Source organism: Hemiscyllium ocellatum, chromosome 1 (genome assembly GCF_020745735.1).
Source record: "Hemiscyllium ocellatum isolate sHemOce1 chromosome 1, sHemOce1.pat.X.cur, whole genome shotgun sequence".
Lineage (NCBI taxonomy): Eukaryota > Metazoa > Chordata > Chondrichthyes > Orectolobiformes > Hemiscylliidae > Hemiscyllium > Hemiscyllium ocellatum.
The window spans coordinates 155,896,082-155,968,170 of record NC_083401.1 but is presented as its reverse complement, the minus strand read 5'-3'; positions in this window follow the sequence as shown (position 1 = coordinate 155,968,170).

Sequence of the window (72,089 nt, the reverse complement as noted above, 5' to 3'; positions counted from 1 at the left end):
CAGTAACTCATAAAAGCAAGCAATTTCAGAGGATGACAGATAGGATTTGCTGCATTTAATCCATAGAATATTTTAACATCATTGCTCATTTTATCTAGATAGTAAAATTCACATTGAAATACTACAATTGAAATATTGGTGGGCATTCAGTTACTGAACTGAGATGTCCAAGTGGAATAAGTGAAATTATTGACCAAAGCTGAACAACTCAAGATCGCATTGAGCAATTATGAAGATCTTATGGCTGGTCTGAACGTTTGGGAGCTCAATGGATCACGTTTGGAATGCAATATGTTCTTTTTCACTCATCTTTCACTGTCTCCAATAGATTTTAATTAACCACTTCATGTATTGTCTGAAGGATCAATGTGCTTGCAGTCCTTAATCTGATTTTCTTCCCCCCTGCTTCCCCTCTCTTTTACATGCACCTGAACTCTAGAAATGCAAAGGAATTGTTTTGTACTGCTTATCTTAATATCTTCTTATGTGCTGGCTATGAAGATCACAAATTAGCATAGTTGATAAAGAGAACGATGTTGTATTTCAGCAGAGATTCAGCCTGGGGAAAAAGCAACGCGGTACAGGGAGGATGAGGAAACAATGGCTGACTAGGGAAGTCAGGGACAGCATAAAAGCAAAAGGAAAAATACAGAATGTGGTGAAGGGCAGTGGGAAACCAAAGGATTGGGAAGCTCAGAAAGACCAACAGAGGGCAATATGGAAGGAGATGACTAAATATAAGGGTAAGCTAGCCAGTAATATAAAGGATGATTGTAATTGTTTCTTTAGATATGTAAAGGGCAAAAGAGAGACAAAAGTGGGCATTGGGCCACTGGAAAAAGATGCTGGAGAGACTATAGTGGGGAACAAGAAAATAGCAGAGAAACTGACTAATTCCTTTGCATTATTCTTGATGGTGGAAGACACGAGTAATACCTCAAAAATTCAAGAGAGTGAGGGGCCAGAGCTGAATACAGTGGCCGTAACCAAGGAGAAGGTGCAAGAAAAACTGAATGGCCTGAGGGTGGATAAATCACCGACACATCAGAGTTCTCAGGGGGATAGCTGAAGAGATGGTGGTGACTTTTCAGGAATCACTAGAAACCATGACGGTCCCAGAGGACTGGAAAATCACTAACGTGACATCCCTGTTTAAACAGGGAGTAAGGCAAAAGATGGATAATTACAGACCGATCAGACTAAACTTGGTCGTGGGTAAGATCCTGGAATCCATTACGAAGGATAAGATTTCTGAATACTAGGAAGTGTATTGTAAAATAGGGCAGTGTCAGCATGGTTTCATCAAGGGAAGGTCATGACTGACAAATCTGCTAGAATTCTTTGAGGAAGTGATGAGCAGGTTAGACCAAGGAGAGCCAATGGATGTTATCTACCTGGACTTCAAGAAGACCTTTGACATGGTGCCGCACAGGAGGCTACTGAGTAAGATAAGGGCCAATGGTATCAGAGGCATGGACAGAAGCTTGGCTGTCTGGCAGGAAGCAGAGAGTGAGGATAAAAGGGTCTTCTCAGGATGGCAGCTGGTGACATGTAGTGTTTCCAAGAGTCAGTGTTGGAACCACAACATTTCACTTCATATATTAATGATCTAGATGAACGAAATTTGCAGATGAAAAAAAGGAAGAGGGACAGGTAGCTCTGAGGAGGCAGGGAGGCTGCAGAAGGGTTTGGACAGGTTCGGAGAGTAGGCGAAGAAGGAGCAGATGGAGTACACTGTGGGAAAGTGTGAGGTCACACACTTTGGTAGGAAGAAGAGGCATGGACTATTTTCTAAATGAGGGGAAAATTTAGAAGTCTGAAGTGCAAAGAGACTTGGGAGTTCTCATCCAGGATTCTGTCAAGTTGAACTTGCAAGTTGAGTCAGTAGTTAGGAAGGCAAATTCAATGAAAGCATTTATTTTGAGAGGACTTGAATATAAAAGTGGGGATGTATTTCTGAGGCTCTGGTCAGACCACATTGACCAGAGTATTGTGCACAGTTTTGGGCCCCATATCTCAGGAAGGATGTACTGGCCCTGGACCATGTTCAGAGGAGGTTCATGAGACTGGTTCCAAGAATGAAAAGCTTAACATATGAGAAATGTTTGAGGACTCTGGATCTATACTCAATGGAGTATAGAAGGATGAGGGTGGATCTAATTGAAACATGCAGAATACTGAACAGTCTGGACAGAGTAAACATTGGGAAGAAGCTTCCATTGGTAGGAGAGACTCGGGCCCAAGGGCACAGCCTTAGAGTAAAGGGAAGACTTTTTAGAACAGAGATAAGGAGAAACATCTTCAGCCAGAGAGTGGTGAATCTACGGAATTCATTGCTGCAGAAGGCTGTGGAGGCCATGTCATTGAGTGTATTTAAGATGGAGATAACTAGGTTCTTGAGTATCAAGGGGATCAAAGGTTATGGGGAGAAAGCGTGAAAATGGGGTTGAGAAATTTATCAGCCGTACTTGAATGGCAAGGCAGTCTTGATGGGCTGAATGGCCTATGTCTTATGGTCCTATCATAGGAAAGGGAGTAGGCTATTCTGCCCTTGTTCCTATTTTGCCATTCAATTGGATTATGGCTCAACATTGTTGATCCAACATGGTGCCATATCCCTCTACTTCTCTCCAATGTATGTACTGAACACAGTTTTTTTAAGAGATGACGTTCTTGATCTATGGAAATATGAATTATGCTTAAGTAAGACATCCAATCCTTCAAGCCTGCTGCATAATTTAATAACTCCATGGTTTATTTATTTATGTTCTGAATTCACATTCCCTTCTACTCTCAATAACCTTTATTCATCTTGCCTAGCATTCCATTCACCTACTTGTTGTAACTGCATGTTAATGTTTTCTGACTAATGCATTCGAACACCTAGGAGGTTTACATCTTGAAATTCCGTAGTTATTTCCAGTTTAAACAACATCTATATTCTTTTTTTCCTGCAAGATTAAGACAATTGTGGATCTCAAACTTCAGTCAAATCACCCCTTAATCTTCTTGACTCCAGTGAGAACAAGCACGACCTGCCCAACCTTTCCTTATAAGACACCCTGCACATTCTACGTGTCAATCTAGTAAATCTCCCTGAATTGCCTCCAGTGCATTTAGAGCCTTCATTAAGTATTTAAGATGTGGTTCAATGCTTTGCATAATTTTATATGCTGATTTTCCATACTCTCCTGTTCAATTTCTCTCATATTAAATGATAATATCCCATTATCCTTTTTAATCACTTGCTGTACCTGCCTGCTACATGTTGTGACTCATGCATGAGATCACCTAGTTCCCAAACATCTGGGAATTCTGCAGTCAATCTCTGTTTAAGCAAATAATGTTCCAAATTTTATTATTCCTGTTAAAGTGAACAACTTCCCACAAAATACTTCAACTGCCAGCTGTAGAGAGAAAGCAAGGAATTATTAGCCTGATGTCAATTATAAAGAAGATTTATGAGCAGCATAGTTGGAAAACAGTGACCGGTCTGGACAGAGTTATCATGGATTTGGAATGGAATTACAAATTTACTGAAACTTTTTGAGGATGTAACTGGTAGAGTTGACAAGGGGAGCCAGTAAATGTGATTTACTTTGACTTTCAGAAGGTATTCGATAAGGTCCTACAGAAATGGTTATAATGCAAAATTAAAGTGTATGGGATTGAGGGTAGTGTACTGGTATTCGCAAGTTTGTGAAGGTTTGTAGCTCAGGGTGAGGTTTAGGGTGTAGGTTTGCTCCTACAGCTACAGCTCAGCGACCACCCTACACCCTGAAGTGTACTGGTTTGGATGGAGAGCTAACTGACAGACAGGAAACAAAGTAGAAATAAGCAGGTCATGTTTTCAAGTGGCAACTAGTAATTAGTGGTGTACCCAGAACTTGGACCCAAGCTATTCATGTTATGTATTGATTTAGAGGTGGGGAACTGAATGTAATATTGGGTGGGAGGGTGAACTCTCAGGAGGTTGCAGAGACGCTTCAGTGGTTGGGACAAGTTGAGTGGAAGTGAAAATTCATGGTTGATGAAGCATAATCTGGATAAATGAGAGATTATCCATTTTGCTAGCAAGAACATGATTATTATCTGAATGGTAATAGACTGGGAGGTAAAAACATGACCTGGGTGTCCTTGTACATCAAATGCTGAAGGTAAGCCGGAAGGTGATGAAACCAAATAGTATGTTGGCCTTCAAAGCTGGAGGATTCAAGTATAGAACAAGGATGCCTTGCTACAATTGTACAGGGTCTTGGTGAGACCACACGTGGGAGTATTTTGTGCAGCTTTGCTCTCCTTATCTTAGGAGAAATGGCTATGGAGGGAGAGCAATAAAGGTTTACCAAATTGATTTCTCGAATGGCAGACTGATGTATGAGGAGATACTGGATGGGTTTGCATTATATTCATCGGGGTTCAGTAGAATTGGGGGGAGGGGGGGGGTGTTCATGGAAACCTGTAAAATTCAATCAGGTCCTGTTTGGATAAGGACAGGAATAATGCTGTTGATGACCAGGGATGTCAGAACTAGCAGTCACTGTTTAAGGATATGGGATTGGTCATTTAAGAGAAAGTGGGAACAGGATACTGAGCTGAATGGTCATCTGCCTGATATCATGTGCAAACCTTCATTTATTTTATATTGCTTCCCTCCTTGGAGTAACAAAGAGACCTTTGAATGCAGGCTCATAGATCATTGAAAGTGGAGTTGCAGGTATATAGGATAGTGAATGCGATATTTGGTATGCTTGCCTCTTTGGTCAGTGCATTGAGTGTAGGTGTTGGGAGGTCATATTGCAGCTCTACAGGACATTAGTCCTGAAACAGACTCACTACCACAGCCACATTTGCTTCCTCAGTGCCTGCCTCCATAATCAACTCATCCCACACGGACTCCGGACCACTTTTAAACCAGCAGAATTCGGAACCGAACAGGACAAACAGTACTGACGACAGATTCAAGAACACCAGCAACGGTTCTCCTTCTAGATCCTCCGCTCCACACTTGCAGCAATGCGCCGCACCTAACCTCTCTCCAGTCAGCCCTGCCTCAGCTGAGGGCCACACTCTCTCAGAATTGCAAAGGACCCCTCCTTTACTATATTCTCAGGAGAGTTCATACTCTCAACAAACAGTATTTCAACACCGTCTCAAACATAAAAAATTACAAGTACAACAAACTTTTATCTACCCACCTCGATAACCAGCACTCCTCAAACATTTCAGTAGAGTCCCCCGGCCTCTGGAACTGCTCGTATACCATTAGGCATGCGGCTGCTGCAGCCACCATCCCCAAGCTGATGGATGACATCACTTCTGCTCCCATCATAGCCGCTTCCACAGCCACTTCCGCCCCTCACAATTCCTCATGCACCACATGTGACATCACTTCCATCCCTCACATCATCGCTGATGTCACACACTCAGTGACTTCCGCACTCCCACTGCCGTGTCTGCCACCACTTCCACCCCCACCAGCGCCACTCACCTGCATTCTGCTGACACGCCTCCCACAGACCCCACTGTCACCATCCCCATCCCCCAGAACCCCCAGGGGAACACCACCTCTGCTCATGACTCCACCCCCTTTCCCCCCACCACCACACCCACTCCAGTTACAGGCTCCACCCCCACTCCCAGCTCCCAGCCCTGCCGAGTTCTCACCATCCTGCCAGACCTCCCCCTCACTGAGGATGAATGATTAGTCCTCAGCAAAAGACTCATCTTCATCCCCCTCCGTCCACGCATCGATGAATTTAATACACACCGTGACATTGAACAGTTCTTCCGTCACCTCCACCTCCGAGCTTACTTTCACAATCAGGATTCCCGTCCACCTTCCAAGGACCCCTTCACCCACCTCCAACACACTACATCCACCTGGACACCCTATGCTGACCTATTACCTGTCCTTGACCTCTTCATTTCCAACTGCCGCTGAGACATTAACCGCCTCAACCTGTCTACCCCCCTCCCCCACTCCAACCTCTCACCCTCACAACGCGCAGCCCTCCACTCCCTCTGTTCCAATCCTGACCTCACCATCAAGCCAGCAGATAAAGGGGGTGCAGTGGTAGTCTAGCGCACCGACCTCTACATCGCTGAAGCCAGACGCTAACTCGAGGACACCTCTTCCTACTGCCCCCTCGACCATGACGCCACCCCCCATCACCAAACCATCATCTCCCAGACCATAGAAAACCTCATCACCTCAGGAGATCTCCCATCCACAGCTTCCAACCTCATAGTCCGGGAACCCTGCACTGCCTGGTTCTACCTCCTTCCCAAGATCCACAAGCCTGACCACCCTGGCCGACAAATTGTCTCAGCATGCTCCTGCCCCACTGAACTCATCTCTACCTACCTCAACACTGTCCTATCCTCCCTAGTCCAGGAACTCCCCACATATGTTCGAGACACCACCCATGCCCTCCACCTCCTCCAAGACTTCTGTTTCGCCGGCTCCCAACACCTTATCATCACCATGGATATCCAATCCCTCGACATCTCCATCTGCCATGACCATGGCCTCCAAGCCCTCCATTTCTTCCTCTCCCGACGTCCCCAACAGTACCCTTCCACCAACACTCTCATTCGTTTGGCCGAACTGGTCCTCACCCTGAACAATTTCTCCTTCAAATCTTCCCACTTCGTCCAGACCAAAGGGGTAGCCATGGGCACATACGTGCCAGCTATGCCTGTCTCTTTATTGGCTACGTAAAACAGTCCATTTTCCGTAGTTACTCCGGCACCACTCCCCACCTCTTCCCCCGCTACATTGATGAATGCATTGATGCCACCTTGTGCTCCCGCGAGGAGGTTGAGCAATTCATCAACTTCACCAACACATTCCACCCTGACCTTAAATTTACCTGGACCATCTCTGACACCTCCCTCCCCTTCTTGGACCTCTCCATATCCATTAATGACGACCGACTTGACACTGACATTTTTTACAAACCCACCGACTCCCACAGCTACCTGGATTACACATCTTCCCACCGTACCTCTTGCAAAAATGCCATCCCATATTCCCAATTCCTCTGCCTCCACAGTATCTGCTCCCAGGAGAACGAGTTCCACCATAGAACACACCAGATGGCCTCCTTCTTTAGAGACCGCAATTTCCCTTCCCACATGGTTAAAGATGCCCTCCAACACATTTCGTCCACATCCCAAACCTCTGCCGTCAGACCCCACCCCTCCAACCGTAACAAGGACAGAACCCCCCTGGTGCTCACCTTCCACCCTACAAACCTTTACAAATCATCCGCTGGCATTTCCGCCACCACCAAACAGACCCCACCACCAGGGATATATTTCCCTCCCACCCCTTTCTGCCTTCCGCAAAGACCGTTCCCTCCGTGACTACCTGGTCAGTTCCACGCCCCCCAACAACCCACCCTCCCATCCTGGCACCTTCCCCTGCCACCGCAGGAATTGCAAAACCTGCGCCCACACCTCCTCCCTCACCCCCATCCAAGGCCCTAAAGGAGCCTTCCACATCCATCAAAGTTTCACATGCACATCCACTAATATCATTTATTGTAACCGTTGCTCCCGATACGGTCTCCTCTACATTGAGGAGACTGGGCGACTCCTAGCACAGCGCTTTAAGGAACATCTGTGGGACACCCACATCAATCAACCACACTGCCCTGTGGCCCAACATTTCAACTCCCTCTCCCACTCTGCCCAGGACATGGAGGTCCTGGGCCTCCTTCACCGCCGCTCCCTCACCACCAGACACCTGGAGGAAGAACGCCTCATCTTCCGCCTCGGAACACTTCAACCCCAGGGCATCAATGTGGACTTCAACAGTTTCCTCATTTCCCCTTCCCCCACCTCACCCTAGTTCCAAACTTCCAGCTCAGCACTGTCCCCATGACTTGTCCTACCTGCCTATCTTTTTTTCCACCTATCCACTCCATCCTCCTCCTCGACCTATCACCTTCATCCCCTCTCCCACTCACTTATTGTACACTATGCTACTTTCTCCCCACCCCCACCCTTCTCTCATTTATCTCTCCACCCTTCAGGCTCTCTGCCTGTATTCATGATAAAGACCCGAAATGTCGAATTTACTGCTCCTCGGATGCTGCCTGACCTGCTGCGCTTTTCCAGCACCACTCTACTCCAGAATCTGGTTTCCAGCATCTGCAGTTATTGTTTTAAACCTAGGACATTAGTTAGGCCACATTTGAAATATTGCGTACAATTCTGTTCTTCATGCTATAGGAAGGATGCTGTGAAACTTGAAAGGGTTCAGAAAAGATTTACAAGGATGCTGTCTGGCTTGGAAGATTTGAGCTATAGGAAGAGGTTGAAAAGGCTGGGGCTATTTTCCCTGCTGTGTTGGAGAAATCATGAGGTAAATGGATAGGCTTAAAAGTCAAGGTCTTTTTCCTGGGTGAGGGCAGTCCAGAACTAGCGGGCATAGGTTTAAGGTGAAAGGGGAAAGATCTAAAAGAGACGTAGGGGCAACTTTTTCGTGCAGAGGGCGGTGCGTGTATGGAATCAGCTACCTTTGGAAGTGGTGGAGGCTGGTACAATTACAACATTTAAAAGGCAAATGGATGGGTATATGAATAGGAAGGGTTTGGGCTTCCTATTCATATTCATATTCATGAGCTAAATGCTGGCAAATGGGACTAGATTAGTTTAGCATAGCTGGTCAGCATGAACAAGCTGGGCTGAAGGGTCTGTTTCCATGCTGTACAGCTCTATGACTCTGATTCTGCATGATATACTTGTGGTACAGACCAAATAGTCACATTTCCCTGACTAATTTATCTTCACATGCTGATGGCTTTGCTTTGTATGTTTTGTTGCTCATGGCTCCTCCTATAATTGAAAAAGTTGCTATTTCATGTAACCTCTTATTTAATCTTTTTTGCTGGTGTGCAGAATCATGGAAGAATTTTGCAAACTACCTACATCTTGATCAATTTAAAAACAGCTGTATTATGCTGCTGGTTAATGAATTAAAATTCCAAAATGTTTGTAAATATAACAATACTAAAAAAGGCATTGCAATAAACAAAAATCAATAATCTGTTCCCCTTTACAACATCCATTTTGAGGAACCAGCTCGGTGAAAGGCTGGGAATATGCACTTGGTATTGTCTCAGTATCTTAACATGACTCCTGGTGTACAGACTAAACCTTGTGTCTTGCCATACAAGGTGACCTCTGAGATCATCTTATGCAAATAAAGATTTTTGGTCTGTAGCCAACTTACACACAACATGATTTGGGTTTGACATGAGATCTCCAGCACAAAGAAAAAAAAATGGATATAATACAATGCTTGAAACCCACATGCCAAATTTTCAAAAACTCATAACCTAACTAGTGAAGCTGATATTTCTATCAATGACCTTTTATCAAATGTTGGGTTTAAAGGTCTGTATTTGAAGTGTTGCTTCTATTGCTCTCTCCAGAGATACACACGGACATACTGAATATTTCCAGAATTTTCTATTTTTAGTACAATTCGCAGTTTTGTCTAGACTTTATCTTACCAATGTATATATGGTGGCCTCGATTTCCAAATGGCCAGACAGTCACTGGAGTTGCACTTTGGAACTCTGTAGAATGGAGCATACTCCATGGGAATTGTCTGGGATGTTGAAAATGCCAGTGGACAAGTCATCTGTCTGTCATTCCCCCCAAATGAATCCATAAAAAATGAGAACTCAGAAGGTTCCTCTGCAGTTAAGCTAACAGTTATCCAAGAAAACTTGAAAGGGCTCAGAAAAGATTTACAAGGATGTTGCCAGGGTTGGAGGATTTGACCAATTGGGAGAGGCTGAACAGGCTGGGGCTATTTTCCCTGGAGCGTTGAAGGCTGAGGGGTGACCTTATAGAGGTTTATAAAGTCATGAGGGGCATGGATAGAATAAATAGACCAAGGTCTTTTCCCTGGAGTGGGGGAGTCCAGAACTAGAAGGCATAGGTTTAAGGTGAGAGGGGAAACATTTAAAAGGGTCCTTAGGGGCAATTTTTTCACGCAGAGGGTGGCGAGTGTGTGGAATGAGCTGCCAGAGGAAGTGGTAGAGGCTGGTACAATTGCAACATTTAAAAGGCATTTGGATGGGTATACGAATAGGAAGGGTTTGGAGGGATATGGGCCGCGTCCTGGCAAGTAGGGCTAGATTAGGTTGGGATATCTGGTCAGCATGGACGGGTTAGACCGAAGGGTCTGTTTCTATGCTGTACATCTCTATGACTCTATGACTCTAAACAGCTGATTTGAAGCCAACTGCAAATTCTAGGTAACAATTAAGCTGACATTCCTGCTCACTGCAAGTATTTCCAACTATACATCCCCTGACCCCTTACAACCCCAGGAACTGACAAACATTCCCCCTTGCTTCTTACCAGAACCTGCTGCTCCTCGAATGCTACCTGACCTGCTGTTCTTTTCCAGCACCACACTCCCGACTCTGATCCCTAGCATCTGCGATCCTCACTTTCTCTTACCAGAACCTCCAACTCAACATGCTTTACCCCCTCGAAACCCACTGTCACTGGCCTGCACCTCTGGGACTCAACACCGAACCACCACTGACCCTCCTGGCCACAGCACTCACCTACTGGATTTGAAAAATGCTCCCCCCCGCTACTGATATGTTAACCCCATAGACCGCACTATCCTGGTCTCCCAGCTGCTGAATCGACAATGCCCTTCAAAGTCGTTTTGACACTACCCCAGATTTTCCACCTGAGGTTTGAACCCTTGACCAAAGGACAATAAGGCATAGAATAAGAAGTTGGCCACTTGGCCGAATGAGCCTGCTCCACCCATCAATTAGGTAAAAACAATGACTGCAGATGCTGGAAACCAGATTCTGGATCAGTGGTGCTGGAAAAGCACAGCAGTTCAGGCAGCATCCAACGAGCAGTGAAATCGATGTTTCGGGCAAAAGCCCTTCATCAGGAAAAAGGCAGAGAGACTGAAGCGTGGAGAGATAAGCTAGGGGAGGTTGGGGGTGGGGAGAGAGTGGCATAGAGTACAATGGGTGAGTGGGGGAGGAGATGAAGGTGATAGGTCAGGGAGGAGAGGGTGGAGTGGATAGGTGGAAAAGGAGCTGGGCAGGTCGGACAAGTCCAGACAAGTCTTGGTGACAGTGCTGAGCTGGAAGTTTGGAATTAGGGTGAGGTGGGGGGAAGGGGAAATGAGGAAACTGTTAAAGTCCACATTGATGCTCTGGGGTTGAAGTGTTCCGAGGCATAAGATGAGACGAGATGATGCCTGATCTGATAATCCTTATTCTCACAACCCTTAGTTCCCTTACTGATTAAAAGTCTGTCTCTTTCAGCCTTGAATATATTTAACAGTACAACCATTACAGTCTTCCATGGTAAAGAATTCTACAGATTGAGTGCACTCAGAAAAAGGAAAATCCTCATCTCTGGCTTCTGTCCGAGGCTCTCTCACTAAAGGAACAACCTACACTATAATCTAAACTCTCAAGTCCCTTTAAATCACATATGTTTCAACAAGGTCTCTAAAACTCTAATGAATACAGGCCCAAAATTGCAGAACCTCTCTTCGTAAGAAATTCCCTTCATACTTGGAATTAACCTAGAAATTGTTTTCTTGACTACCTCCAGGGATCCAAACTGTTCATCATATTCCAGATGTCATTTGACGAGAACATTGTATATTTTAGGTAAAGCCTCCCCATTTTTGTACTCCATCCCCTTTGAAATAATGGACAAAAGTTCCATTTGTCTTCCCACTTACCTGCTGAACTAGAATGCTTGAGTTTTATGATTCATGCATGGGCTTCCACATCCCTTCGCGCTGTAGCTTTCTGCTCTCTTTCACCACTAAACAACATTCAACTTTTCTATTCCTCCTGGGAGAAAGTGAGGACTGTAAATGCTGGAGATCAGAGCTGAAAAATGTGTTGCTGGAAAAGCGCAGCAGGTCAGGCAGCATCCAAGGAGCAGGAGAATCGACATATCGGGCATAAGCCCTTAAGCCTAACCTGCAGCGCTTTTCCAGCAGCACATTTTTCTTTTCTATTTCTCCTGCCAAAAAAACACGTATATTTTTCCGTGTTATATTATTTTTACACATTCTATCCATGTCCTTCTGTAAACTCTTTGTGTCACCCTCACTACTTGACCTTATGTCAGCTGCAAACGTATGACAGAAAAAGGGAGTTGGGGATAGCACCGCTAATGTAGGAATACATCAGTGCTTTAGTAAGAAGGGCCTTTAATCAAAGGATCATGATGTAGAAGCAGTTTGGGTAGAACTAAAAATGCAGCATGGGGAATTAGGGGGAGTTGTCTATTACTCAAATTGTAATATTCATGCTAAACACGCCATAAATCAGAATGAACCATGTAACATTCAAACTTAATTAAATTGTTTCATATTATGGTCACTATTTTCCAATATTATTATAATGTTACTAATTATCCCTTTCTCATGACACCCTCCAAATCCAAAGTAGCCCGATCCTTAGTTGGTTCCTTAACATGCTGTTTCAGAGACTCATGGAACAAAGAACATAGAACATTACAACTCAGTACAGGCCCTTCGGCCCTCAATAATGCGCCGACCTAGAGTCATAGAGATGTACAGCACGGAAACAGACCCTTCGGTCCAACCCATCCATGCCGACCAGATATCCCAACCCTATTGGTTAAAGAATCAATCTTAGAAGAGAGGAGGGATCATATGGAAAATGAAGCATCAAACGAGGCCAAGCAGATCAGGCTTAGAACAAAAGGAGCAGCCACGTTGTTAGATGTGCACAAATATGTCAGCAAATTTCTGAGTGCAGAAACAATATGGCTATAATAGTTGAGGATTTCAATTACCCAAAAATCGACTGGAATACCACAAAGGGCACATAATTCTTGAAATGCATTCCACAGAACTTTTCTAGCCAGCGTGTAAGAAACCCAGCGTGATATAGTGCAATCTTCTATTCAGTCTGGGGAAATGAGGCAGGAATAATGAATTAGCTTTCGGTCATGATTATAATACCGTTATCAAAAGGGCAAAATACAGAACACATGTAAAAGTTCCAAATTGGAAGAAAGACAACTTTACAAAGCTGAGATGAACTGGCAAAAGTGGACTGGGTGCAGCAACTTGAGGGGAAGTCAGGGATAAGTTAGTGGAACGCATTCAACAGTAATGATCAACAGACACTGTAGACATGCCTCCACAAAAATTAAGGATGATACTCCCAAATCTCAGGTCTCACGATTATCCAGATGAATAAAGTGCAAGATCAAGCAGAAAAATTGAGCTAATGACTACTTCAGAAAGTAGTAATACTTCAAGAAACTTAAGAGTAGTGTAGAAAGCAGATGGGTGAAGTGAAAAAAGAAACTGGGAAAGCAAAATCCAGTTTTGGATCTTCTAATTTTGAGTAGTTCAGCAAGTACTTTCCTCTTTTCTGTCCACAACACTTCCATTTTTTAAAAACTCTTTGCGAGTTATACCCATTACAGTGCTGTCCTTACATATGTGTGTGGAACCAATCTGAAGCCCATCTAACCTACATTATTTCGTTATCGTCCGTATGTTTATCCAATTATCATTTATATGCCCTTTAAGTTGGCGAGTCTACTACTGTTGCAGGCAATGTATTCCATGCCCAACTACCCTCTGATTAAAAACTCTATCTCTGGCATCTATCTTATATCTGTCACCCCTCAATTGTGCTAGCCATGACCATCCAAAGAAAACAGCTTTCACTGTCCACCCTCTGATTATCTTATATATCTCTATTAAGTCACCTCTCAACCTCATTCTCTAACAAGAACAGCCCCAGTTCCCTCAGCTTTTCCTCATAAGACCTTCCCTTGATACCAGACAACATCCTGGTAAACCTCCTCTGCATCCTTTCCGATGCTTCCTCTTCCTTCCTGTAATGCAGTGACCAGAACTGGACGCAATGTTCCAAATGTGGCCCCATCAGAGTTTGGCACAGCTGCAACATGACCTCATGGTTCCGAAACTCAATCCCTATATCAGTATAGGCTAACACACCACATGCCTTCTTAACCTTACCAACTTGGGTGGTAGCTTCCAGGGACTCATGCACATGGACACAAATCCCTCTGCTCATCTACACTACCGTTAGCCTCGTACTCTGTATTCCTGTTACTCCTTCCAAAGTGAATCGCCTCACACTTTTCTGCATTAAAATCCATTTGCCACCTCTCAGGCCAGCTGTGCAGCTTATCCATAACCCTCTACTCTGCAAAATCCTTCCACACTAACCACAATTCCACTGACTTTAGTGTCATCTACAAATTTACTAATCCATCCTTCTATGCCCTCATCCAGGTCAGTTATAAAAATGACACACAGCAGTGGCGCCAAAACAGATCCTTCCACTAGTAGTTGGGCTCCAGACTGAACATTTCCCATCAATCACCACCCTCTGTCTTCTTAGAGCTAGCCAATTTCTGATCACCCTCAATCCCATGCCTCTGTATTTTGTGCAATAGCCTATCGTGGGGAACCTTATCAAACAATGGGGCATTGTAACAGTCTAGAGTAGGTTCACTGGGCTGATGTCAGTGTGGATTGACTTTTGAGAAAATATTCAGAGGTGCTCCTACACATAACTGAACGTTTTTTCCTCATCACCAAAGCATCTGTGATATTTTTTTTCCATTCATTATCCACCATCAGACAATCACTCATGTTTTCAATTGAATTTATGTGCAAAGCTCATTAATGCAAACCATCAGTGATGGTTGATGGAAAATATTCAGTCTGTAGTCCGGTTACTAGTGGTGTGCCTTAAGGATCTGTTTTGGGACCACTGCTGTTTGTCATTTTTATAAATGACTTAGACGCAGGCATAGGTGGATGGATTAGTAAATTTGCAGACGACACTAAAGTCAGTGGAGTAGTTGACAGTTTGTAACAATGTTACATGTGGCAGGGGGTCTTGGATAAACTGCAGAATTGGGCTGAGAGTTGGCAAATGGAGTTCAATGCAGATAAATGCGAGGTGATGCACTTTGGGAAGAATAACAGGGAGGCAGAGTACTGGGTCAATGGAAAGATTCTTGGTAGTGTGGATGTGCAGAGGGATCTTGGAGTCCATGTACATAGATCCCTGTAAGTTGCCACCCAGGTGGATCGTGCTGTTAAGAAGGTGTACGGTGTGTTAGGTTTCATTCGTAGAGGGATTGAGTTCCGGAACCACAATGTCATGCTGCAACTATACAAAACACTGGTGCGGGCACATTTGGAATATTGTGTACCATTCTGGTCCCCATATTTCGGGAAGGAGGTGGAAGCATTGGAAAAGGTGCAGAGGAGATTTACCAGGATGTTGCCTGGTCTGGAGGGAAGGTCTTATGAGGAAAGGCTGAGAGACATGAACCTGTTCTCATTGGATAGAAGAAGGCTAAGAGGGGATTTGATAGAGACATACAAGATGGTCAGAGGATTAGATAGGGTAGACAGTGAGAGTCTTTTTCCTAGAATGATGATGTTAGCTTGTACAAGGGGGCATAACTACAAATTGAGAGGTGATAGATTTAAGACAGATGTCAGAGGCAGGTTCTTTACACAGAGAGTGGTAAGGGCGTGGAATGCCCTACCTGCTAATGCAGTCAACTCAGCCACATTAGGGAGATTTAAACAATCCTTAGATAAGCACATGGATGATGTCAGGATAGTGTAGGGGGACGAGCGGAGAATAGTTCACAGGTCGGCACAACATCAAGGGCTAAAGAGCCTGTTCTGGGCTGTATTGTTCTATGTTTTTTGTTCTATCAAAAGGTGAGGGAGAGGTGAGTGTGGACTAAATAGAGAGACTGTCATGAGGAAATTGAATGAATTGGGGCTTTACTTATTGGAATGTAGAAGAATGAGATGCGACCTTACTGAAATGTACAAAGATTCTTGGGAGAGTTGACAGAGATTAGATTAGATTCCCTAAAGTATGGAAACAAGCCATTTGGCCCAACAAGTCCACACTGACCCTCTGAAGAGTAATCCACCCCCATCCTATATTTACCCCTAACTAATGCACCTAACACTATGGATAATTTAGCATGGCCAATTCACCTGACCTGCACATCTTTGGACTGTGGGAGGAAACCAGAGCACCCGAAGGAAACCCACGCAGACACAGGGAGAATGTGCAAACTCCACACAGACAGTTGCCTGAGGTGGGAATCGAATCCAGGTCCCTGGTGCTGTGAGGCAGCAGTGCTAACCACCGAGCCACCGTGCTGCCCAAGAGTTGATAGAGAAAGGCTGCTTCCATCATGAGTGCTTTTAGGAGCAGAGGGCACAATGTCAGAATGAGAAGTCTCATGCTTAAAACTGAAATGAGATGGAAATACCTCTGAGAGTAGTGAATCTGTGGAATTCTTTACTGCTGAGGATTACTGAGGCCAGGCCATGAAGTATATTCAAGGCTAAGATACACAGATTTTTTAAATCAGTGTGGGGATCAAAACCTATGGGGATAGGGCAGGAAAGCGGAGTTGAGGGCTATCAGATTGCCTTGATCTCTGAATGACAGAGCAGACTAGACAGGCTGAATGATCCACATCTGCTTCTACATTTTATGGTCGGATATTTTTCCAGTTCACAAGCTAGCTGTACCTTCAGACCCTTCTTTCAGGGTAAGAAAGTAGTCTTAGATCCACTTCAAGCTGAAAGAGGAATTCTATCATGTTATGGTCAGTCATCCAGAGACTTCATTACCTCAAGGTTGTTGATTAATCCTGTCTCATTGCTCATTCACCAGTTCTAGACTTGCCTGCTGTCTGGTTGACTCGACAACGAGTTGAACAAAGTATCAGATTGCCTTGTAACATTAAAACAGGACAGCACTGTACAGGCCATTCATCCCTTGATGGATTGGCCAGCAAAAGAGACATAGCTATATATTAGAATAACCCATTGCTGAAATTCTGGTGCAGGATTTGGAGCAATAGTATTTGTTTTTATTCTGGTAAGGCGTGCATTTATTGTTCACCTCTAATTGCCCAGAAGGTAGTTGAGCTAACCATACTGCTATGGATTCATGCAAGGATGGCAGCTTTCCTTCCCTAAAGGATGTTCGTGAACTAAATGAAAATGGACTGAATTGCATTCCAAGCACTGTTCAGGTGAGCTTGAGGATTACGAGGTTCTGTCAACACTCATCATTCAGACAATAAAATCTCAAATCACAAAATTAAAGATTCATGTAACATGGATAATATAATAACAATGGTTGACTTCAATTAACTTATAGTGTGGGTTAAAGACATCAGCACTAACGATATGGAGGATGAATTCCAATTGCGTGTATGAGATGGGTTTCTGAAACAGGATGTTGAGGAACCAACTAAGGATTGGGTTACATTGGATTTGGTGGACTGTCGTGAAAAAAGGATAATTAATAACATTGCTACCAAGAGAAATAGTGACCATAAAATAGAATTTAACATTTGAATGTGGCATTGTTCATTCTGAAACTAGGACCTTCAATCTGTGTGATGGAAACAATGAACGTATGAGAATCAGTTTGGCTAGGATGGATTGGGAAAACACACTAAATTATTTTATGGTTGTTATGAAGACTTATGTGATCCTTAGGTTTATAAGATTAGATTCCCTACAATGTGGAAACAGGCCCTTCGGCCCAACAAGTCCACACTGACCCTCCGAAGAGTAACCCACCCAGATTAATTCCCTTACAGTATTATCCTATATTTGCCCCTGACTAATGCACCTAACCTACACATCCCTGAACACTGTGGGCAGTTTAGCATGGCCAATTCACCAGACCTGCCCATCTTTGGACTGTGGGAGGAAACTGGAACACTGGGAGAAAACTCGCTGACACGGGCAGAATTTGCAAACTTCACACAGACATTCACCTGAGGCTGGAATCGAACCCAGGTCCCTGGTGCTGGGAGGTAGCAGTGCTCGCCACTGAGCCACCGTGCCATCTATCTGTCCTATATCTATCACCCCTGAATTTAAAGCTATGTCTCCTTGTGCTAGCCATCACCATTGGAGAAAAAAGACTCACTGTCCACCCTATCTCACCATCTGATTATCTTTTATGTCTCAAGTAAGTCATCTCTCACCCTTCTTCTCTCTAATGAAAACAGCCTCAAGTCCCTCAGCCTTTCTTCGTATGACCTTCCCTCCATAATTGGCAACATCCTGGTAAATCGTCTCTGAACCCTTTCCAAAGCTTCCACATTCTTCCTGTAATGCAGTGGCCAGAACTGTATGCAATACTCCAAGTGCAGCTGCATCAGAGTTTTGTACAGTTGCAGCAAGTTCTGAAACTTAATCCCTCGACTAATAAAGTCTAACACACCATACGCCTTCTTAAAAACCCTATTAATCTGAGGGCAACTTTTAGGGATCTATGTACATAGACACCGAGATCTCTCTGCACATCTACACTCACAAGAATCTTACCATTAGCCCAGTACTCTGCATTCCAGTTGCTCCTTCCAAAGTGAATCACCTCACAATTTTCCACATTAAACTCCATTAGGCACCTCTCAGCCCAGCTCTGCGGCTTATCCATGTCCCTCTGTAACCTACAACATCCTTCAGCACTGCACACAACTCCACTGATCTTAGTGTCATTCGCAAATTTACTAACCCATCCATCTCCACCCTCATCCAGGTCATTTATATAAATGGCAAACAGCAGTGGCCCCACAACAGATCCTTGCGGTCCACCACTAGTACAATTTTAAGATTGTCAGCAAGCGATGAGGGGAAACTTATTCACTCAGAGAGTTGTTAAGATTTGGCATGTGCTGCCTAGGACAGTCTTGGAGGTGATTCTGTGTGAGCTTTCAAAACAGAGGTTGATATATGTTTGAAAGTGATGAATTTCGAGGGCTATGGAGATAAGGCTGAAGAATTCATGAGCTGGGGTATTTCTTTTAGGTACTGGTTACAGGTACAATGGGTCAAATGGTCTCCTTCTGTCCTGTAAAATTCTATGATTCTATGATTCTAGACAATAGCTAGTATTTAAAGAAATATTACGTCTTCAAGAGCAGATATGTCCCCAAGGCGCAAACATCCAAAATGAAAGGAAAACCGTAGTTAATGAAAGAAATTAAAGAATGCATACGGCTAAAGTGGCTTGTATGAATGCTCAAAACCGTGATATATTTAAAGATCAGGAGCAATTTAAGATTCAGCAAAGGAGGGATAAGAAATCGCTAAAGAAAGGGAGAAGAGAATATGAATGCAATCTAGAAAGGACATAAAAGTGAATTGTAAACGTTTCTATTAATGTGTGAGAGGAAAAATATTTGCAAGGATAAATATGAACCAATTGTAGGTAAGGATATGAACATTTATAATATAGAACCTGGGAATGAGACACAGAGTTTACTTTAGTAAATGCAAGTTGTTGCATTTTATTAGGTTAAACCAGGGCAGAACTTATACAGTCCATAGTAGGGCCCTGGGACTGTGATAGAACAAAGAGATCTAGGTGTACAGGCTCATAGCTTCTTGAAGGTGGAGTCACAGGTAGACAAGTTGGTGAAGACGGCTTTTGGCATTGAATCATAGAATCATAGAGATCTACAGCACGGACACAGATCTTTCGGTCCAACTTGTCCACACTGATCAGATAACCTAACCTAATCTAATCCCATTTGCCAGCACTTGGCCCATATCCCTCTAAACCCTTCCTATTCTTAGACCTATCCAGATGTCTTTTAAATGTTGCAATTGTACCAGCCTCCACCACATCTTCTGGCAGCTCATTCTATACACGTACCACCCTCTGCATGAAAACGTAACCCCTCAGGTCATGTTTGCTTTCAGCAGTCAGGACATTGAGAAGAGGAGTTGGGACATTTCGTTGCAACTGTACAAGTTATTCGTGAGGCTACATTTGGAGCTCTGTGTGCAGTTCTAGTCAACCTACTATAGAAAGGATATTATTAAACCAGCAAGAGTGCATAAAAGATTTGCTCGGATGTTTCCTGGACAGGAAAGTTTGAGTTATAAGGAGAGGCTGGATACGCTGGGACTTTTTTCCCAGGAGCATAGGAGGCTGAGGAGTGGCCTTATAAAGGTCTGTAAAATGATGAGAGGTATGGATAAGATGGATACCTAACAGCTTTTCCCCATGGTACGGAAGTCTAAAACCAGATTAGGTTTAAGGTGAGAGAGGAGAGAAACAAAAAGGATCCTATTTCCTAACAGGGAGTTGTGACTCTCTGGAATGGGCAGCCAGACATATGGTGGTGGTGAGAGAAATTTTGTCATTTAAGAAACAGTTGAACACGTCCATGGATGGCCTAGGCGTGGAGGGATATGGACCTCTATGAAAACAGACAAATGGAGGAAAAACAAAAGTTACATAAGCATCGATTGAAGATCTCCCAGAGTAAGTGAAGGACTAAAGGAAAATAGCAAGAGGAAATAGGTACTCGAAAAATAGTTGGATTGAGGTTTTACAAGTGTCTTGGACCACATGAACACAACCCTGTCTCCCTGTGACTTCACTTTCAAGGAGTTATGAAGCTGTACCCCTATCTCCCTTTGTCCTTAATATTCCGAGGGCCTGACTACTGACTGTGTAAGTCCTACCCTGGTTAAGCTATCAAAATACAACACCTTGCATTTACTAAATTACACTCTGTCTGTTATTTCTCAGCTCACTGTTCTATATTATAAATGTTCATGTCCCCAGGGTGTTGAAGGAAACAGGGAACATGTTGACAACACATTTGACAACCATGTCAAACTTTTTTAAGGATATTTCTTGTAGCATAGTCAAAAAAGAACCAGAGAATATAGTGCAGTTGTGTTTTCAGATGGTGTTTGGTAAGGTTCCTCATGGAAAATTAGTAAATAACATTAGAATGTATGGGAAAGGCGCAATATAGATGGATTGAGAATTGCTAAGATGACAAAAAGAGGAGAGTTTAGGAGTGAAAGGTTCATTCACAGGATGGTAGATTGTTACTAGTGAGATACTGCAAGGGTCAGTGCTGGGTCCACAACTGTTTATAATCTATATTAATGATTTGGGTGTGAGGACCAATTGTAATGTTCCTAAACTTGCCGATGCTACCAGCTGTTTAGGAATGTAACGTGTGAAGAAGGTGCAAACAGGCTTGAAAAGGAACAAGCTGAAAATGTGTTGCTGGAAAAACGCAGCAGGTCAGGCAGCATCCAAGGAACAGGAAATTCGACGTTTCGGGCATGAGCCCTTCTTCAGGAATGATTCCTGAAGAAGGGCTCATGCCTGAAATGTCGAATCTCCTGTTCCTTGGATGCTGCCTGACCTGCTGCGTTTTTCCAGCAACACATTTTCAGCTCTGATTTCCAGCATCTGCAGTCCTCACTTTCTCCTTGAAAAGGAACAAGCTAACTAAATGGGGAAGAACTTGACAGATGGAATATAACGTAAGTAAATGTGAAGTTATTCACTTTGGATGAATTTTAAACAGAACATTTCTTCAATTGTGAGAGGTTGGGAAATTCTGAAGTCCAGAGGGGTTTGTTAATCCTTGTCCATAAATCATTAAAAGCTAGCATTTAGGTGTAGCAGGCAAGTAGAAAAACAAGTGGTATGTTGGCACTCATTTCAAGAGGATTTATGTACAGATGTAAAAATGTCTTTCTGCAGTTGTATAGAGTCTTGGTGAGACATGACATGGAATATTGTGTACAATTTTGGTTTCCTTATCTCAGGAAGGATATACTTGCCATAGAGGGTGTACAACACTAAATATAATCCTTAGGGTGACAGAATACCTTATACAGAGAGATTGAGAAGATTGTGTCTGCATTCAAAGAATGAGGTGCAAACACGTCAAGACATAGAAAATTCTCACAAGCTCTGACAAGGTGAAAATAGATATGATGTTTTCCCTACTTGGTGAACTTAAAACCAGAGAGCATAATCACAGGATATTGGGTAGGCTATTTTGGCTATTGGGATATCCCAGAGGGCTAATGAAGTTCAATCATTAAATACAGGTTCAAAATTGTTAATTTCCTGGAGAATAATAGCATTATGGGACATGAAGCTAATAAGAGAAAATGGCATTGAAGAGATGATCAGCCCATATCTAGAACGTCAAGTCAATCTCAGCAGGCTAATGACCTGTTCCTTTTGGTGGTTTTTCTTCTCTTCTTTTGTCTGCTTGGACTCTTGGTCTTGTACATCTGGAGTTGGCCTCCAACTCCCTGCCTCCAAAGCAGCATCAGTGGTCCAGGGTGGGAATGCCAGCAACCAGCGGCCCAGTGCGGGAGTGGGAGCAGTTGCATGGTGCGGAGCATTATACTGACGCCATTAGTCAGATCACAAAGGCCTCCTGCCTGGTCTGCTGCAGACAGCCCTTGGAGAGAGAGAGAGACTGTAATATTTGCTTTTTTAACTTTATGTCTTGATTTTCTGACCTGTAGTTATTAGCTTGTATGGCCTGTATTCCTGATGAAGGGCTTTTGCCCAAAACGTCAATTTTACTGCTCCTCAGATGCTACCTGAACTGCTGTGCTTTTCCAGCACCATTCTAATCTCGCCATAATGTTACTTTGTTTCAGTTCTCTATTCTGTAACCAAGGATTGCACCTAGATATTCAGTATCTAAGATGGTACCTTGTGTTAGTGACATTGTTACACTGCTACTAATTGTGTAACTGAAGCAGCTTTGTACCTAAGATGTCACTGTAAACAGTGACAAACATTTCACTGTGGCATATGTGACAATAAAGCGAATTCAATTCAATTCACTTCAGCCTGGATAAATGTGAAGTGATTCATTTTGGAAGGTCGAATTTGAATGCTAAATATAAGATTAAAGGCAGGATTCTTGGCAGTGTGGAAGAACAGCGGGATTAGATTAGATTAGACTTACAGTGTGGAAACAGGCCCTTCGGCCCAACAAGTCCACACCGACCCGCCGAAGCGAAACCCACCCATACCCCTACATTTACCCCTTACCTAACACTACGGGCAATTTAGCATGGCCAATTCACCTGACCCGCACATCTTTGGACTGTGGGAGGAAACCGGAGCACCCGGAGGAAACCCACGCAGACACGGGGAGAATGTGCAAACTCCACACAGTCAGTTGCCTGAGTCGGGAATTGAACCTGGGTCTCAGGCGCTGTGAGGCAGCAGTGCTAACCACTGTGCCACCGTGCCGCCCACTATCTTGGGATACATGTGCATAGATCCCTCAAAAGTTGCAACCCAAGTTGATGGGGTTGTTAGATTAGATTAGACTAGATTACTTACAGTGTGGAAGCAGGCCCTTTGGCCCAACAAGTCCACACCGACCCACACAGACCCAGACCCCTACATTTACCCCTTCACCTAACACTATGGGCAATTTAGCGTGGCCAATTCACCTGACCTGCACATTTTTGGACTGTGGGAGGAAACCGGAGCACCTGGAGGAAACCCACGCAGGCACTGGGAGAATGTGCAAACTCCACACCCGAGGCAGGAATTGAACCCGGGTCTCTACCGCTGTGAGGCAGCAGTGCTAACCACTGTTAAGAAGGTGCATGGTGTTTTGGCTTTCATTAACGGGGGATTGAGTTTAAAACGCAAGATTTTGCTGCAGCTCTATAAAACCCTGGTTGGACCACACTTGGAATAGTGTGTCCAGTTCTGGTCGCCTCATTATAGGAGGGATGTAGATGTTTTAAAGGTGGTGCAGAGGAGATTTACCAGGATGCTGCCTGGATTGGAGGGCTTGTCTTATGAAGAGAGGTTGAGTGAGCTAGGGCTTTTTACACTGGAGAGAAAGAGGAAGAGAGGTGACTTAATAGAGGTGTACAAGGTAATAAGAGGCTTAAATAGATTAGATATCCAGAGACTTTTCCCCAGGGCAGAAATGACTGTCATGAGGGGTCATAATATTAAGGTGATTGGAGGAAGGTTTAGGGGAGATGTCAGAGGTAGGTTCTTTACGCAGAGAGTGCATGGAATGCACTGCCAGCGGTGGTAGTAGAGTCAAGAGACATTAGGCACATTTAAGCGACTGCTGGACAAGCACATGGACAGCTGTAAATTAAGGGGTGAGTCTTAGAGTAAGATAAATGCTCAGCACAACATCATGGGCCAAAGCACCTGCACAGTGCCGTACTGTTCTGAGTTTTAATTCAGTTCAATTTAATTCAATGTTCCCTTCACATCAAACTTCACTTAGTACAACATCAGGGCTTTGTCTGAACCAGCAGCAAAAAGGATGGCACAGTGGCTCAGTGGTTAGCAATGCTGTCTCACCCACAAGTGACTAGATTCTGATTCCACCCTTGGGCGACTGTCTGTATGGAGTTTGCACACTCTCCGCACATCTATGTGGGTTTCCTCTGGATGCTCTGGTTTCTTCCCATGGTCCATTGATGTTCTGGTTACCTGATATGGACATAGTGTCTCGGGATGTTCAGGATGGGTGGATTAGCTATTTCTGATTCCTGATGAATGGCTTATGCCAGAAACATCGATTCTCCTGCCCCTCGGATGCTGCCTGACCTGCTGTACTTTTCCAGCACCACACTCTCGACTCTGATCTCCAGCATCTGCAGTCCTCACTTCCTCTCAGGAGGGTTGGTGTGGACTTGATTGGCCAATTGGCCTGTTTCAAACTTTTATGACATCTTCACAATGTTGAAAAGTGTCCAAAATTTCAGTAAATGAGAAATGGAAAATCTCCTCCAACAGCACGAGAAATGCAGTTCTCTCTTCCAGGTCAATACTGGTAATTAGGAACTGATGAATCTCATCTCCCAATTACATTAGGCTGCCAATATCAATGGACAGTGGCATAATTTCAATAAACGGGGTAAGTAAATTTGGAAATACACAAGAAGAATGAAGGAGCCAATTAAATTTTCAATATATTTTCTTAATTTATTCCGTCTAATTTAGTCTTTGTGTTTCAAAGTAATTTTTCTGAATTTAGATTGTTTTTAAATGCCCCACCAAGCTTTAATTATGGCATGCTTTTTGTTAGTTATGAACTCATTTCCGAATGAGATTGGGCAAGTGACATAAAAAAGGACTTAGGAGACAAATTATTTCTTTTTACTTTTCATTGTATAGGATTACATAACATATTCAGTACCAAAACACGACAAAAACAGAGATTGCTGGTAAAATTCAGCAGGACTGCCAGGATTTGTGGACAGAAAGCAGAGTCAAGTGACCCTTCTTCAGTGCTGATTGTAACTAGGAAAAGGTTGGTATATCGACAAAGACTTTGCAATTTTTCTAGAAGAGTTTGCTTCTAATTTTCAGCATCAGCAGTTTTTCTTTAATTCACAGAAACAGCATCATCACTGTTCATGCTCCATTAAACCATCCTTGCTTTCCCATCTGAATTTACCGTTCAACTACACATTCCCTTCTCTCAGAAATGCACATCCAGCTTTCCCTTAAATGTGTCTTCATTATTTGCTTCGACCACTGTCTGTTCTGAATGTTTCACATTCTAACTATGCTGTTGGCCAAGATGTTTCTTCTAAGTTCCTTACATTCCTTACTGCCCTCAAATGGATGTAAGGAGATTCTAGTTTGCAAAGTGGTCAAATATGAAACTGCTGTCCACTTGCAAAAGGACTTTCATGCCCTTCTACTAAAAAAAAGCTCATGACATTTCAGGAGGTTATCGTCCATGTTTGAAATACTGCATTAATATTTTAATCCTCCGTATCATTTTCTCTGTGGTCTTTTCAACAGCTTGTAAAGGAAGTTACATCCATAACCTATTCTCAGGTTTTCTTTGACATAGTGAGCGTTACTTTCCACTGAAAACGTGCATTCATTCTCCAGATCTTTTAAATAGCAAATCTTGCTTGTGACCTACTCTTTCGTTGCAGTTACTTCTTTAAATTCAGATTTATGCCATTTTTAGCTGACTATTCCTGTTTAGAGCCAATGCCAGAACCCCTGCCTTTTTATTAGAATATGCCAGCTATTGAGAGATGCTCAGGGACAGGAAGCTTTCAGAACTATGGGGCAAACGCAAAAACTCTCAATGGATCTGTGTGAACTTAACTGACTTTGCTATTCAGTGCAGCCACTTGTGACTGAAGAAGAATCTGTTTCATCTGAAAAAATCCTGATATAGTATCTTTGTGTGGCAATTTGGAACACTGGGATTTTTCAGTGAGAGGCCTGACATGCTGTTTCTTTTAAGTTTGATTTTTACATAGAAACCAGCTTCAAAGGTGAGTGAATTGCATTGAAATAATGAGAATGTTGGAAATATTCAGCAATTCAAGCAGCACCCATGGGGAAAAAAAAAACAATTTATTGGATGTGCATAGAATATAGAATTAAAATACAAATCTCTGCAACTCAACACCAATTCAGTGGCATTCTCCCACTTGTGGTTTTAATGGAAATGGTTTGGAATGGTCTGCTCTCCAATATCTTGCACTGAGTATGATTAATAAATGTTGAGGTGCAGGCAATCACTACTGAACCACTTTATGTACATCTCCCCAACAAACAGGACCAAAGAGAACACAATGAAACAAAGTTCAGGCCACTGAGCGTACGACAATTGTGTGTAAATATTTTCATAATTATGTGCCATAAATCAGAAATTGGCTGAGTAGCAAAAGACAGACAGTAGAGATAATGGGAAGGTACTCTAACTTGCACAATGTCACCAGATCTTTCTCACAAAGAATTATGCTGTGAGCTCAACTATTCATTGGATGGAATGATGTAGCGGTTTCAGGGGGTTATGGTGAGACTGAGATAGAATTGGATAAGAGGTCCACTGAGCCCAATATTGACATGAGGAGCGTCTTGGCCTATCTTTTATGCTTTTGCTGAATTCCTTGTAGAAGTGAGTTGCCAAATATAGGGGATTAATTCTTGTTGAATACCTTGTTAACAGCTTCTTATTTACTAAAGATGTTAAACAAGCTCACCATTTGTTCTGAAGCACCTCTATATTTGTACCTCACAGCTCACTTCATTTAATGCCTTTTTGCATGCTCCCAGCATCCATGCCTTGCCAATTAGTACAGTCCTCAGTGGGGGAAGAGAGAGAGAGAGAGAGAGAGAGAGTGTGTGTCCTGGATCCAACCATTTTCATTCAGCTGCTTCACCAGTTACCCTCACTCCATCAGAAGTGTTTGCCGAAGACTGTACAACGTTCAGCACCATTATTGACTCCGAGGATACCATACCCAGCAAGACCTGGACAATATTTAAGCCAGGCTGAAAAATGGCAAGTAACATTTGTGTCCCATAAATGCCAGTCAATGCCATCTCCAATCTAACCACTACTCTCTGACATTCAATGGCGTTACAATCATTGAATGCCCTATAATCAACTTCGTGAGGGTTACCATTGACTGGAAACTCAATGCTTATGCTGGACCCACAACATGACAGTGGCTGCAAAAGCAGGTCAAACTCTAGGAATACTGTACAGAGTAACTCACCTCCTGATTCCTCAAAGCCTGTTCACCATTTGCAAGGTTCAAGTGTGGAGTATGATATTCCCCATTTTCCTGGATGAGTACAACTGGAACAAAACTCAAGATGTTTGGATACCTTGCAGGGCAAAGCAGCCTGCTTGATTCGCACCACATTCACAAACATCGATTCCCTCCATTACCAACCCTCAGTAGCAATATACAAATCTACAAGGTGCACTGCCGAAATTCAGCAAAGATCCTTAGACATCACCTTCCAAACCCATGACCACTACCATCTAGAAAGGCAAGGGCAGTAGGTACATGGGCACACCGCCACCTGCAAGTTCCCCTTGCAGCCACGCAACATCCTGACTTGGAAATATGTTGTCATACTTTCAGTCTTGTTGCATCAAAATCCTGGAATTCCTTCCCCATCGTGGGGAAGTCACAGCACATGGACAGTAACAGTTCAAGAAGGTAGCTCACCACCATCTTAAGAGCAACTAAGAATGGGCAATAAATGCTGGTCCAGTCAATGCTCACATCCCATGAATGACCAGCTTACCTTGCTGGTCAGCATTTCTCAGTCAAGGAGGTGTACATCTTGCTATATGGCCGTGTGCTATGTTGATCTTACACCTATGCAATGTGTTAGCAGCTTATGCAGCAAACAAATTGCTTTTGCAGCAAACAGGCAGCCATGTCTTAGCGGAATAATCCTTACTGAAGGCTATGGAACATAGTAAGTCAAGAGAAACCTCCAGCAATCCATCATCAGGCATTCAGTCAGGGTGTTGTTAATATATACCTACCATTCATTCCTGATGAAGGGCTTTTGTCCGAAACGTCGATTCTCCTGTTCCTCGGATGCTGCCTGACCTGCTGCGCTTTCCCAGCACCACACTCTCGACTCTGATCTCCAGCATCTATAGTCCTCACGTTTTCCTAGACCTACACACATTTTAAAAAGCAAACCTCATTTAATAGCTACACAACCGTAGTTGCTATGATCATGTGACTTCTCCAGAGATTGGTGAGCCTGTCAATTTATTTACCAGGTAAAGTGATTAAGGCCAAAACATTGAATATTTTGAAGGAGTCATATATAATTACTGGGGCTATAGGGATCAAAGGGAGAAAGCAGGAACAGGTGACTGAGTTGGATGATTATCCATGACATTATTGAATGGTGCAGCAGGCTTGAATAACCTATTCGTGATCCTCCATTTTCCATGTTTCTGTTGAACTGTCTGCAATGCAAGCCTTTGTCTGGATGATAATGGCTTCTGTTCTCCCAGGAGTTTCAGACAAGTGAATCCTAGAGTAGACCCTTGTTAGCTGTACAGCAGATAGTTAGCGTGCCAACACTCCTTCAATTTACACCTACAACTAAAACCAATACTTCTCGATTCAGGTTGTGAAGATGATGGCTTTGGCCTGTAAAATGCAAAACTGATAAAGGGTCACTAATTTGAAACATTAACTGTTTTCTCTCATTCGATGCTGCCAGACCTGCTATGTTCCCCCCAGCACTCTCTGATTTTGTTCCACCTTTTATCTTGTTTAAATCATAAAGTTATGCTGTTTCGCTTTTAAATCAGAAACATTTGAAAACTAAAACAAGAGCTTCTCGAATCATAGAATTGTACAGCCCTTCAGCCCATCTAATCTGTGTCAACCTATCAATACTAGCCTCACTTCCTGGCACTTGTTCCATAGCCTTGAATGCGATGACATTTCAAGTGCTCATTCTGTACGTTTTAAAGGTTGGAGTTTCCCATCTCTACTACTGTCCCAGGTGTCGCATTCCAAGGTCCTAGTCTAGTGAAAAATGTTTTCCTCAAATTGCCTTTCAACCTCCTGCCCTTCACTTTAAAATTATGCTAACTTGTTATTAATTCTTCAAGTAATGGGAACAGCTGCTCCCTTTTAACCTTGTTCAAGCCCCTCAAACTGATATGCCTCATTCAGGTCCCTCCTCAGCCTCCTCTGCTCTAAAGAAAACAACTCAGGCCTATCCAGCCTCTCTTCGTAGCTAAAATGCTGCAACTCAGGCAATATCCTGGCGAATCTCTTCTGCCCCCTATCCCAGTGGAATCACACCCTTTCTGTAGTATGGTAAACAACTGCTCACTGTACTTCAGCTGTGGCCTAACCGAAGTTTGTCCAGCTCCAACTTAAAGCTCTAATGTGTACCAGATCTGATAAAGACAAATATCCTAGTTGCATCCTTAAACATGCTCTTAATCTGCCCTGCCACCTTTATGGATCTGTGGGCAAGCACCCCAAGATCCTTCTGTGTCTCTGAACTTCCACATGTCCTTCTGTTCATTGAGAAAAATGGGTGCTCAAAGTGCATCATATGACACGCTTCATCGACCACTGATCTGCCCAACCGTCTGTAACTTCCTGAAACTAAAGACCTTCCTCCTCACAATCAACCACCCAGGCAATCTCTGTATCGTCTAAAAGGCTTCTTTCACACTTCACATTTTCATCTCTATTGTCAAATATATCATAAATAATAACCAATCCAGCACTGACCCCTGTGGTATGCCATTGAACACTCACCTCCAGTGACACAAACAGCCTTCTACCACCACCCTCTGTTTCCTATCACAGAGCTAATTTTGGACCCATCTTGCTAAGTTATCATGTTCCACCTTCTTTATCAATTTCCCATGTGGGATCTTGCCAAAGGCTTTTCTGAAATTCACAAACTACATTAACTGCACTACCTTCATCTACAAACCTGGTTCCTTCAAAAAATTAAATCAAAAGTATGCTTTCTCTTTGGGGTCATTTTGCTGACTATCCCTGATTGAAATTTTCCTTTTCAACTGAAAAGGATTTCACTCCTTTAGAAGTCTCTCCAATAGTTTCCCTATCATTGATACAAACTCTGATTTCATAGAAAACTCTGAGGACACACCTGGTTTGTGGTTGTGAAAGGTCGTTGATTTTATTTCTTTATTATTCCTTTGTTGGATGTCTCTGGCAAGGCCAACACTTATTGCACTCCTAATTGACCTTAACAGGTAGCGGTGAGTCACATTCTTTAACTTCTGTAGTCCATCCATTGTGGGTAAAGATACATTGCTGTTAAGGATGGAGTTCAATAGATATGTGCGAAGGAAAGATTGGTGATATTGCACCAAGCCAGGTCATTGTGTGCTCTAGGGAGGAGCTCACACCTGGTGGTGTTTTCAAACACCTTGTTCTTACGGAGTCATAGAGTTATAGCATGCACATCACGGAAACAGACACCTCCATGCCGACCAGATATCCCAACCCAATCTAGTCCCATTTGCCAGCACCCGGCCCATTTCCCTCTAAACCCTTCCTATTCATATACCCATCCAGGTGTCTTTTAAATGTTGTAATTGTACCAGCCTCCACCATTTCCTCTGGCAGCTCATTCCATACACGTACCACCCTCTGTGTGAAAAGATGGTCACTTAGGTCCCTTTTCATATCTTTCCTATCTCACCCTAAACCTATGCCCTCTAGTTCTAGACTATCCACCTCAGGGAAAAGAACTTGTCTATTTATCCTATCCATGCCCCTCATGATTTTATAAACCTCTATAAAGGTTACCCCTCAGCCTCTGTACTCCAGGGAAAACAGCCTCTCCCTCTAGCTCAAATCCTCCAAACCTGGCAACATCCTTGTACATCATTTCTGAACCCTTTCAAGTTTCACAACATCCTTCCAATAGGAGGGAGACCAGAATTGCACACAATATTCCAACAGTGGCCTAACCAATGTCCTGTACAGCTGCAACATGACCTCTCAACCCCTGTACTCAATACTCTGACTAATAAAGGAAAGCAAACCACTTTCTTCACTATCCTGTCTACCTGCGACTCCACTTTCAAGGAACTATGAACCTGCACTCCAAGGTCTATGTTCAGCAACACTCCCTAGGACCTTACCATTAAGCGTATGTGTCCTGTCTGATTTGTTTTTCCAAAATGTAATGCCTTGCGTTTATCTAAATTAAACTTCATCTACCATTCCTCAGCCCATTGACTCATCTGTTCAAGATCCCATTGTAATCTGAGGTAACCTTCTTCACCGTCCACTACACCTCCAATTTTGGTGTCATCTGCAAGCGTACCAACTATACCTCTTATGTTCACATCAAAATCATTTATATAAATGACGAAAAGTAGTGGACCCACCACCGATCCTTGTGGCACTCCACTGGTTACAGGCCTCCAGTCTAAAAAGGAACCCTCCATCACCATCCTCTGACTTCTACCATCAAACCAGTTCTGTATCCAAATGGCTAGTTTTCCTCGTATTCCAAGAAATCTAACCTTGCTAACCAGTCTACATGAGGAACTTGTCGAACACCTTAATGAAGTCCATATAGATCATGTCCACTGCTGCACCCTCAATCCTCTTTGTTACTACTTCAAAACACTCAATCAAATTCAAGAGACATGATTTCCCACGCACAAAGGCACGCTGACTATCCCTAATCAGTCCTTGCCTTTCCGAATACATGTAAATCCTGTCTCTTAGGATTCCCTCCAACAACTTGCCCATCACCAATGTCAGGCTCACCAGTCTATAGTTCCCTGGCTTTTCCTTACTACCTTTCTTAAACAGTGGTCCCACGTTAGTCAAGCTCCAGTCTTCTGGCACCTCACCTGTGACTATCGATGATACAAATATCTCAGCAAGGGGCCCAACAATCACTTCCCTAGCTTCCCACAGAGCTCAAGGGTCCACCTGATCATGCCCTGGGTATTTAGCTTTTTTAAAATACAGACATCCTGATCACCACCTCCTTTGTAATATGGATATTTTTCAAGATGTCAGCATCTATTTCCTTACATTCTATATCTTCCAAGTCCTTTTCCATAGTAAACACTGATGCCAAATACTTGTTAGTATTTCTCCCATCTCCTATGGCTCCACATAAAGGCTGCCGTGCTGATCTTTGAGAGGCCCTATTCTCTCCCTAGTTACCATTTTGTCCTTAATGCAATTATGAAATCCCTTTGTATTCTCCTTAACCCTATTTGCCAAAGCTATCTCATGTCCCCTTTTTGCCCTCCTGATTTCCCTCTTAAGTACACTCCCATTGCCTTTATAGTCTAAGGATTCACTCGATCTATCCTGCCTATACTTGACATATGCTTCCTTCTTTTGCTCAGCCAAAATCTTGATCATCCAGCATTCCCTATACCTACCAGCCTCTCCTTTCACTCCAACAGGAATGTGCTGTTTTTGGATTCTTGTTATCACATGTTTGAAGGCTTCCCATTTTCCAACTATCCCTTTACTTGAGCAATCTGCTCCCATACAATCTTTGAAAGTTCTTGCCTAATACCGTAAAAATTAGCCTTCCTTCAATTTAGAACTTCAACTGTTAGATCTGATCTATCCTTTTCCACCACTATTTTAAAACGAATAGAATTGTGATCGCTGGCCCCGAAGTGCTCCCCCACTGACACCTCAGTCACCTGCCCTGCCTTATTTCCCAAGAGTAGGTCAAGTTTTGCACCTTCTCTAGTAGGTACATCCACATACTGAATCAGAAAATTGTCTTGTACACACTTAACAAATTCCTCTCCATTTAAACCCTGAACACCATGGCAGTCCAAGTCTATGTTTGGAAAGTTAGAATCCCCCCTACCATAATCACCCTATTCTTCTTACAAATAACAGATCTCCTTACAAATTTGTTTCTCAGTTTCCCTCTGACTATTAGGGGTCTACAATACAAATAATCAATAAGGTGATCATCCCTTTCTTATTTCTCAGTTCCAGCCAAAGAACATCCCTTGATGTATTCCCAGGATAATCCTCCCCAAGACCAGCAGTAATGTCATACCTTATCAAAAACACCACTCTCCCTTCCTTTCTATCCTTCCGATAGCATTTGTATCCTGGAACATTAAGCTACCAGTCTTTTTCATCCCTGAGCCACTTTTCTGCAATTGCTGTGACATCCCAGTCCCATGTTCCTAACCATGCCCTGAGTTCATCTGCCTTCTCTGTTAGGCCTCTTGCATTGAAGTAAATGCAGTTTAATTTCTCAGTCCTGCCTTATTCTCTGCTTTGTTCCTGCCTGCCCTGACTGTTTGACTTGCTCCCTTTCCCAACTGTACTAGTCTCAGACTGATCTCTTTCTTTATTATTTCCCTGCCCCTCCCCCAACCCCCCACCTTACTAGTTTAAATCCTCCTGAGCAGCTCTAGCAAATCTCCCTGTCTGTACATTAGTCCCCTTCCAATTCAGGTGCAATTCGTCCTTCTTGTACAGGTCACTTCTACCCCAGAAGAGATTCCAATGATCCAAAAATGTGAACCCTTCTCCCCTGCATCAACTCCTCAGCGACACATTAATCTGCTCTATCCTCCTACTCTAACCCTCACTAACTCATAGCACTGTGAGTAATTGAGATATTGCTGACTTCGAGGACCACCTTTTTAAATGCCTGCCCAACTTTCGATGTTCTCCCTTCAGAATCTCGTCATTTTCCCTTCTTATGTCGATAATCACAATGTGTACAATAACCTCCTGCTGGCCCATTTGAGACCATTCTGCACCCCCTCAGAGATTGATTGATTTTTGATCCTGGCACCAAGGATGTTACACACCATTCTGTTTTTTCACTGCTGGCCACAGAAACATTTGTCTGTGCCTCAGACTAGAGAATCCCCAAACACAATCGATTGCTTGGAACCCGGTATACCCCTCATTACATTAGAGCCAGCCTTGATACCAGAAACTTGGCTGTTTGTGCCACATTTCCCTGAGAGTCCATCACCTCTAGGTCTAGACCACAGATTCAGAAGGTGCTATTGAAAGCACCTTGGTGGTCTGCTGCAAACCATCTACGCACTGGTACACACCCGGAACCATGAAGTGCTGATAATGGACAGTGAACTTTTAACGTGGTGGATCATAAATCTATGAAACACAAGCTGCTTTGACTGATGTGTTAAGCTTCTTCAGTAGTTTTGCAACTACACTCATCCAGACTACTGGAGAATACTATATCTACAATAAAACTGCAGACAAATGACAGCTAAAATATCCATTGCTGACATTCTCCCAGCTCCCCCACAATGTCTGAAAGTTAAAATTCAGCCTCCGATGGTCAAAATACATTGATGGTTGTTAGAAACTAGTGTAATAAAGTTCAGTAGAAAGCTGCATAACAGAAGTGAGTTGACAGCAGAACGGCCTCAGAGCAGTGATAAGAAATTATAAAGAGAAAGAACTAACATCCAGATGGTAGCTTATGATGAATCATTTGCAGTTGCCCTTCTCAAATTACCTACAGGCATGAAGATAATCTGCAAAACAGAGAGGAAACTGTTCAGTATATGCCATCCTCAATTCAAACGTAAAACCACTCGAATCTCAGTCACAGAACGTTCAGGCTTGAGTCAATGCTCACCCAGAAACTACGTTCCAGGTGATTGCTGAAACATATATGCTTTGGAGAATCATCAAACACCTGGAATGCTTCAGTTCTCTTCTGAACAGCTCCCCAAAACAAAACACCGTCTTCCATTTTAAAATCATTGGCAAAATCATGGAAAAGGCTTATGGTTTACAGCAGTGAACTCCCATATACTTCAGAGACTTTGAAAACCTGCAGCATGTTCCTCGAAGCACTGGTCAAAAATCATTAGCAGTACCTTTGCAAGCTCCTTAACTCAGTCAAAACACAAGAAAGACAAACCTTAAGCAATGTTTTCAAGAGACCCTGTACTGCGTTGAGGTACTAATCATTCAAACCAGCTGGGTGAGACATGTTGCTGACTACATTCACTCCTCCCACACAAGATTTTCACATTGTACCAATATGTTTCTTATAAAGCTTTCCTTCATGTTCCACTAGAGTACTTCCAGTTCCCCCCCCCCCACCTTCAACTGAGAAATCTGCAAGGATTTAACCCCATGTGATCCTGTTGATTAAGTTTTTAAACCAAAAGTTGATATGTATTATTGAGTCGGATTTCATCTCTTGAGAGAAGATTTGTTCCATGCATTGTGGAATCAGGTCTTTTGAATCAGTCCCTCTAAAGAGCAAGCCACCCAACCCCACCCTCCCTATGCTATCCCTGTAGCCCTGCACTTCTACATTCCTGTACACTATGGGCAATTTAATGTGGTCAGTCCATCTAACCTGCACATCTTTGAACTGTGGGAGGAAACTGGAGTACCCAAAGGAAACCCAGGGGGTAGACACAGGGAGAATGTGAAAACTCCACAGTTACCCGAGGATGGAATCGAATCCAGGTCCCTGGCACTTTGAAGCAGCAGAGCTAACCAATGAGCCACCATTTCGTTCCTTATTCGCCTCTCTTCTTCCAAATATTTTCACTATCCATTATCCTTCTGTCTTCTTCGTTCTCTCTTGCTTCTCCCTCTCCAAGTCTTTTACAGGCCCTTTCTCTACTTTTTTAATTGGTCTTCCTATCACCCTTGCCCAGCTTATTTCCTGTCCTTTCTTGATCAAATAAGACTTGAGTGTATGAGCACATGACTCCTAGGTATCAACTGAACTCAAGCAGAAGTTGTTGGTGAAACTCAGCATGTTCGGCAGCATCAGTGGAGAGAAAGTAAATTACCGTTTGAAGTCCAATGAACCTTCAGAACAAGGGAGATGATGGCCTAATGGTATTATCACTAGACTATTAATCAAGAGACCTAGGTAGTGTCCTGGGGACCTGGGTTTGAAGTTTTGCCATGTCAGAGGGTGGAATTGAGATTCAATAAACATCTGGAATCAAAACTTTATTGATGACCATGAATCCACCCTGGGGCAAAGACTCTTCTGGTTCATTAATGCCCTTTAGGGGAAGGGAACCCCAATCCTTAAACTGCCTGATAGACAGTCAATGTTGGCCTAGCCAGCAATGCCCTCGTCCCTTGAGTGACTAAAGGAAAAACTGCTGCGGCCAGACCTGCTTAGTTTCTCCAGCGATCTCTGTTGTTGTTTCAGGTTTTCAGCATCTGCAATTCTTTGTTTTATCGACTGAATTAAATTGTCAGTGTAAAAACATTAATTGGCACAAATTTATTAGTGACTGTATGATAATATTATCTATAAGGTATGGGAAATACCACATTGTGCTGGTAACATTTGAGAAACAAATTCAAATATTACTACCACCAGCTACATATAAAGCCCAATGTTGCAGTTTAGCCGGCTTCACTTCTGTTATGAATATTTGACTGACAAAGAAAGAATGCACCCTTCAACTATATAGTGTCATTAATTACAATGATATTTGGACAACTATTTGTATGGAACAAGGCCATTAACATCTTTTACGTCATCATAGCAGGAAGCCATATCTGTTGGCAATTACTGTTAATTATACACGACAATGGTTAGCCTGCTGCTTCTGTGCAGGGTTATTATATGTTGTGTATGTTGAATAAATTAGGTAATTGTTGGGAAAGAAGATAAAATGAAAGATCAATAAATCCTCACAGAATCCCTACAGTGTGGAAACAGGCCCTTCGCCTAACAAGTTCATACTGACCTTCCGAAGAGCGACCTACCCAGATCCACTCCCCTATCCTATTATCCTATATTTATTCCTGACTAATGCATTTAACTTACAAATCCCTGGACACTAAAGCCAATTTAGCATGGCCAATCCACCTAATCTGCACATCTTTGCATTGTGCAGCCAATTGCAAACACATGGATTCAAGGGTTTCCAACGGATTCAAAGACATGGTTTAACAACTGCCCAAATGTGATTTTAATGTTGAAAGCACACACAAGGAATTGAACCATGGACAGCACAGGAGAACAATTCCTCCTTCTGAATTTTCAGGGTAAAGGCCATATAGTTCACCTACTTGGGAACACTGAAATTAATAATAAAGGTATCAAGTACAACACAGCTCTAACATTTCATTAAGACTAGCAGTGTCTCACTGTCTCTCTCGGGCAATGCCAACCCACTCCAATTCATAGCCGTGCTAGCCCACAGTTTCAGCCCGTCATTCATCTCATTGGCCCTAATTAAAGGTCATTGACATTAAATGTTAACTCTGTTTCTCCCACAATAGATGCTATTGAGTATTTCCAACACTTTCTATATGAATGTCTATCAGAGGGGATAGAGATTGTCATACACCACCTACTGGAATGTGCCTTTACAAAGGAAGTCTTTGGAGGGATGTTGGGGCTTGTCCCGAGCAGCTCCACGATGCAGGACTCTGTGCTATACGAGCTGCACCTCAGGTTCACAGAGAGACAAAACACTGGCTGTGTCCGGAGGGCCATCGATTTGGTGAAAGATGCTCTTTGGTCAGCCCAAAGCATGCTGGTCTTCCCGCGCAAAGAGCTGAGCTCCACCGAATATTGCAGCCTGGCACATTCTAAGATCCAGGACTATGTGCTGAGGGATGCAGTAATGATTGGAACAGCTGCCACCAAGGCATAATGGGGAAAGATCACCATCTAAGGACTTTTGGCCAAGTCCCATGGGAGCCTGTTCTGTTATCAGACCTCCTGGTGCCTCAAATATGTGAAAATCCTGTTTTATAATTAAGAAATGCCACTAAGTTATTGGAACTGCCAGGAAAGTCAAACTCAATGTTATTTGTTCTCCATAAGCCAAGACTGTACAGAACTGAACTGCTTTAGTGACTATATATAAAAGATTTTTTAATGAATAAAGTATGTTTTGAAATCAAAAAATCATTTTTCCTGGTACTTTTTTTTAAAGATTAGATTCCCTGGAAACAGGCCCAACAAGTCCACACCGACCCTCCGAACAGTAACCCACCCAGACCCATTCCCCTACCCTACATTTACCCCTGATTAATGCACCTAGCACTATATGGGCAATTGAACATGGCCAATCCACCTAACCTGCACATTCTTGGACTGTGGGAGGAAACCAGAGCACCCGGAGGAAACCCATGCAGACAGGGGGAGAATGTGCAAACCCCACACTGACAGTCGCCCAAGGCTAGAATCGAACCCAGGTCCCTGAGACGCAGCAGTGCTAACCACTGAGCCATCATGCCAGCCCAAAGCTTTACAGTTTCGTCTACTGCAATCTGAATAGCTTCAGCAGGGATAGAGACAGGCTATGAAGCCCTTAAAGCAGAAATACTTTTAGCCTAGACACTCTAAATTTTACAGCCTGTGGGGTAACCACCTCTTGAAATATGTGTGGGAAGCATTGGAGACCAAGAGGGTATGGTAAGCAGTAGGATGTAAGAAAGTAGCAGAATGCAAGGGAACAGCAGGATGTAGGAGAGCAGCAGAGACCAGGGGAATGTAGTGTTAGAGAACAGGAGAGTGTGAGGAACACACAAGAACCCTAATATTGCAGTTCCATGCAACTTCAATCCTCTATTTTCTTTGCAGTTGGGAACTAATTATGTCAAAGGCATGGTAATGTGCCACACATTATCTGCCACTTCTCAATAATTCTCCTCTCTGTTGACAGTTCACAGAGTACAGCAAGAGAGCTTCGAGACAGCTGTTCCCTCTGACATTGAATATTCATTACTGATGCAATCCCATCTGCTGTTGCCCACTTGTAAGTATGAGTCACCAACAGAGTACCAACTAACAAGTAGGTCCCACTGAAGTGTGAAAGTGTGAGCTGGTATATGAGTCCTGCGATGGTGCGCACTCAGAAGGTTTCAGTTCTCCTGAAGAATTGCTGTTGGTGACCTCAACTAACTTCTGCTGCTCTTGTGAAGGCCCTGTTGGAGATTAATGTTATGAATTATTACTGGAAGAGTAAGAATATGTTTCACCTTATAACAATAAAGGCAATTATATTTCATTTGCTAGTAAGATCGAGGCATCATAATTGAGTGCTGAATGACATCTGTGTTGTTAACATTGAATTGTGGCATCAAGTAACTGAGAAGTCTCTGCCTCTCTATCTCTGACTGCAAAGGGTTGTAAAACTTTACTTATTTCCAGCATATCTACTCCAACATTTGGAAGATAGATTGGGTGAAAATGTGCAGTGCCAGTTCTGTTATGCAAAGTGATGTAAAAGCTGAATGAAGTGTTATTCAAAGAGCATGTGTTAACCCTCATTTTTGCACATCTGGTGAAGGGAATGTTTGTGTTTCTCCAATCAGTTGATGAGATACACCTAGTGTGTGGGTGAAGAGAATTAGGATGCTCAAAGTGTTTCGATTAGAGTGGTGCTGGAAAAGCACAGCAGGTCAGGCAGCATCTGAGGAACAGGAAAATCCACATTTCAGGTCAGAGACCTTCATCAGGAGGAAGGGCTCAGGCCCGAAACATCAATTTTCCTGCTCCTCGGATCTTGACTCTGATCTCCAGTATCTGCAGTCCTCACTTTCGCCCTGCTCAAAGTGTTTGTCGGACTCAGCCCACAAAGACAGCTCAATTTGAAAGTCTGTCTTAATCAATACTTGTTCATTGGCGGTTCTCTGCCAAGCCTCTGTGTGTAACAAAGTGGGTCCCTCATGACCCCAGATTAAAAGTATCAGAGGAAAATGGATGAGATTTGGCCCCAGATGCTGACTCACAAGCATATGGAGACCCTCCGATACTCAGTCAAACTTGTGTAATAAGAAAGGAATAATTGTAATGCAGCTGTACAAGGGCCTTTGGGGGACAGCGATCATAATTTTTAGCATTCTTCAGTAAGATAGGGTGACATAACAGATTTTGAGGCTAGGGTCTTGAATCTAAAAATTTAGAAACTATGATGGTGCAAGGCTGACTATGATAAATTGTAGAATATTACTTAAAGGAATGATAATAGGATAGGCAATGGCACAGTGGGGCAGCACGGTGGCTCAGTGGTTAGCACTGCTGCCTCACAGCGCCAGGGACCCAGGTTCGATTCCAGCCTTGGATGACTGTCTGTGTGGAGTTTGCACATTCTCCCCGTGTCTGTGTGGGTTTCCTCTGGGTGCTCCGGTTTCCTCCTACTGTCCAAAGATGTGCAGGTTAGGTGAATTGGCCATGCTAAGTTGCCCTTAGTGTTCAGGGTTGTGCAGGTTGGGTGCATGAGTCAGAGGTAAATGATGGGGAATGGATCTGGGTGGGCTACTGTTTGGAGGGTTGGTGTGGACTTGTTGGGCTGAAGGGCCCCGTTTCCACACTGTAGGGATTCTCATTCTAATTCCAAACATTCAAAGAGCGCATACAGAATCTGCAACAATTGTTCATTCTAATCTTGGAGAAAAATAAAACTAAAATGGTAGCCCAACCAGAACTAGCAAGGGAACTTCGAGATAGTATTATAGCCAATAGATAGGCATGCACATTGGGTAAAGAAAGACCTGAGGACTGGACACAGTTAGGAATTCAGTAAAGGAGGACAAAAGGATTGATTAAGATGGGAAAATAGAGTATAAGAGTCGTCTTGAGGAGAATATGCAAAGTGATTGTAAAAAACTATAGTGAAAATATATTGTGAAGGGCAAAATCTTAGTGAATAACAAATGTATTTCCCTTACAGTCAGAAACAGGGAGTTATGATGGGCAACAAAGAGATAGCAAATCAAACAAGCGCCGATTTTGGCTCTGGCTTCACAAAGAAGATAACAAATAACATTCAAAAATGTAGGGTAATGGTGATAGGGAATTTAATACTATTGAAGATTGATAATCCCCCAGATTAGATCACTTACAATGTGGCAACAGGCCCTTCAGCCCAACAAGTCCACACTGACTCTCCGAAGAGCAACCCACCCAGACCCATTCCCTTACATTTACCCCTTCACCTAACACTATGGGCAATTTAGCATGGCCAATTCACCTAACTTGCACATTTTTGGACTGTGGGAGGAAACCAGAGCATGGGGAGGAAACCCACGCAGACACGGGGAGAACGTGCAAACTCCATACAGACAGTTGCCTGAGGCAGGAATTGAACCCTGGTCTCTGGCACTGTGAGGCAGCAGTGCTAATCACTGTGCCACCATGCCGCCCATCCTAAAAAAAAATCGACATTCCGGAATACTTAAGGAAGTAGCTCTCAAAATAGTGGGTTCATTGGAAGTCATCTTTCAAGATTCTAGGGATTCTGGAATAGTTCCTACGACTTGGAGGGCAACTAATGTAACCACACTACTTTATAAAGAGCAGACAGAGAGAAAGCAGGAAATTATAGCCTGACGCTGGTATTGGGGGAATTCTACAGTCCATTATGAAAGATTTAATATCAGAGAACTTGCAAAACAAGTGACAGGATTGGACAGAGTCAGCACAGATTTACACAAAAGGAACTCATGCTTGACAAATCTACTGGAATTTTTTTCAGGCGTGGTAACTGGAATTGATAAAGGAATTTGGATATGGTTTACTTGGACTTTCAGAAAGTTTTTGATAAGATCCAAATAAAAAATTAGCCTGTAAAATTAAACTGCATGGATTGACTGTCGTGTGCTGAAATGGATTGTTAACTATTTGGCAGATAGAAACAATAAGTAGGAATAATCAGTTGTTTTTCCAAGTGGCAGCCATTAATGAGTAGTGCACTGTAGGGATCAGTGATTGGACCCCAGTTATTCTCTCACGTGAATCATAGTATATTGTGAATGAAACTTAATCTGTCCAAGTGTGCAGATAACAAAGCTAGGTGGAAGGGTGAACTGAGAGAAGGATGCAGAGATGCTTCAGTGTGATTTGGACAAGTTAAGTGGTGTATACATCATAATAATGGCAGTGAAGTTCGCAAATATTGACCTTCATAGTGAGAGGACAGCAGTAAAGAAGCAGGGATGTCAAACTGCAATCGTACAGAGTTTTGGTGAGGTCATATCTGGAGTATTGTCATAGAATCATCGAGTCACAAGAGACCAACAGCATAGATAAAGGCCCTTAGACCACCAAGCCCATGCCAGTCAAAAACAGGCCATCCAACCATTCTAATCCCATTTGTCAGCACAAACCCTCCGAGAAAGTGAGGACTGCAGATGCTGGAGATCAGAGTAGAGAGTGTGGTGCTAGAAAAGCACAGCAGGTCAGGCAACATCCGAGGAGCAGGAGAGTAGACATTTTGGGCAAAAGCCCTTAATCAGGAATGAGGCTTGTTGGTTTGGGCTGAGACATAAGTGGGAGGAGCTGGGGCTGGGGCCAAGGCCACACCCCTCAACATTTATCCCTCAGCCCCCAGGCCCACAAGCCTCATTCCTGGATGAAGAGGTCTTCCACGAAACATCAACTCTCCTGTTCCTTGGATGCTGCCAGACCTGTTGTGCTTTTCCAGCACCACACAGTCAGCACATCACCATATTTTTGTATTTATTGCCATTGCAAGTGCACATCAAAATACTTCTTAAATGTTAACAAGTACTTCTGTCTCTATCACTCTCACAAGCAGTGAGCTGTAGATGCTCACCAACCTCTGGGTGAAAAAGATTTTCCTCATAGATGTCATAGAGTCAAAGAGTCATAGACATGTACAGCATTGAAACAGATTCTGCCCAACTCATCCATGCCGACCAGATATCCCAACTGTGAAGAGTGTTTTCCTGTCTACTCTACCTATGTCCCTTATAACATTATTCTTCTCAGACATATTCCATGAAACTAAGGTATAGGAGCAGCATTAGGCCATTCAACCCATCCAGTCTGCTCCACCATTTAATCATTGCTGATATGTTCCTCTTGCCTTCTCCCAGTAATCCTCTACCCCCTTATTAATTAAGAGCTTTTTTAATCTCGTTCTTAAAGACACTCAATGACTTGGCCCCCACAGACTTCTGAGTGAATAAGGTCCACAGGTTAACCACCCTCTGGCTGAAGAAATTCCGCCTCATCTCCGTTGTAGAAAGGTTGTTCCCTACACTTTGAGGCTTTGCCCTCAGGCCCTAGTTTCTCCAACTCATGGAAACATCACCCCCACATCTCCTCTCAAACACGAACTTAGACATTAGAATTAGACTTTATTGTCACATGTACCCAATGACAGGAATACAGGAGTACAGTGAAAAGTGTACAAAGTTACCTTAAAGTGCAAAAGTAGAAGAGAAGAAATAAAAGAAACAGAGCTAAAGAAAAAGAAGAAAAATGATTAGATCAAAGTTTGTATCCAAAAGGAGAAAGTCCAGACTTTAAAGGTACATCTCCTTGACCTAGCCTTGGCCTGGACTTTCCGTCAGCCTCCAGCAGGGGCATGCTGCCAATGATGCCATCACCAATCGCTGGGATGAGTCAAGTCTGTTGCTGCCCCTGCGCCACCTAGCATCAGAGAAACCGCCTCTGTTGCTGTCGTTGCCACCTCCAATCACCAGGAGAAGCTGACACTGTTACTGAGGCTGTCCCACATGCTCGGGAAGCCGGGCCTGCTCTTGCCCTACTGAAGTTGCTGACAAAGGCCTTTAAAGAGAAAAAAAAGCAAAAGTAAAAAAGGAAAAAAAAAGAAACAAAAAAAGCAAATGGAAGGCGACAAGCCCTGGGCCAGGAGTCTGCTGCTATTTTGAACCTAACTTAATGGTAAACAGTTCCAATCTGTCCAATCCCTCTTCAAAACTCTACTCTCCATCCAGGTACCATATTCCTCTGCACCCTCTCCAGTGCGATCACATCCTTCCTATAATCTGGATTCCAGATGAGCATACAATATTCATACTGTGGACTAACTAATGTTTTCTACAGTTCAATATAACCACCTCCTGTTAAACACAATATCTTGGCTCATATAAACAAGTATATCATATACCTGCTTTACCACTAATTCACCTTTCCAGATACTTTGAAGGACTGGTGTACGCCTACACCAAGGTCCCTCTTTTCTTAGATCCCAGGGTCTGACCATTGATCATATAATCCTTGCCTTGTTTATCCTTCCCAAGGGCATCACTTCACATTTATCCATTTGCAACTAACCAACTAGTCTAACCAGCCATCTTTATCTTCCTATAATCTAAGGAATCCTCCTCACAGTATGTCACACTGCACATCCCACATCATCTACAAACTTACTGATCAACTATCCTACATTCAAGTCAAAATTATTTAAATAAACCACAAACAACAATAACCCCATTATTGATCTTTGAAGAATCCCAATGGACACACCCTTCCAGATATAAGAAAGCCTCTCAACCATTATGTTTTCCTTCCTGCTACTCAGCCAATTCTGAATCCAATTTACCAATTTTTCTTAGATGTTATTGGCTCTTATCTTTGCTGCCAGTCTCCCATGCGGCACATTATCAAAAACCTTGCTGAAGTCAAAGTAGACTGCATCAAAAGATTGCTCTTATCTACACACTGAGTGACGTCTTTGAAAAATTTAAGTTGGTCAGATGTGACATCCCCTTAACAAAACCATGTTGAATGTCCTGGACGGATCCCCCTCTCTGCAAATGCAAATTAATTCAGTCCCTCAGAATTGCTTCCACAAGGTTAGGGTGATTGTCCTGTATTTTCTTGGTTTATCCCCTCCAGCCTTCTTGAATAATGAAACCACATTGCTGTCCCCCAGCACTCCAGCATCTGCCTTGTGGCCAGACATTTTTGCAAGGGCCCATATTATTTCCTCTCTTAGCTCACTGGGTTAGGATTCCTTCACCTGGCTGTGAAGATTTATCTACTTTTAAGCCCACCAGACCAATCCGACCGACAAAGGTTAATTGTTAACTGGACGTGGCAATGAGCAATTGAAGTTAAGTGGAAAATTAGTGCACGAACAACCCGTCTTGTCTGGGAGGTAACTGCATGACCTTGGCTGGATAGGAGACAGAATATTGTGTAGCTAAATGGAGCCACTTGGCTTTATTTTGTTTTCTGCATAATAGGTTGCCTGGAAAAGAACTGAAAGCACAATGTAATGGTGATTTATTAGATTCAGAACAGTATTAATACCATGGATTCTTCCTCACTTTTTTGATTTCACCATCAGCATGGGGTTTGCAGACCAGTGCGCCATGGAATCTGCGATAAAGTTCCAAATACAGTTGATTCCAGGTCATCGATGAACAGAACAGCAGTGTGAGATCATTTGTTTAAATATATCTCTGGAATTTAACCTGATCCTTTAGCTTTAATATGCTATGGATAATTTAAGCTAACAATTATTACTTCATATATCTATTAAGTACTTTAACCCAATAAACTAGCCATATATTGAAGTGCGCATATCTTCTTGTAATCATTTTAATCAGATCTTTAGAACCTATTAGATATCTTCAGCCTAACAATACATCTGGCAATGCGTCTCTCATTATTTACAGTCTATTCATGAATAATACTTACAGTGTAGGTACAAGACTGCTTAATATTGAGAAACAGTACTTTTATATTCACTCATGGGCATCACTGGCTGGTCAGCATTTATTGTCCATCCCTAACAGTCCTTGGTGCGCTGTCTGCATGAATCGCTGCACTCAATTTACAGCTGATAATGTGGACCTATGTGAGAAAGAAATAGTTAGTTCCTTAATTCCATATTCCTTTATATACTTTAATTAGATCGTACCATTGAATAAAAGATAAGTTCAGACAATGATAAAATGGTCAATTTTATTTTGGTTCTATTCTAATTGGATTATGTCTTAGTACTTCCTGCGGCTCTACAGTGACATTCCCTGACACATTTTTCATGCACAAATATTAATTTGATCTGAGATCTGTGATGATACAGCCTTTATATTATTTAGAATTTTGTAATAGTTTATTACTTTTTACTTTATTGAACAAACATTTTCTGGAATCTATAACTCACTTGTTTTACAGGCCACTTCTGATATCATTATTGCTTGTTCTTCCTTGCAATATGTTACACATTAATGGATATCAGACTTACTTTTTTAGATTTTTAAATTTATAAAATCCAAAGCCTATTGTAGTCCTACAAGACTTGAATACAAGAAAGCGGAGAATGATCCTAACAAACGTTACTAATTGTGAAACAGTAATGCAAACTCTTCCAACACGAAGGAAAAAATGAACACCAACAGACAATTGAAAGGTAGTAAGTTATCTTTAATTTTAAGGTATTAAAATTGAATTGATTTTATGTAATAAAAGCTAAAATTTTGACAGTAACCAGATAAATGAAATCATATTTTCCTGGCAACATGGCCTGTCTTTGTGAACGTGTGTCTTAAGATGATTTTCAGAATGAAAGTTCACAAATATATGATATTATCAATAATTCTAGGCCTTGGATGATGAACACAATTGATAAAAGAACCAGTTCCAGCCAGCCAGATGTGGTATTTTTGCTTGGTATGATGGTCCGTGTCTAAAAGAAAATGCGGGACTGAATTTTACCTCAAATCAGCAAGTAGTTTTTCTGGTGGTTTTGATGGAGGATCTTTCTCCTCAAGGCCATGCGTATTTTCTATGCTATCATTCAAAATTCACCCCATTATTTATACATAATGCTCATTTAGAGCCCTGTTCATCCTATTCTCCCACTGGCTATAGATGGACTTTCTTGCTGCTACTGAATCCCTGACACGAGCACCATCTTTGAAGCCCAGATGTGCACCTGGTTGAGTGTTAGAAATGTGGGATTGCCTTTCACTATGTATGTATTGGCAGAGAAACCACTAGCCAAACTTCACAGGACACATAGATGGTATAGTTCACACTTCATTGCACATGCACATAGGCAGTCTTATCAGAATAGAGTGTGGAAACAGGCACTTCAGCCCAACAAATCCACACCAACCCTCTGAAGAACATCCCACTCAGACCAATCCCCCTACCCGATCCATGTAACCTTGCAGGACCAGTGGCTAAGGCAGCTAAACAACATATCCATGAATAGTATGGGTAATGTAACATGGCTAATTCACCTAACCTGCACATCTTTGGCCAGTGAGAGGAAACTGGAGCACGAGGAGGAAACCCACACAGACACGGGGAGAACGTGCAAACTCCACACAGATAGTGTGGCAGAAATCAAACCTGGGTTACTGGAGCTGTGAGGTAACAGTGCTAACCAGAATGCTGATTGCTGTTTAAGACACTTTACCAGTCCTTAGGTCATCCCGTCTGACAACACTGTCTGAGTCAATGCTACACTTTCCCCAGTAACAAGTGTAGCCAAGCATCTTTGTACTGTTTAGTGTGGGATCATCACATACAAGAAATCCTTTAAATAGTTCAAAACATTTATTTTTACTCAGCAACAGCAAAATAAACTAAAAATCAAACCCTTTGTGTGGAGCTGCAGGAAATGGGGAGAGATACTAAATAAGTATTTTGCATCAGTATTTACTGTGGAAAAGGACATGGAAGATATAGACTGTAGGGAAATAGATAGCGACATCTTGAAAAATGTCCACATTACAGAGGAGGAAGTGCTGGATGTCTTGAAACGCATACAAGTGGATAAATCCCCAGGACCTAATCAGGTGTACCCTAGAACTCTGTGGGAAGCTGGAGAAGTGATTGCTGGGCCTCTTGCTGAGATATTTGTATCATCGATAGTCACAGGTGAGATGCCAGAAGACTGGAGGTTGGCAAACGTGGTGCCACTGTTTAAGAAGGGTTGTAAGGACAAACCAGGGAACTATAGACCGGTGAGCCTGACCTCAGTGGTGGGCAAGTTGTTGGAGGGAAACCTGAGGGACAGGGTGTCCATGTATTTGGAAAGGCAAGGACTGATTAGGGATAATGAGAAATCATGTTTCACAAACTTGATTGAGTTTTTTGAAGAAGTAACAAAGAGGATTGATGAGAGCAGAATGGTAGATGTGACCTATATGGACTTCAGTAAGGCATTCGACAAGGCTTGCCATGGGAGACTAGTGAGCAAGGTTAGATCTCACTGAATACAGGGAGAACTAGCCATTTGGATACAGAACTGGCTCAAAGGCAGAAGACAGAGGGTGGTGGTGGAGAGTTGCTTTTCAGACTGGAGGCCTGTGACCAGTGGAGTGCCAGAAGGATCGGTGCTGGGCCGTCTACTTTTCATCATTTATATAAATTATTTGGATGCGAGCATAAGAGGTATAGTTAATATGTTTGCTGATGACATCAAAATTGGAGGTGTAGTGGACACGACATTGATTTGGTCACTGTTGGAATATTGCATGCATTTCTACTCTCATTCCTATCAAAAGGATGTTGTGAAACTTGAAAGGGTTCAGAAAAGATTTACAAGGACGTTGGCAAGATTGGAGGATTTGAGCTATGGGGAGAGGCTGAACAGGCTGGGGCTGTTTTCCCTGGAGTGTCAGAGGCTGAGGGGTGACCTTATAAAGGTTTATAAAATCATGAGGGGCATGGATAGGATAAATAGGCAAAGTCTTTTCCCTTGTGTGGGGGAGTCCAGATCTAGAAGACATAGGTTTAGGGTGAGAGGGGAAAGATATAAAAGAGACCTAAGGGGCAACATTTTCATGCAGAGGGTGGTATGTGTATGGAATGACCTGCCAGAGGAAGTGGTGAAGGCCGGTACAATTGCAACATTTATAAGGCATCTGGATGGATATATGTATAGGAAGGGTTTGGAGGGATATGGGCCGGGTGCTGGCAGATGGGATTAGATTGGTTTGGGAATCTGGTCGGCATTGACAGGTTGGACCGACGGGTCTGTTTTCGTGCTGCACATCTCTATGACTCTATGACTGTATACTGGATCTGCATTTGCCTCTTGGAACAAAAGTGGACTGCATTCCTTTAAGCACCAATAAGTTTCAATCATAGAATAGATCTCCCACAAGCAAGCTATTCAGCCCATCGACTCCACACTGACTCTCTGCAGAAGATTCCACCCAGACCCAACCTCCCACTCTATCCTTGTAATCCTGTACTTCCCATGGCTAGTTAGCTAGCCTGCAAATCCCTGGACGCTACAGGCAATTTAGCATTTCCAATCAACCTAACCGACACATCTTTAGTGTGTGGGAGGAAACCCACAGGGAGGATGTGCAAAGTCCACGCAGACAGTCACCCGAGGCAGGAATTAAACCTGGATTCTTGGTGCTGTGAGGCAGCAGTGCTAATCACTTGAAGCCAGCCTTACGTTTACAGGCAACGAATGTACTACACCTAGCTCTCAGCTACTGTAGGCAGGTACCTATTAAGTCCTGTCTGGCTTGAAGCTTTCAACACCTCTGTGCTCTATCAAACAGAACATGATGACATGACGTCTGCTCAATGTCCTCACCTTCCTCCTTCAGAAGGTTGCTGCTGCTCTCTCTGCTTGTCAGCTCCTATCACATTTCCTCTTTGCCTGCTCCAGTTGTGCAGACCAGAGCATACCTAGAAAATATGGTATACTCTCTCTGGAGTGTACACCAAGGCTGCTTCCCAGACTGATTGCAGCATCAGGACCTCATCTATAGCAGGTTGAACATTTGCTCCATCATTACCCTTGTCAAAGACTGGACCGCATTATAACTGCACTCAGCTTCAGTCGTGTAACAGAGTCATCAACTATGTTCCCAGAGGACAGCCCTTGTCTCTCAGTTACCAAGGCATCCAGCTCTTGAAATGAAGTAGAAACATGGGAATTCTGAAGGATCTTTGCATCATAGCATACCTCCCAAGGTATTGGGCACAAATGTCTAAAATGCAGACCTGTGATATTGGACAAAGCGCTCGTCCCAAGCTGCAGCACAACTATGTCAACATAGAAGCAAGATTAAACAATGTGACCTGGTACAAATTACATTGGTAGCAGCCTTGAGGATTGAGGGCTGTGAGATTCCACACAGGTCCCCAGTGGATCAACAGGTTGTATCATTATTGAACTAATGTTCAGCATAGCTGTCACCTTCACAGCCACGACTTTGGGATGACAGTCCATCCTTCAGGTCATAGGTCCCAATCCAACTGCTGGCATTGTTCGGTGACAGTGTTGCAGGACATCCCCAGTCTATGTTGACACAGTGTCTCACTCTTCTGGAGGGAATGGCATTAAGGATATTGGACTCTGGCCCCAGCTGTATCTCCTGTGCATGCTGAGGGGGACGTTCAGCTCCAACCTCTTCATGTAGAGGCTGTTTGGAATCTGTTGGAGATTGCTGCTCCTCATGGGTTTGCTGACACTTCTGCTCCTCTCGGCGAAGGATGCTGGAGATCGGAGTCGAGAGTGCGGTGCTGGAAAAGCAGCCGAGGAGCAGGAAAATGGATGAAACTTCTGTTCCTCTGCCATTTCTGTCAGCCTGCATAGCACTGCAGCAATGACAACAATAACCCCAGCTGTGGCTCCATCCACCAGTCACCCTTGCAATGAGCAGGTAATATTAGAAACGGACAGGATTGTAGTAATGCGAGCAGTCATCAGTCTCATCGCTTGTTTTCATACGAATTTTAATTTTACCTGAACTATGTTGCAAATTTTTCTTGGAGAAATGGGTGACAGCTGAGGGTAACTGAACAGATAGTTAGGTATACAATTTGAGGTACTTTAAGATACCAATGGCAGATTTCTTGGTGCATTTGTGCTGCATTTGTTTATTTTATGTAAAGGCATCGACAAATACTCGTTCAAACTTATTCTGAAATTAATTTTCCTTATGGAAAATATGTTGCTCACAATTGTTAGATCCTGAAACTGGACCCAAAACCAAGGATTCTGTTCACTGAGAAATGGATAGAATCCAATGTATATGACATCCAAAGCACAGGTAAGGATTCCAGACTTTCATGTGATTAGAACAGAATTCGACGTATTTAGTCACTTTTAGCCAGTGGCTCTTCTCAAGACTACAAAGGCCTAATTACAATTCACAGAATATTCCAATTAAAATGTACTGTGTCAAAACAAAACCACTGGCATGTCTTTCACAACTGTGAAAGCAGAAATCTGAAATTTGAGCAGTACAACTTCAGCCTGAGAAAATGATATGAACAGATTTTATCTTTGTAACAACGCAATTTTCGGGTCCACAATCCTACAGTTGTTTTATGCCTGAAGCCATAATAGAAATTGTACTTATGCTTCATTGATTAATATATCTTCACTACAGACACGTAGCAGGAAGCTGTACAGCTACTAGGAGTACTGGTACATCATTGTGATGACAGGTTTCATGTTTTACTTTCCTGTTACAAAACTTCGCAATGCCTGGAGAAAATTGACAGTTGCTATGTCAACCACAGATGGAATCTATTTTTAGAATGTTACGTCACAGGTTTTAAATAAGGCATGAAGGTGTTATTTAAATGGAAAAACCTTGGCAGGAATCAAACTGTAGTCATTGGCCATTATGCCAGCAGATAACAGTGCCAATACTTCCTCTATAGCTTATTTTTCTATCAGTGCGGTCTTCCATCACTGACAATTCTTTCTCAATTCCATCACCATAATCTATCCTCTCACATAATTGAGCTGCCATCTACCCAGATTTATTACACTGAAGTTGTTTTTCCCAATTTAGGGTCTCAAGCCTTGCCCATTGGACCAATGCAACTGCTTTTTGTGCCTAGATGTGATTTCAACTCCATATAAATGTGATTGGCTCTCAATTGCCCTCTGAGGTGAGTTAGTCTCTCAATTTGGGTGGCATGGTGGCTCAGTGGTTAGCACTGCTGCCTCACAGCGCCAGGGTCCTAGGTTCGATTCCTGCCTGTCTGTGTGGAGTTTGCACATTCTTCCCGTGTCCGATGTGTGTTTCCACCGGGTGCTTCGGTTTCCTCCCACAGTCCAAAGATGTGTAGGCCAGATGAATTGGCCATGCTAAATTGCCCACAATCTAGTCAGGGGTGAATATAGGGTAGGGGAATGGGTTTGGGTGGGTTTCTCTTCGGAGGGACGGTGTGGACTTGTTGGGCCAAAGGGCCTGTTTCCACACTGTAGAGAATCTAATCTAATTCAAGGTTAATTGGGGTTGGGCAGGAAACATATGACTTGCCAGAGATATATCCACAGTCCCAGAAAGAATAAGAAAACACCTTGTTAGTATTAGATAAATGGGAGGCATGAGATTCAGTTTCCCTTGTAAATCCCATTGTTGGTTAGATCATACACTCTATCTCGTCCAACTGGCTAAAGAATTGGAGTACTGCGGTGAGAGGGCCCTATTGGGAGTAAATCTCACCATCCAGGTAAAGCAGAGGTGTGAGTTAGGTAGAATGAAGTTGAATTCAGTGAAATAACTCCTTTTACAGATGTTTTTAGTTGGTATCAGCAGAGAGGTAAAGGTAGTTATTCCTTTCTCGCACTGGCTCATTAATTGTGATGTAAACCTAATGCAGAAGTCTTCTTGTCAGGACCATTTTAAGCACCATCTTTAATCTCACTCCCTGCATAACAGTTACCCATTGGGAAACTGACACTATGCAATGGTTTGGAGAATAATGGCAGAAGTGGCAGGTCACAGGAGAGAAGATGGCTGAGTGAAAAGATGAGACCGTTGGGGCAGACCAACAGTAGTTAGTGTGTGAGAGTACAGTTCGTTCTGCTATTATGTGTGTTTTGTGAACGCAAATTCACTGCAATGCGAATTGGGGACACTGCTTCTAATGTGCAAACGTTTTTGTTGGCTGTAATGTGATTATACCGCTAATACTTTAAGTGCTGCTTCTAAAGCAAGTGTTCTATAATGCGGGATTGGACAAGAATGTGACCATCATGTTATAGAAGAACTGCCTGTAAGTGTAGGAGACACTTATGCCAAGATTTTTAATTTGGAGTTAAAGTATGGTTGTGATTGTCGTAGGTGATGACACATCTGCCAATGCCCATGGAGAGTTAAGAGAGGTGTTTAAGTGATTCTTACCTCACGAACTGTGCAAGTATGAATTGGTGGAGTGACTTGGTGCATCAAATGTGGCAAGCTCTTGTTCTCGTGGAATGTTCTGGAGTCCAAGGTTCTGGCCTGCTGGACAACACCTCATTTACTAAAAGCAGGAGCACTCCAGGATCCAATTATCAGGCCTCAACAGCAAAGAAATGCCATCTCCATCCCCATCCCCACCATCCCCCCTCACCACCCTACTATCCCCCCACCACCCACTGCCAAAAAGCAGAAATTGGAATCTAAAATCAGTGATGTTTGGTCTTAGTTGGAGTTACTAACAGATAGTTCATCTTCTTCCCGGGGAATGGCATAAAGGAGACAAGCAGGAGGCTGGAAAAACACAGTGAGCCAGGCAGCATCAGGAGGTTTAGAAGTTGACATTTCAGGTGTAACCCCTCTTCAGGAATGGGGGTGGGTGCAGAAACAGGGGGTGGTAGGGGCAGGGTGGTGAAGTGGGTATAGGTAAAGACAGGCAGAGGCTATGACCTGGTTGGTCAATGGGAGGAATGAATCCAGTTGGTGGCAGGGAGGAATGGAAGGGATGGGGAAGGGTTGGGAAGTGAGTTGGGGGATGGGAATAGAGGTCATTTGAAATTGGAGAACTCAATGCTGAATCCGCCGGGCTGTAGGCTGCCCAAGCGGTAGATGAGGTGTTGTTCTTCCAATTTGCAGTTTATGGCATTGGATGCCATCCCAACAATCCTAACCAATTTCCAAGTTAGCGCTAAGTACCAATACCAGTCTCCTTCAAAACTTGGACTGTAATGAGTTTAGGAAGAAAATGAAAGACCTGCTATTCACATCATGGGCTACTCTAGTCTGAACTAACGAAACATCTCTGGCTGACTAACAAGTCTTACACTGATTTCATTTGACTTGCAGGACTGTCTATAGCCGAATGCATGGATTTAATAACACATAGTCCCAAACTGCCTATCTGACTGTGGCCAACCCTCTAGACAAGAAATGACCCAACTCTTAGACTGATTGTGACAGGACCTCTTGACTAATTGGAAGCTATCCTCCTCCCATTAATTATGAGTATCAAACCTTTCCCATTCACCATTATCTTATCTGCAGGCACATACACCACCTCCAACAGCGTTACAGCACCACCCTTCCAACAATATGTACCCTCCCTCTCATATTGATACCTCACTGTTCCCTATAAGTGCACGGTGCTGATTTCTGTGATTTCCGTGATTAAGTGCTCCTCACACCCACAGAATTTCTCCTTGTTTTCTGTACTCGAACAATACTCTGAGGTGAAAACGGCTGGATTCCCACACTACCTCAAATATTTTTTATATAGCGTAACATAGTTTGTGTTTGTTTTTCTTTTGTGCATTTTAAGATTTGATGTTCTTTTGATAAAAGTACGTCGGCAGCCTCTTATGGATATGTTCAGTCACTGATCACCATGATAAACAAATTGCAAAGTTAACCTTACATCTAACAGGCCACATTTCACTCTGGAATCTCATTTGCCCACTATTACTGTCAGTAAATACCATAACAAAGTGGGGATTCTTTGGGGTTAGAGATTCATTGAAATTTAGAGGGATTTATGAATCTTTATGAATATGAGGTGGTACTGAGCATAAAAGAGTGAAAAGTTGCTTTGAAGGATATTGCACAGATTAGATTAGATTAGATTAGATTACTTACAGTGTGGAAACAGGCCCTTCGGCCCAACAAGTCCACACCGACCCGCCGAAGCGCAACCCACCCATACCCCTACATATACCCCTTACCTAACACTATGGGCAATTTAGCATGGCCAATTCACCTGACCCGCACATCTTTGGACTTTGGAATGTCAAAATGATTTTGACTATTACTATGATGTTTCCTGGAAGTGAAAGATACAGCAATGAATTATTTGAAATCTTTGACTAAGGTTAAATTGAGAAACTGAGTGAACAAATTGAAGGCAGGCCATAAAAATAGAATTTCATCGGATGAAATGCTTAGAGCGATTACCCTGTGTTTTATTTTAATTAGATGGAGGGTACACTGAAATTTATGAAGCATCAGGAGAATTGTTTGTGATTCAATTAGAAGCAGGGAAATCTTTGATTGAAAGAATAATAAAAGAGAAGAGAAATAGAAAGAAGAAAAAGAATGAACAGAAAAGTGGAATAGCAAGGAAGGGGAAAGAAAAGGACAAGAGAAATAGAAATTTTAAAAAAACTTTTATTAGCAAGAGAGACACAAAGGGAGTGAGAAATAGAAAGAGGGGAGAAAGATAAAAGAAAGGAAAGCTACATTTGTAGAGTCAGAGAGACGTACAGCACGGACAGAGATGTACAGCATGGAAACAGACCCTTTGGTCCAACCCGTCCATGCCGACTAGATATCCCAACCCAATCTAGTCCCACCTCCCAGCGCCCGGCCCATATCCCTCCAAACCCTTCCTATTCATATAGCCATCCAAATGCCTCTTAAATGTTGCAATTGTACCCACCTCCACCACAGCGATACATGAATTCAACAGCAAAGGCAGTAACTGCTAACCCTGTCAGTTAGCAATGTGGGTTTCTCTCTATCAGTCTCTCCTGCACTGACCTTATCATGTGCTTCCTCTGTCTGCTCTTCTCCCTTTTAAAAGTGCTGTTGTTTTAACTTTTTTTTTCTCCAAATTTCCAAAGCAATGCAGCAGCATATGAAACAGTAATTGCTGCTCCTGGAATTCGAGGAAATCACCTCCAACACCTAAAATACCTCAAATAAAGGAGCAGCTGTTCTAGCCAGAAATTTTTCCCATCCTCCATCTTGGATTACTCAGAATCCTTGACAGGCTTGAACTCCAAAGAGGGAGAGAAATCAGGCAGTATGACTTGGCTAAAGAAACAGTTTATAGTAAAGGAGAAAAAAAGGAGGTAATAGGTCACTATTACTCTAATTCCAGTGAGAGATTTGACTTAACAAGAAATCTACATCCAGTGCCTAAATTTACAGAAGACGGAGTTGAGTGAGATTTCACCTCACTAGAAAAGATAGTTGTGAACTTGAAATGGCCAAATGGAGTTCGGACTTCGATGATACGTAGCATTGTGGTTTGGAGACCATGAAACTGTAAGAGAGCAACATTCAATGCTTATGAGCTTGCCCCTGAAACTTATTGATTAAAATTTCAGAGTATAAGTAAAAAGTCGCATCAGGCATTTGTCCAATTTACAAGAGAAAAGAAATTCCTATGCGATGAGGGATTTGATCACAGATGTGAATGAAAAAAGTGAGGATATCGTCATTATGGAAGAATTCCAAAATCAAATGCCTTGAGACTTATAGATGAGCACTATGTATTAAAGAACTGAAAATTGGCAGTTCTAGTAGTTTCCCATGATATTTTAGGTAATTACATGCAGAGAAATGATTTTATTGGAATCAGCGAGAAAATTAGCCGAATAGAAAATCTGAGGGTTGAGAAATAATAGATTTTGGGCATAAACAAAAAGACGTAAAAAAAACGTTGAATGACAAGAATCTAAAAGTGGTATAAAGAAAATAGGCTTCCAATGGAAGATTGCACATGCTAAACTTAGTTGCTGGAAGATAAATGAGAACCTATTAGAGTAGCTGAAACTCTTAAGGAACTTGACTGAGTTTTTTGATGAAGTAATGAAGAGGATTGATGAGGGCAGACCAGTAAACGTGATCTATATGGACTCCAGTAAGGTGTTCGACAAGGTTCCTCATGGAGACTGGTTAGCAAGGTTATATCACATGGAATATAGGGAGAGCTAGCCATTTGGATACTGAACTGGTTCAAAGGTAGAGGATGGTTATAAAAGGTTGCCTTTCAGACTGGAGGCCTGTGCCCAGTGGATCCATTACTTTTCATCATTTATATAAATGATTTGGATGTGAGCGTAAGAGGTATAGTTAGTAAGTTTGCAGATGACACCAAAATTGGAGGTGTAATGGACAGCAAAGAAAGTTACCTCAAAGTACAATGGGATCTTCATCAGATGGGCCAATAGGCTGAGGAGTGGCAGATGGACTTTAATTTATATAAATGTGAGGTGTTGCATTTTGGAAAGGCAAATCAGGGCAGGACTTATACACTTAATGGTAAAGTCCTAGGGAGAGTTGCTGAACAAAGAGACCTTGGAGTGCAGGTTCATAGTTCCTTGAAAATTAAGTTGCAGGTAGATAGGCTAGTGAAGAAAGCATTTAGTATGCTTTCCTTTATTGGTCAGAGTATTGAGTACAGGATTTGGGAGGTCATGTTGCGGCTGTACAGGACATTGGTTAGGCCACTGTTGGAATATTGTGTTCAATTCTGGTCTCTCTCCTAAAGGAAGGATGTTGTGAAACTTGAAAGGGTTCAGAAAAGATTCCCAAGGATGTTGCCAGGGTTGGGGGATCTGAGCTATAGGGAGAGGAACAGGCTGGGACTGTTTTCCCTGGAGTGTTGGAGGCTGAAGGGTGACCTCACAGAGTTTATAAAATCATGAGGAGCATGGATAGAGTAAATAGATAAAGTCTTTTCCCTGGGGTGAGGGAGTCTAGAACCTGAGAGCATAGGGTTAGGGTGAGAGGGGAAAAATTTAAAAGGGACCTAAGGGCAACCTTTTCACACAGAGGGATTGTGCCTGTATGGAATGAGCTGCCAGAGGAAGTGGTGGAGGCTGGTTCAATTGCAACATTCAAAAGGCAGCTGGATGGGTATATGAATAGGAAGGGTTTATGGGCCAAGTGCTGGCAAATGGGGCTAGATTAGGTTGAGATATCTGGTCAGCATGGACAAGTTTAACCAAAAGTGTCTGTGTCTGTGCTGTACATCTCTATGATTCTAATTGTCATTGAAAAGTATATCAGAAAAAGAAATGGACATCAATCCTGTAGCAATGGTTCAAGTGAAACATGTTCTCTCAAAACCAAATGGAAGTGAGAAAGTTCAGGACAGTGAAGACAATTCTTCCTCAATTATTATTCAAGATAATCCGACCTCTGGAGATTCTCAATATTTCATTTCAAAGGGAGGATTATGTCCTTCTAATCAAAGAAGCAAACTAATAAAGATATTTAAAAACACAGCAGCAGTCAGGCACTGACTCCAGCTGATGCCTTTGTGGGGGCTTAAGAAAGATAAAAAATATTTAGGAGATGGCATGGGAAAGTTAGATTAAAGAATGACTGAGTAAATGGAGAATAATGGTTTGACTAGTTAGAAAATCCCTGAATAAGGAATTGGCTTCACCCTGGGGAGTAAGCTGGCCGGTTTCAACAAGTTGGTCTCACCGAGGGTGTTAGAATGGCTAACAGAAAATTAGAACATAGGACATAGAACTGTACAGCACAGAACAGGCCCTTCAGCCCACAATGTTGTGCCGACCACTGACCCTCATGTATGCACCCTCAAATTTCTGTGACCATATGCATGCCCAGTAGTCTGTAAAGGACCCGCCTCTGACATCCCCTCTATACTTTCCTCCAACCAGCTTAAAACATTGACCCCTTGTGTTAGTCATTTCTGCCCTGGGAAATAGTCTCTGGCTATTGACTCTGTCTATGTATCTCCATAGCTTGTATACCTCAATTAGGTCCCCTCTCCTCCTCCTTTTCTCCAATGAACAAAGTCCGAGCTCAGTCAACCTCTCCTCATAAGATAAGCCCTCCAGTCCAAGCAGCATCCTGGTAAACCTCCTCTGAACCCTCTCTAAAGCATCCACATCTTTCCTATAATAGGGCGACCAGAACTGGACGCAGTATTCCAAGTGCGGTCTAACCAAAGTTTTATAGAGCTGCAACAAGATCTCACGACTCTTAAACTCAATCCCCCTGTTAATGAAAGCCAAAACACCATATGCTTTCTTAACAACCCTGTCCATTTGGGTGGCCATTTTAAGGGATTAACTAGGAACATCCCAGACTGTTTCCCAACTGTGTTGCAACTAGATCTCACACTCACAGCAAGAGGGAAATTCAATTATCTGACACTTCTCACAAACTTTAGTGATAAAGAGGAAGATCAAGAGAATGAGACTGAACCTTGCAGCCCATTTCTTCAGTAGAATGTCAACCGATCATAAATTGAGAACCATGTATCAAATCAGAAATCAAATCCAAACCAATACCTGAAAGTTATAACAACAGTTTATTGAGGAAATAGAGACCACCTCAGATATAGGTCATATTGGTGTTGGGAAAAGGCATTTAAACAATACACAACAAATAATAAAGCTTCAAATAGGGAAAAGGCTAAAGGTCATAATTTTGTTACTGGAAACAAGGCATTAGTAGTATTGTCTACCTCTGGGGTACCATTAAAAACAAGATTCACCAAACCTCATCAAATCTAAAAAGGAGTTTGATTATGCCAGTTATGTAGTGAGTACAGGAGAAAAAAAATCAGTATGTGTTATGGTTTAATATGTTAAAGTGATACTATGATAAGGGAGATGGCCAAGGGAGAGTAGTATTCACAGTGGTGAAAGCAACAGGGGGGATTAAATATTAAAAGAAAGGAGGTTTGGAGAATTGATCAGAAACTGAATATTCCAAAGTTGATCCTCCAATAATGGGAATGTATAATGTAGGGGTTCTTTAAAAGTTGGGTGGAATATTATGCTATGTCCTAGAAAATGACTGAAGTAACTGACAAAAGCTAATAGAGACTCATAAAATGATTGGTGTAAGGAGGCCATGAAAATGTCTTTGGCCATACATGATGTTAATCTAGTGGATGCATTAGCCATGAAACAACATCCTTATAGTCTCAACACCGAGAAGTTTGTAACAGTAAGAGAAGACATCAAATTCTTGATGGACAATGATGTTATTGAACTGAGTCATCATTCCAAATTTCAGCACTGTAATGTGTTCTTTGACAAGTTTTTTCAAGAAAGGAAAGCAATTTTAATGGACAAAAATATGACAAAAATATTTGCAGCTTGAAGTCTCTCCTGATTACTGCATTGCATTTAGCAGCATTAACTTATGGTCGACCACAGAAACTGGCTGTTGATATTTGCAAGATTGACGTTGGCGCAGTGGTGCTTCAGGAAAACAAGATGAGGTTTGCAAGGAGCATTCTTTATATTCCTCGCAAACACACTTAATGTCTTGAGTCAACGAAATCTACAGTAACGACAAAAAACCCTTCAGACCATTATATCAGCAAAGTAAAGAAACACCTAATTATTCTAATTTCTTTCTCCAGCACTTGGCATAAAGCCTTGAATGCCTTGAAATTGCAAGTGCACATCGAAATACTCCTTAAATCTTTTGAGGATTTCTGTATGACTTTTATGGGAAGTGAATTCCAGATTTCCACCACATCTCCTCTAAACATCCAGCACTTACCTTAAATCTATGTTCCCAGCCAATGATCCGTCCATCAAGGAAGAATGTATCTACCCAACTTCTGTCCCTTATAATTTTAATAATCTCAATTGTGTCCACTCTCAATCTTCCCTGCTCTAAGGAGAAAGATTTAAGCTACAGGGAGAGGCTGAACAGGCTGGAACTGTTTTTCCTGGAGCATCAGAGGCTGAAGGGTGACCTCATAGAGGTTTATAAAATCATGAGGGACATGGACAGGGTAAATAGACAGGGTCTTTTCCCTGGGTTGTGGGAGTCCAGAACTAGAGGGCAGATGCATAGAATGAAAGGGAAAGATATAAAAGGGACATAAGGGGTATCTTTTTCACACAGAGAGTGGTGCGTGTATGGAATGAGCTGCCAGAGGAAGTGGTGGAGGCTGGTATAACTACAGCATTTAAAGGACATCTGGATGGGTACATGAATAGGAAGAATGGGATAAGGGATAAGCAAATGGGGCTAGATTAGGTTGGGATATCTGGTTGGCATGGACATGTTGGACTGAAGGGTCTTTTTTTCTGTGCTACACATCTCTATGACTCTAGGAGAACAATTCCTGTCAGTTCAATTTATCTTCATAATTGAAACTCTCCACCCAGTCAACATCCAGGTAAGTCGCCTCTGCACATTCTCCAGTGCTATAAAATGGGTTCTACAATATAGATTCCTGAACCACAAACAATATACTGGCTATGGCCTAAGCAATATTTTATACAGTTCCAACATAACTGTCCTGTTCCTAAATGCTGTGCCTCAACTAAAACGGCAAATATATACTATGCCTCTTTAACCATTTCATCCACCTGTCTTGATATTTAAGGAACCAGAGTACATGCACACTAGGTGCCTCTCATCTTCTGCACTTCCCAGGTGCCAACCATTCATCATATATTCCCTTGCCATGTTTGTCCTACCTAGCTGCATCACCTCATCTTCATCCAGACTGAATTCCATTTGCTCCTGCTCAGTCTATCCATATCCTCTTGTAGTCTCCTCACTATCTACCATCCCACCAATTTTTGTATTGTCTGCAATTTTACTATTCAACCGGAGGCCTGGAGTGGAGGAGGCGGGAGGCATGGAGTGGAGCAGGCTGGAGGCCTGGAGTGGAGCAGGCTGAAGGCCTGGAGTGGAGCAGGTTGGAGGCCTGGAGTGGAGGAAGCGGGAGGCCTGGAGTGGAGCAGGCGGGAGGCCTGGAGTGGAGCAGGCTGAAGGCCTGGAGTGGAGGTGGGAGGCCTGGAGTGAAGCAGGATGGAGGCCTGGAGTGGAGCAGGCTGGAGGCCTGGAGTGGAGCAGGCTGAAGGCCTGGAGTGGAGCAGAATGGAGGCCTGGAGTGGAGGAGGCTGGAGGCCTGGAGTAGTGCAGGCTGAAGGCCTGGAGTGGAGCAGGATGGAGGCCTGGAGTGGAGGAGGTGGGAGGCCTGGAGTGGAGCAGAATGGAGGCCTGGAGTGGAGGAGGCTGGAGGCCTGGAGTGGAGCAGGATGGAGGCCTGGAGTGGAGCAGAATGGAGGCCTGGAGTGGAGCAGAATGGAGGCCTGGAGTGGAACAGGATGGAGGCCTGGAGTGGAACAGGATGGAGGCCTGGAGTGGAACAGGAAAGGAGGCCTGGAGTGGAGCAGGAAAGGAGGCCTGGAGTGGTGTGGAGCGGTGTTGAGCAGTAGAGAACCAGAGCAGAGCTGGCTGGAAGTCTTAGTGGCGTGGGGTGGCTAAGACCTAGAGAAAAATGGGCTGGAGGCTTGGAGCAGTGTGGAGCAGATGAGAGCCAGAGCAGAACAGGCTGGAAGCCTGAAGCAGTGCAGACTGACTGAGAACTAGAGAGGAATAGTCTGGAAGCATGGAGTGGATGGGGACAGTTATTGGACTGGGGTCCAGTTCATTCGGTCAGTGGCTTGTGAGGGCTGGTCAGGCCTCATGTGGAAGTCCCAGTGCTGATCTACTGCAACATAATATTTATCTGTAATCTTTTATCTGACTGTAATGTTTATCCTTTTAACTATGACTTATTTCTTTTTTATCATGAATCATTGTAAGACAATGCAACTTCTTTTCTGTTTTATTCCTCCTTTGGTATCTAAGGCTTGTACCTAGGTACTTTGTCACAGTGTAAATGTTTCACTGTATCCCGTACCTGTTACTTGAGTACATGTGACAATAATGAATATTCCATTCTACTCTATTCATTCTACATCATTTATACAGACCACAAATTTCAAGGGTCTGAATACTGACTCCTAAGGGACCACAGAGACTACACCCCTCAATCATCACCCTCTGCTAATTGTCACTCAGCTAATTTGCCAAATTTCCTTGGATTCCATGGGTTCTTACCTTTAATATTAGTTTCCCATGCATGGACCTTTTCAAAAACCTCGCGGAAGTCCTAGTAGACGACATCAAAATCATTGACCTGATATACAAACCTGGTCAGCTTTTTGAAAAATGTTATCAAGTTGATCAGACATGGTATTCTCTTAACAAACCTTGCCAAATGTTCTTGATTAATTCCTGCCTCTCCAAATGCAGATTAATTCTGTCCCTCAGAACTGCTCTGAATAGTTTCCTCACCACCGAGGTTGGACTGACTGGCCTGTAGTTTCCTCGTTTATCCCTTCCTTCCTTCTTAAATTGTCAGTTATCCCCCAATCCCTGGCACTTCTCCTGTGGCCAGAAATGATTGAAAATGTTTTCACATTCCCATGTTATTTCCACCTTTGCCTCACTCAACAATGTGGAATACATTTCATCCAGCCCTGGGGAGTTATCTACATGTGAGCCTGTCAGATGACTCAGAAACTCCCTTCTTTCTAAGCTAATATCTCTAATTAACTATCTCACCCGATTTCTATACCCATATCATACCTCACACTAGTGAAAATATGTCAAGGAGTGTGGTGCTGGAAAAGCACAGCCGGTCAGGCAGCATCCAAGGAGCAGGAGAGTCGACGTTTTGGGCGTAGGGTTTTCATTGGGAATGTCTGATCTCATTCATGATCCCATTCCTAATGAAGAGTGTATGCTCGCAACATCAACTCTCCTGCTCCTCGGATATTACCTGACTGGCTGTGCTTTTCCAGCATCACACCTTTTGACTCTGATCTCCAGCGTTTGCAGTCCTCACTTTCCACTAGTGGAAATGACCAACATGTTCACTTAGATCCCAACCTACATCTTCTGACTCCATGGACAATTTACCACTGTGGTCCTTAAAGTGCTTTAGTCTTTCCCTTGTTTTTCCTTTTACCCTTAATGTACCTATAATCAACTTAGGAGTTTCTTTTAATTTATAGCCAATATATCCCTTTTAGCTCACTAATCACCCTTTTAAGTTCCCTCTTGCACATTCTATACTCCTCTAGGGTTTCTGCTGTTTTGAGCCTTCAGTATCTGTCATAAGCCTCCCTTTCTCCCTGAAGCCATTATTGCATATCCTTTGATATCCAGGGTTCACATGATTTGATGGTTCCACTCTTCATTAGAATATCTTACCCATGTACTTTCCAGATATCCTTCTTCAATGCATCCCACTGTTCTGAGACAGATTTTCCTAAACGTATTTGCTCCCAGCCTACACTAGTCAAACCATATCCTATCTTATCTTATTAAATTCAGCCTTCCCCGATTGAGAACTTTGATTTCAGGCCCATCCTTGTCCTTTTCCATAATAGTCTTAGAACAAAACAAAGAACTGAAGAGAAGTACATTGCAGGAACAGGTCCTTCGGCCCTCCAAGCCTGTGCTGATCATCACGTTCTAACTAAACTACAAAATAAACTTGCCCTTATTCAGTCTGTAAACCTAGTCTTTTTAACCTTTCCTCATAGTCAATGCCCTCAAGACCAGACAACATCCTGGTGAACCTTCTCTGCACTCTCTCCAAAGCTTCCTTCTGGTAGTGTGGCAACCAAAACCACACACAATACTCCAAATGTGGCCTAACAAGGGCTTTGTATAGCTGCAACATGGTTTGCCAACTCTTGTACCCAATGCCCTGGCTGATGAAGGCAAGCATGCCAAATGCCTTCTTAATCACCTTGGCCAATTGTGTGGCCACTTTTAGGGAACTGTGGGCCTGCACACCCATCTTTATGTTAATGTTCCAAAGGGTTTTGCCATTTACAGTATAATTCACAACCTAAACGTAATCCTCAACTGCATCACCTCACATTTGTCTGGATTAAGCTCTGTCTGCCATTTCTGTGCCCACATCTCCAATCTCTCTATATCCTGTTGTAAACTTTCACAATTGTCGGCTGTACCAGCAATTCCACCAATCATTATGTCATCTTCAAACTTACTAATCAGACCACTCACATTTTCCGCCAGATCATTTACATATATTACAAACAACAGAGGACCTAAGACTGATCCCTGTGGGCACCACTAGTTACCCATCTCCATTCTGAAAAACACTCCTCCACCGCTACTGTTCTTTGACCAAGCTAGTTATGTATTCATCAAGCCAGCCCACTCTGAATCCCAAGTGATTTTAGTTTTGTACCGATCTTCCATGTGGAACTTTATCAAATGCCTTACTAAAGTTGAAAAAAAACTACATCCACAGCTCTTCTCCCAAAATTATCTTTGTCATCTCGTCAAAAAATTCAGTCAGACTGGTGAGATATGACTTCCCCATACGAAACCATACTGTCTGTTACTAACTAGTCCACTTGTCCAGTGTTCATATATCTTGTCCCTCAGTATCTTCTCCAAGAACCACCCCACCACAGATGTCGGGCTCACTGGCCTATGATTTCCTGGATTAGCCCTGCTCCTTTTCTGAAAAAAAGATGACAACATTGGCTAATCTCCAATTGTCTGGAATCTCACCCTGTGGTCAAAGAGGATGTCAATATGTCTGCTCATGCCCCAGCTAGTTTATCCTTTGCCTCTAAGAGTAACCTGAGATAGATTCCATCTGGCCCTGGGAACTTGTTTAACTGAATGCAATTTAGGATACCCAAAACTTCCTCCTTCAATACATTGACATTCTCTAGTATATTCATCCTTGACCTTAACATCAGTCATGTCCTTCTTTAATCTACTGAAGTTATGATCGCTGTCTGCAAAATGCTCCCCGACTGATATTTGAACCAATTGCCCAGATTTATTGTCTAATGTCCAGGATTGTTCCCTCTCTTGTAGGACCATTTGCACACTAGCTTAAATGCTTTCCGAGATACATTTTAAGAATACAACTCCTTCTAAACTTTTCATGTTATGACTATCACATTTAATGTTGGGGATGTTGTCTTCCCACCCAACAGTTTACGAAATTGCACATACATTAGAAAAGAGGATGGCCACTGGGGTCTCCTGCAATATCTGCCTTCCTCCACTCTGCCAGCTGGTCAGCCATGCCCTTCCTGTCTGTTCAATCTGTACCTGTGTCATGACTGCCTCGCTGAATGTGCTATCCATGACTAGCTCATCATTGTCGATATGCGACAGTGAAATCACCTGCAACGCCTGCTCCAGCATGCAGTTTGTCAGTAGCTACACACTTCCTGCACATGTTTACCTGGGACAACTGGTGATTTACCTCATATCATGGTGCAAGCCCTACTGAAGTGACTTCTTTTAATCCTATAAATTTTTAGATTAGATTAGATTACTTACAGTGTGGAAACAGGCCCTTCAGCCCAACAAGTCCGCATCGACCCGCCAAAGCGCAACCCACCCAGACCCATCCCCCTACACTTACCCCTTCACCTCACACTACGGGCAATTTAGCATGGCCAATTCACCTGACCCGCACATCTTTGGACTGTGGGAGAAAACCGGAGCACCCGGAGTAAACCCACGCAGACACAGGGAGAATGCGCAAACTTCACACAGGAATTGAACCCGTGTCTGTGGCGCTGTGAGGCAGCAGTGCCACCCACTAAATAACTCTCTTTTCTACAAATAGTTTATGCACATATGTGAATATTGTTAACTTATGTCCCTTATGCTAACTGTACTTCCCTTGCGCTACTTTGCTCACTTGTGTTCCTTTATTTTACTCTACCTACAAAAGGAGGAGAAAAACTTAACCTTCTCTTGGGTAATAAGGCAGTTAATACGAGTCAGTAATGGAACACTTTGGGGCCAGAGATCATAATCCTATTAGGATTTGAATAGTTAGGGAAAAGAATAGGCTATATCTAAAAGTTAATGTTCTAAACTGGAGTAAGGCTAATTTTAACTGCATTAGGCAGGTACTTTCAGAAGGTGGTTGGGAAAGGCTATTTGCAGGTAAAGGAAGGATTCAAAAGTGGGAGGTCTTCAAAAGTGAGATATCGAGAGCTCCGAGATTATATGTCCCTGTAAGTGTGAAGGGCAAGTCTGGGAAGTATAGGGAATGCTGGATGACTAAAGAAATTGCGGCTTTGGTAAACAAAAAGAGGGGGGCATGTGTCAGGAATAGACAGCTGGGATTGGGTGAATCCCTGGAGTGTGAGAGCTGTAGAAATATACCTAAATGGGACTCAGGAGATCAAAAAGGAGACATGGCAAATAAGGCCAAGGAGAATTCGAAGAGATTGTACAAATATATTAAGTGAAAAAGAGTAACTACGGAGAGAATAGGAGCACTTAAAGATCAACAAGGAACCCAAGTTGATGGCTGAGATATTAAACGAGTATTTCACATCAGAATTTACTGTGGAGAAGCAAATGGAAGCTAAATAATGTGGATATTTAGATTAGATTACTTACAGTGTGGAAACAGGCCCTTCGGCCCAACAAGTCCACACCGACCCGCCGAAGCGCAACCCACCCATACCCCTACATTTACCCCTTACCTAACACTACGGGCAATTTAGCATGGCCAATTCACCTGACCCGCACATCTTTGGACTGTGGGAGGAAACCGGAGCACCCGGAGGAAACCCACGCAGACACGGGGAGAACGTGCAAACTCCACACAGTCAGTCGCCTGAGTTGGGAATTGAACCCAGGTCTCTGGTGCTGTGAGGCAGCAGTGCTAACCACTGTGCCACCGTGCCGCCCTAGATCTTGAGAAGTGTCCATTTTACAGAAGAGCAGATGTTTGCTGTCTTAAAACACATAAAGGTAGATAAATCTCCGGACATGATCAGGTATGGGAAGCTAGTGAAGAGATTGTTGGGCCATTTGTTGAGATATTGGTCTCATTGATAGCCATGGGTCGGATGCACAAAGAATGGGGGTTGACTAATGTGGTACCAGTCTTTAAGAAAGGTGATAAGGAAAAGCCAGGGAACTACAGGCTGGTGAGCCCAAAGTCAGTGGTGGGTAAGTTGTTGCACAGATTCTGAGGGACAGGATTAACATGCATTTGGGAAGGCAAGGACTGTTTGTGGGAAATCATGTATCACTAACTTGATTGAGTTTTATGAAGAAGTGACAAAGAAGATTGATGAAGGTAGATTGGTAAATGTTGTATACATGGAATTCAGCAAGGTGTTCCCAAGTTTCCACATCATAGACTGGTTATTAAAGTTAGATCATACAGAATCCAGGGGGAGCTAGCCAACTGGATACAAAATTGACTTGGAGGTAGGAGGGAGAGGGTGGTGGTAGAGGTTTGCTTTTCGGAGTGCAGGTCTGTGACCAGTGGTGTGCCACAAGGATTGGTGCAGCATCCACTGCTTTTCTTCATTTATATAAATGGTTCGGATGTGAATATCGATGTTGTGATTAGAAAGTTTGCAGATGACACCGAAATTAGTAGTGTAATGGTCAGTGAAGAAGGTTACCGCAGAGTACAAGGGAACCTTGATCAGATGAGCCAATGGGCCGAGGAGTGGCAGATGGAGTTTAATTTAGTTAAATATGAGGTGCTGCATTTTGGTGAGGCAAACCAGGTCAGGACTTATACAGTTAATGGTTGGGCCCTGGGGTATGTTATCGAACAAAGAGACCAAGAGGTGCAGGTTCATAGTTCTTTAAAAGTGGCGTTGCAGTTAGACAAAGTGATGAAGAAGACATTTGGCACACTTGCCCTCATCGTTCAGTGCATTGAGCCTAGTATGTCATGCTGTGGCTGTACAGGATATTGATAAGGCCATTTTTAGAATACTGCATTCAGTTCTAGTCTCCCTGCTAGAGGGAAGATGATGTTAAAACTTGAAAGCATTCAGAAAGTACTTTTAAATATTATGAAGTTGAAGGCATGTACTCTATCTTTAAGAGAGATAGAATACTGTTCTGAACTGAAAGCTTACAAACCCCTGTGTATATGACTAGATGGCAGTCCCAGAGTGTACTGGAAAATTTAAAATATGAACAAAGAACAAAGAAAATTTACAGCCCAGGAACAGACCCTTCGGCCCTTCAAGCCTGAGATGATCCAAATGTACTGTCTAAACCTGTTGGTCAATTCCTAAGCATTTGTATCCCTCTGCTCCCCACCTACTCATGCATTTATCCAGATGTATCTTAAACGAATCTACCATGCCTGCCGCTACCACCTCTGCTGGCAACACGTTCCAAACGCCCACCACCCTCTGTGTGAAGTACTTGCCGCATGTATCCCCCTTAAACTTTTCACCTCTCACCTTGAAAGCATAACCTCTCGTTATTGAGTCCTTCACCCTGGGAAAAAGCTTGTCTCTATCCACCCTGCCTATACCTTCATGATTTTGTAAATCTCAATCAAGTCCCCCCTCAATCTCCTTTTTTCTAGTGAAAATAAACATAACCTACTCAACGTCTCTTCATAGCTAGCACCTTCCATACCAGGCAACATCCTCGTAAACCTTCTCTGCACCCTCTCCAAAGCGTCCACATCCTTTTGGTAATGTGACGACCAGAACTGTACACAGTATTCTGAAGGCAGCCGAACCAATATGTAACATTTGGCTGTGAAATGAACACCTGAATTTTGGTTGCTGTTTTGACAACAGTTCAAGTTTAACCAATCTGTTTAAATTATGCTCCAGGATACTAAAACCCAATCAAGTTTGAATTTATTGTTTTGGCAACATCAAACCAATGAGACAATCTGATGTTGGGTATATAAAATGTAGGCATTTTGGAAATTGGCCACAGAGCAATTGCCCTGGAGACAGAAAAGCATGGAGAGCTAATATTTTTAAAAATTTATTTATGGGACTTGGCTGTCACTGGCTGGCCAGCATTGATAGCCCATCCCTATTTGCCCTTGAGAAGGTGGTGGTGAGCTGCCTTCTTGAAACACTGCAGTCCATTTGCTGTGGGTTGACCCACAATGCCAGTAATGAGGGAATTTGACCCAATGACTGTGAAGGAATGGCAGTATATTTCCAAGTGTGGTGAGTGCTTGGAGGGGAGCTTGCAGATGGTGGTGTTCTCAAGTACCTATTGCCCTTGTTCTTCGAGGTGGAAGTGGTCGTGGGTTTGGAAGGTGCTGTCTAAGGACCTTTGAATTTCTGCAGTGAATCTTGTAGATAGTACGCACTGCTGTCACTGAGCGCCGATGGTGGAGGGATTGAATGTTTGTAGATGTGGTGCCAATCAAGTGGTTGCTTTGTCCTGGATGGTGTCAAGCTTCTTGAGTGTTATTGGAGTTGCACCATCCAGGCAAGTGGGGAGAATTCCGTCACACTCCTGACTTGTGCCTTGCCGATGGTGAATTGACTTTGGGGTGTCAGGGGGTGAGTTACTCACTGCAGTATCCCTAGTCTCTGACCTGCTGTTGTAGCCACTGTGTTTACGTGGTGAGTCCAGTTGAATTTCTAGTCAATGGTAACCCCAAGGATATTGACAGTGGTAGATTCAGTGATGATAATACCGTTGAATGTAAAGGGGCGGTTGTTGGAGCATCTCTTATTGGTGATCATATTGTCTGGCATTTGTGTGGTGTGAATATTACTTGTCACTTGTCAGCCCAAGCCTGGATATTGTCTGGAGCTTGTTACATTTGAGCATAGACAGCTTTAGTATCTGAGGAGTCACGAATGGTGCTGAATACTGTGCAATCATCGGTGAATATTCCCACTTCTGACCTTGTGGCAGAGGGAAGGTCATTGATAAAGCAGCTGAAGATCGTTGAGCCTAGGACACTGCCCTGAGGGACTCCTGCAGAAATGTCCTGGAGCTGAGATGACTGACCCTCCAAAACCAAGAAATTAAGAAACACTCTCTATCAAAGATACCCTTTCATGTGAAACGTAGATGCAATAAAAAGAAAGAAGATGGCCCAGGGAGATCCTCAGCCAGAAGAAGTAAGACACAGAATATGAGAGCCACTGTGTGTGGTTTTGAAATTAAGTTGATGTAATTTTAATAAGTGTCTTATTGGAACAGCATGTTGATATAAAGTTGGTGGCGGAAAATAAGCAGTTAAGGAAAAGGGGGTCTTAGAATTGTGAATAGCTGTTTAATGTTCACTTTTAGAGTTAATAAAGATAAATTGTTTTTTTTTAAACAGTGGAATTTGTGAGTTCTCTGTCACTCACATTTTAACAGATTACAAGGCGAGGTGAGCTTTTCTTAGTGTTTGTTTTAATTAAGAGAGGGGTTTGCCGGTGTGCCATAACACAAGGATGTTGCCAGGTTTGGCGGGTTTGATCTTTTGGGAGAGGCTGAATAAACGGAGGCTTTTTTACCTCTGCAGTGTCGGAGGCTGAGGGGTGACCTTAAAAAGGTTTATAATATCATTAGGGTGAGTAGTCAAAATCTTTTTCCCAGAGTAGGGGAGTCCAAAACTAGAGGGCATCGGTTTAAGGTGAGAGGAGAAAGACTTAAAAAGGACCTGAGGGGCAATCTTTTCACGCAGAGTGTGATACGTACATGGAACGAGCTGCCAGAGGAAGTGGTGGAGGTGGATACAATTACAACATTTAAAGGGCAATTGGATGGGTAGATGAATAAGAAGGGTTTAGAAGGATACGAGTCAAATGCTGACAAATGGGAGTAGATCTGTTTAGGATATCTGGTTGGCATGAATGAGTTGAACTTAAAGGTTGAGTTCCATGCTGTATAATTCTATGACTCAATTGTCCTGACTTTCACTTATTCTTGTTGTCTCTCAGTTAATCGCTTCTTGCAAAAAAATGTGTGGCTTTACGTCATTAGCCAATCAACACAGTTTCCTGTGATGTCATTTTTTAAAATTTGATTTCTCAATCAGCAGACCCCTGAAACTGCAGCTGTTAAACCACAACTATCTTCTGTCTTTGCTCAGTTGAAGCTGACGCATATAGCCTTGCGACTATAAGCCCTGTAAAAGGACCTTATAATCTCTGAACAAGAGAAAAGAAGAAAACCACATCTTCCCCTGCACACTGAATCTCCGTGGTACACTAAATCTCCAGTATCACACACTTACTTGGGCAGTACCTCACTCTGGATGTTGTCTCCGCCCAACTACTCGTGTGAAGCATTCTAATGTCAATAGAAATGTTCAGCAGTAGAGAAAATGAATTTAGTTCTGGAGCATTTAATGACTACATTTCCAATAGCACTTGCAGAGACAGTCAATTCTAGAAATCTTGACTTTGCTTTGACTTTTTTCTATCAAGACTTCATAACACGACATAGGAAGGGAAAAGGTTGAGATTCTGAAGGGAGATTACAGAGAGTTAGGCAGGAAATTAAAAAGGAGGTCTTCGAGAGTAGTAATATCTGGATTACTCCCGGTGCTACGAGTTAGTGAGGGCAGGAATACGGGGATAGAGTTGCTGAATGCATGGCTGAGGAGCTGGTGTATGGGAGAAGGATTCACATTTTTGGATCATTGGAATCTTTT